This window comes from Oryzias latipes, chromosome 11 (assembly GCF_002234675.1).
Source record: "Oryzias latipes chromosome 11, ASM223467v1".
Lineage (NCBI taxonomy): Eukaryota > Metazoa > Chordata > Actinopteri > Beloniformes > Adrianichthyidae > Oryzias > Oryzias latipes.
In genome coordinates, this window is record NC_019869.2 from 12,211,530 (window position 1) to 12,283,618 (window position 72,089).

The following is a 72,089-nucleotide window of genomic DNA, read 5'->3' on the forward strand; positions in this document are numbered from 1 at the left end:
CCCAGACCCCGCAGCCGAAGCGGGTGACACCCAGAGCGACCGGGGGCCCCGAGAGGGTTGTCCCGTCCCGTCCCAGAGCCAGGGAAGGGCCGATCCCAGCCCCAGGTGCAGATGGGCAGCCCATCCGGCGCCGCTGGGCCCCCCCCCACCCGAGCAGGGCCCCCCGCCAACCCCCCCAGCACAAGCAAAGGGACCACCCCCCCAAGCCAAGCCAGACCACCACCCCACCCCCCCACCACGCACCCCCACACCCAAGCCCAGAGGACCACGCAGCGCCCCAGCCCGCCCCACCCAGGCACCGGACCCGACCCCCCGACCAACGGAGCCCCCCACCGCCCCCGCCAGGCACCGGAAGCCCCGACCCCCACCCCAAACCACGGCAGAAGGGCAAGGAGCAGCGACGACCAAGCCCCCCACCCCCTAAAGTCATGGAGTCAACCACAGGAGACCAGAGAGACTGAATTCTTTCAAAGTTACTTGAGCTTTGGGCTGACATTTTTTCCAAGCTGATATGATCAAACAGCAGATTTCTGTGTTGACTTATGTTTATATTTTTCTTGTTTTTTCAATTTATCAAAATAGTTTTTTTGGCAAAGAGTTATGAAAATGTTAGATGCTAATCCTTCTTTTAATCCAGATTTTAATGTGTATCTGCCTGGCTTCACCACCATGAGAGCAGACCCAGATACCAGCAGGAAGAGTAAAGGGGGGTGGTCTCATCCTGTACGCCAACAGAGGATGGTGTCACCCCAATAATCTGACTGTCAAAATGGTGATTTGGAATCGTAAATCTGGAGCTGCTAGTGGTGGGCTTCAGGCCCTATACCATGTGAGTTTTCCTACATCATCGCGCTCTGTGTTTACATTCCTCCTAGAGCAGAGGCACATGCAGCTCTGGTGACTATTTACAACACAACCACAGAACTACAGTCCAAGCACCCATGGAAGTTATGCATCCCTGGAAACTACTCTGCCCACTTACATCACTATGTCGATTGCCCCACAAGGAAAACAGAACTATTGATCTTCTGTATGCAAACACTCTGGAAGCATACTTACCTGTCCCCCACCCTTGAAAAATCTGACCACAACCTCATACACCTGCAGCCTAGCTACACCCCTCTTGTGAAGAGGCACTTGGCCACCACCAGACAGGTCAGAAGATGGTTTGCTGGAGCTGAGGATGGCCTCAGAGGCATCGCTTTGACCTTTTGCACCAAGCCTCTTTCAATTGGGGCAGACATGAGCCAGTAAACAGTAGAAGAAAAAAGAAAAAGCCCCTCCAGTACTTTTCCAGTGTATACGCCAAGAGCTAAATACAAGTTCTTGAATGTGCATCAAACACCCAGTGTCCACATAGCTAAAGAGTACTAGTGGGAGGAGCCACTGTGCTTTAGTGCTTCTGTTTAGTTCCAGGTTCCTGATTTGGGCCATTTCTGAAAGTGAATTAAGCAATTATAGATGTCCCCAAGAACAATGTTGATCGATTGGGATATTATAAGAAAAGAGTCCAGCTTTCATTTACAAGTATTGTGGGTGCATGATGTAATGGTTAGCACTCCACAGCGAGAAGGTCCTAGTTCAAATCCCGGGTGAGTTATGTCTATGTAAAGTTTGCATGTTGTCTCCGAGCGTGTGCACGTTTTATCCTGGCACTCTGGGTTCCTCGCAGGCTTCAAAGGTTAATTGGGCATTCTACGTTATATTTGAATGTGGTTGTCTGTCTCTATGATTTTCTGCAACAGACTGGCACACACTGATTTTGCCTGACAGTAGCAAGGTAGGCCTCAGTAACCCTGTGAGCCTGGACTGTAAAAATCTATGGATGATTCTACAATAAGTGAAAACACCTCTTTGTCTTAGTTTTTGCTAACATTTTGTTTCTGTCATGTTTGAGTTCTGCCTTCTGTTTTATTTTGAAGGTTTCCTGTGTGTATTAGTTTTGAGTTTTACTTCCCTGACCGTTTTCAGCTGGATCTTGTCAGTTCTGTTTGTATTTAAGTCTTGTCTCTGCATTCCTCTTGTGCTGGTCCATACCGTCATTTACCTGACCGTCTGAGTCCTTGTCTTCCTGTTACCCCAACAGTTCGTTATGTTTGGTTACCCTTCTCAGCAGCACTTTTTGTTTTACGAGTATTAAACCCTTTTCTCTTGGAACCACCTGCCTCCTCGTCTCTGCATTTTGGGTCCTTCATCAACCCCATTACTAGACCTATTGTGGACAATACCTACAACTTCTACTTGCAAATGCCCAATTGTCTGAAAACTGTCCTGTAAAAAGATGGGGAAAATCTCTAGATTTACACTTACGTGGGTGTTTCAGTATTACATTTAACAGATAATGGTTTTTTTGTTGTTTTTTTTTGCTATTTTGGAAACATTTTGCTGAAATGTTCCCAAAAAACATGACACAAAGACATAATTTCATGCATTTTTCCATTAGCAGCCCAAAGAAGGAACTGTAAGATATTAAATCTTGGATTAATACAAGATTTTATTGAAAGAGACTGAAACTTTATTTCCTGAGCAAGATTAATGTATGTAAGATTTGATTATTAAACGGTTACTTATAGTAACATTGTACGAGCCGTGGAGTTCATGCTGGATGTTTTAACTCAACTTTCCTTGTCAGGGGTGGTGGTGTTGAGAGCAGCGGGAGGGCAGGAATGACAACCTTGGGGATAATTGTGGTGACGGGGCTCAACAGCAGTGTTAACCTCAAAGAACAAGTGCCAGGCTTGGAAGTGCTAAGAGGCTTAGTTGCAAATGTGGCAGTTTCCCTGTGAGTGAAATCCATACATGCCTCCACATAAACACAAGCGTAGAAGAACAGACGTTTTCTGACAAGAAGTGCACACGCACATTATGCAGTCACTCTGCATTTTCTCATTAAGACATATGAAAGGCTTTCTAAAGACTCATGGGAGAATTCATTACTGCTCTGTCAAGCTTAGCTCTTTTCTGATGCTCAAACAAAGTCCTAAGTGTGTTTACAATGGTTGTCAGAGGACTAAAGCTCATATTAGCATTCCTCACGTAAAGTCAGAGGGACAGAGGATTAGAGGGTGTATTGTAAGTGTATTTGTGAATCAATGCTTCTATATAAATTAGAAAATTTGCTCCCAAACTTTTAGGAAACAGGAAAAAGTGAAGAGCAGATGTAACCTTTGAGGATTATTGTTCCATGTAGAAACCAAGCAGCTGGTGTAACCGTTTTTATTAACGAACAGCACCATAGATCGGATTCTCCACTTTCATTGTGACACAGTGTCAGTTCTGTTTTTGTTTTCTTCATTCTTGTGTTTTTCTGTGCAGGTTGGCTGTGGCTCTCCTGGAGGACTCCGCCCTCTCTCTGGTGGCTCTCCGTGGAGTGGCACACAGCTACCTGCACTTTTGCTTAATTTGTTTGAGCTGTATTTAAGTGGTTCTGTTTCTGCACTCTGTGTCGGAGTGTAGCTTATGTTTAGTTTCTAGCTCATCTTGATTATTTTGTATTCTGGGTTTGAGTTCTGTCATGTTGTGGGTTTTTCCACTTAGGGTGGCACTTTTTGTTATTGAATACTTTTAGTTCTCATTGTGGCTTGTCTTCTGGTCCTGCATCTGGGTCATCCTGATACCCCCATGACACATTGTTTAATGGATAAAGTCTGAACTACAGTAGAGGGGGTCATTTTGAGTGGATGCAGATGGCAGAGCTAAAAAGGCAGGCTGAGAGAAAAGACACGAAAAGTTTGATAATAAGGGATCCTAATAAATGCCACAATACAAATGAGGAGTATTGTCATGAAGGACGGAGCACAGAATGCCTTATTAATCCAGCCTCCAAATATGACAGTTCAAAGAGCATTTCTTGACTAAAACCAGCCGTTCACAGGACTTTATTACTCAAGAACAATCCTTTACTTTGATGAAAAGTGACATGGTTTTACCACAAGAGATTATGTAGTTTGTTTTGTGTAAGGTCATTTAGAGATTGATTAAAAGTGCCTTACCGTAACGCACCTACAAATAAGACATGGATGTGTTGTAAACCTTAAGGACAAAAGAAGTACGTTTTGACTTGATTTAAGATCAAATAACTTTAACACAACAAACCTAAAAGAAAAGCACAAAACATGCAGGAACACAAATGGTGTATATTTGTATAGCCCTTTACTACCTTCTTAGGAGGCGCAAAGTGCTTTACAGACACAGTCCCATTCACACACTTGTGAATGGCGTTGCCATACACTGGCGCCCTATAACCACCCGGAGCAATGTAGGGTTCAGTGTCTTGTTTAAGGACACGTCAACAAATAGGCAGGCAAGCATGAACCAGACAGAAGACAAACAGGGTGAAGCTGAAGCCTCAATCATATTGATGAAAAGTCTCTTGATTAAGATTATCTTTCTTTTTCTTTTTAATGTTTGATCTCTTGCTCTTCCAAACATAACTTTTAACGATAACGAGAATTTATTTCTAGATTATCAGTAAAATAATACTAATAACTGCTAATCAAAGAGACACTCAAAGAAGCACAAGAACATGTTAGCTTTACCTTTCTTTTATTTCTTATTAAGGAATTGGTTGTAACAATGACTTTTAGTCTTTTAGTCAGCTTGGACTGGCAAACATTTCAAAACCATCTCTTGGGTTTCGTCTTGAAAACCCACTTCATTATTTACCACCACAGCAACTCTGAACATTTTTAATTATGTCTCTCTTTACAATTGCTTGTAATAAATCAAAATGACGGCATTAAATAATTGATTTTCATTATGTGTTTCTTTTTTTTTTGAAGAGGTAGTAGGACATTTGTGTCTTTGAGTTTTAAGAAATAAAACCCTTCAGCTCCAGCGTCTCTGCCTCCCAGGCTCTATGGGGTAATCGATGGCATCTGTTTCACCTGTTACTGAGCCTTTATTAGCAGACTCAATCAAGCTAATTTCTGCCAGAGAAGCAGTTGTGCACTTGTGCAAGTTGTGGCAGTGCTCCTAATGTTTCTTGAGGTGTTTGCTTCTTCCGTTTCAAACTGTCCTTGCACACTTGGACCAAGATTACCTCCTTCTTACTTATTCCTCTGCTGTCTTTCTGTAAAATCTATTGCTGTCAATAAACTTAGCTTTAGATTAAGGGAATTATTTTTGGGCGGCCGTGGTGCAGCGGTCGGGCGGTCGACCCATGATCGTAAGATTTCAGGTTCTATTCCCGCCTTGCAGTGGGTCCTTGGGCAAGACACTGAACCCCACCTTGCCTCTGGTGGGAGGTTGGTGCCAGTGTTCGGCAGCGGATGTGTGTGCAACTGGGTGAATGGGTCTGCGACTGTTAAGCGCTTTGGGCCTTGTAGGTAGAAAAGTGTATACATATACATATAAGTATACACCATTTACCAATTAAATGTATAGGACTGGAAAATTGTAAGAATTCAGGTAAGGGATTCCTGTGAAACTTTCTGCCTGCTAACCATTTACAGTCCTTCTGCTTTACTAGTGTTGGTGGTTTGAATTGAAAAATTGTTTCTTTGTTTTCCTCCCATAATGTTGCAATGTTTTATCGTGGTTTGTGTGTTAAACACATTTTAGGCATCTTGTGTTCTTTTTCGGCGATGTAGCACTACTAGTTTTATCTTCCTAAGGCCTCAGTCACAACTGTCCTTACAGCTAGAAAAGGACAAACATGTGCGAGGCATGCTGGTGGGCCGCACAAAATAGCTAAGTAGTAGAACGCCCAGTGAACCTGTAGAACAGAATGTTTATGCACATTTTATGTACTGCCATGCTGCAAGGGATAGGTCATAGCAAAGACTTATTCAACAAGTAGGTGGGTGAGATGCAGGTGTGTCTTAGAAATTTTTCATTTTGACAATCTCCCAAATTCCCTGGACTATGCAAGGTGCCTGTTAGTGCTGTTCACGTAGTAAGTGTGGGCTTCTTTAGGCTCCTCATGTGCAGCCTGACTATTAGAAGTTAGAAAATTGGACGAGAGATTAGTTTGTGTGCAGATCCTACAGGCACTTAAATACCATCTGCACACCCCGTCCGTGCGGCATTTGCATGGGGTCAGTACTTGCCTGTGGCTGGGTAGCTCGGTTGGTGAGGTGAAACCAGGTTTTGATTTCCAAACAATTAATGGCAAGCAATGGTGAAGCAATGGTATAAATCGTGAGCAATTAAAATCCCCCAGTGAGGGCCCTTGGGCATGACCCTTAACGGTGCTGCCTCCCGAGCGCGGCTCGTCTGCAGCACACTGCTCCCCCAGGGGATGGGTCAAATGCGAAGAAGAATTTCCCCATTGTGGGACAAATAAAGTGACAATTATTAGTTTCACAATACCCTACTAATGACCAGAGTGCAGTATGATAGTACCTTACAGCAGCATCACCAATACGTCATAACGGCATGCAATTTACATCAACCTTAAAAATACTTCAAGATATACTTACCACTCGCACAGCTATGGTACATTCCAGAGGTGGCCGTATGAGCCTCTCAAGGGAACTACACCTGTGCTCCTGATTGCTTCTCTTTACAACCCTCCATGGGCCTGGACAACCAAAAAGCTTGCACCAATGCTATGGGTCCACCACTTGGATGTGATGGATTCTTAAACGTACTGACCCAGATCATCTGTCAAGTCTGCATTCTTGGATAGATACAGCATTGCTTTCTGTCAGTTTCTTCATACCTAAAACCATGGGTGTTTGTTTGCTCCTAAGTGTTTAATGAGTGTAGTTCTTGATTTGACCTAATGATGGCTAAGCTCCAGAAGACTCCAATGGCCTTTTAATGCCATTAGGGTTTAATGTTGAATCATGCTTGTCTTAAGCCTCTCAAAGTATACTACATCCATATATACAGTATGATAATAGATAATCATTAGCATCATTAGCTCTGCCCATTTCATGATATTAATCTATAGTCGGTCTCAGCACTGTGTCTGTGTTTTACCCACGGAAAAAGCAACAACATCCAAACTTTTGCAAAGATGGATGTTAATACCGTGAAGCTTTCAAAAAGAGTTTTGCCGATCACTGCTAGCTCCGCAATAAAAGGTGTGTGTGTGTGCTGGCAGCATTGATTCTTTCTGGAAAGGGCTGTTCTTTACCTATGTGACAATGTTGGAACAGACTCATTTTCATGGGTTGGAAGGAGCCGGTGCTCAGATCCCAGGTTTTTAAAGGAATACTCAGAAATGTGTACATGGATCACAATACCACCATGGGGTTGTATTTTGTGAAAAGCTAGGATTATAATACACTTGATATAGGCCCACACAGTACTTAAGAATTTATCTTTTTTTTTTTATTTGCCTGTTTTTTGTCAAGGTTGAATCTAAATCAAGACAATTTGTTTGAATCTCCAAGGCAGATAAAATGTTATTGTTTCAAACTAGTCTTTTCAAGTAGTGCAAATGTTTTTAGAAGTGTTTTATTTTCCTTTTATTTGTGTAAAAAAAAAAGAAAAACATACCAGGTCAGCATGGATGATAAACTGTATGCGATTGGTTGGAGTATTATACAATGCAAAGTACAATATCTGATTCATAATCTGCATATGTGCAAAATTATTTTCCTACTTTCAATCTTTTTCTTAAAAGTCTTGGTTTCCATCACAATTACATATCTCAGGCCACTGTAAAAACCACAGTTGGGTCATGCTTTAACCCCTCTTTCTGGTGGCATGATGAGATTAAGAACATTTTGAAATAATTTAACAAAAACAGCAACAGCATCTTTTAATTAGCCTTCCCTCATGATCCATTTACAACCAATAGTTTCAATTTACAATGTGGATGCCGTCAACATATGCTGTGGTTGCAAATCACGTTGATGTATTGTTCTTTTCCAATCTAATGCTTTCCATTTTCAACCACTTAGGAGAAGAGCTTGTCCTACAAATGCTATAGAAAACCACCTCATCCTCATTTCAGCTGTAGTTTTTACCTGAACCAGGAAATCCTTTTTTTTCTTCCAAATTGGTATTAATTAAACCCACTTGTTGCTGTTTAGCTGTTGGTCTCCTGTCATGATGTCATAACTGCTACTGTGTTGTGCTGATGGAGAATTAACATATTCAACAATAGACCAGTATTACCTTTTTTTGTTTTTTTGTTTTAGAATCTTCCAATAAAAAAATTAGTTTGCCATGAGCATGCAGAGTTTAATTCTTAACAGTCAAAGTCAGAACGAGTGGCAGTGGCTAGCTGCAGGTTTAATAACTATTAAACCAACCCAGTTCATTACTGTTTGTAATTACGTCTGTGAACAAACACCTTTGCTTCATTGGCAAAGGTGGCTAATGGCTATATGTCCATTATCTCTAGTTAATTAGGAGGGATCCTAACAACATATCCATAACAAATCCCATGTCATGTCATATTGCTGTTACATCCCTTAATCACCAGTGCCATGCAGGGTGTAGGAGTGCAAATTACTTGAACAGGAGTATGAAATATTCTCTGCAAAATCAGGCCACCTGATTAGGAATCTTCTGAGAATCATAGTTTGAACAGCTTTAATGTTCCCTCAAACAGGTGTCTTGCTATGATCCAGTAGCTCCAAAAGAACTGGTTCTAAAATTTAGCCATGCCTTATAACGGTACTTATGGAGATCAAAATCCTATCTTTTTCTGCTTTGAATAACTCTGCATGAATGTCTTTTCTTTCCTTGCCCTGTAGCCAGAATTGGTCATGGTAGTGTGTGGCACTGCTGCCACATTGTATCTATATTTGTGCATATAGCTATATAAGGAACAGCTGACATTTTTCATCACCCAATCTCAGATGCCACCTGTAGTATTCGGAATTGGTAAAAAAAATAAACCTGAAATGGGTCGGGCTTAGTGCCCGAAGTTTATTCTGTTCAACTTAACACATTTTCTGAGTCGCCTGCAAACACAAATACATGAATAAAATAACCAGTTCTACACATTAGAAACCTCCATACCTTAATTGTGAATAGACAATTTACCAATAAAAAATTAAAGTTTGTGTTTCCCGGGTGTACACATGTTTATTTTTGGTATAAAGTTAAATATTGTGCTATGAAAATCAATAGGATATTGCTGAAACTGCGTCTTTTTCAGTTTTGAAAACAAGAATAAAGTTCTACAGTATAATGCGAGCATTTAAGGTCCCTTGTAAACAATATGAAAACATCAAATTTTTGAAAAATTGTCTTAAGTTTAATAAAATTAAGCGTAGTTGGTAATCCTAAAACAAAATAAACTTGATAACAACAATTTAATTTATATAAACCTAGACCAAGAAGAGCATATCGTATATGCCTTCAAGCATTTTGCATGTACATAGATAACTCTTTCAGCTCTGTGTTTGTACACCTATCAGACCTGATTCAAAAACTCAGCCAAACGTATCCAAACAAAGTTTCTAAACATCTTTAACTATTTTAAGTGGATTCAAATAAACACTAGAAAATCAACTTTTTAAAACTTCCATTTTCTAAAAGAGAAACGTGTAAACAACGAAAGAACATGTCTCCCGGGGGACTTCTACAGACCTAAATTGCCGTAACAGTGCAATTTGCAAGGGTTACAATTGGTTGCATACGGTCAAAGCCCTTATTTGCATCAAACCCCATTGTAGTAAGTTGAAGAGCTGCTTATGTGATTTGACAACAATTCAGCATTAGTTAGACACCCTCACTAAAGACCTGACTGCAGCTTATATTTGGGGCTTTCTCTGGTTTTAAAGACGGATGTTTACTTGAACTTTTCATTGCCTCATCCAGAGAGGGTTTTTCAATCAATAAAGCATTATAACTATGACAAACCCTGAATCACACTCTTCGGCTTACTGATACAGACATGCACCATAGAGGTGCATGTCTGTATCAGACAAAAGAGGCATTAGTAAATTCAGAGTGTATGTCCTTGATAATGGAGGAACTTTCCCTTTTTTTGTTTAACTCCTATGTAAAGACAAATGAGGATGTTGGTATCAGAGACGCCCTGTAATGTTGTGGGTTCTTCAATCACATGGTTTTATTTCAAGGCAAATATTATTTTATTTAAGTACAGTTAGGTGCAGAATTTATTTAAACTGTAAGAAGCATGACTTATTCAAATATTGAGGATCATCTTCTTAAAATTCAAAGTTGAAAGTCTTGTACATCATTGTTCACTTTTCCAGGAATAAATGTCCCACTAAGTATACGTTTTATTTTACCTTATCTTATCAAACATGTCCTGATATAAGAACATGAAAAGTTCTGTCACACAACCAGACAAGATCATTATCATGTGTTGGGCTGTGGATCAAGAGGTATAGTGGCTGTCTCTCTGCTGTATGGTTACTGGTTCCATTTTTGGTTCTCTTTTGCCTGATCAAAGTGTTCCCATGCCAAACACTGACAGGTTGTTCATCTGTTTGTGAATGTGTGTTCTCGATCTCTGGAGGTATGTCCCTGCATTAATGTTTGCTGTGCACCTTGAGTGTGTGTGTGTGTGTGTTTGGATCATTTTACTTGCCTGTCTCTACTCTCAAGGTTAATGTATACACAGATAATGAAGATGATGTGTTGGAAAGTGTCCACTTTTCCATCTGACTGCTGCTACTTCAATGCATTACGGAGCTCATCAACATGATGGAACAAGCTCCTTAACATCTCTTTACACTTACCCACATGTATAACGCAGCCTCTCCCTATACACAAACATACTCTTATACTCACAGCACATTTGTAGTGTGTTAAATGTCATACCAAAATGCCCCAAAATACAAAAAAAATATATATATATATATATATATATATATATATATATATATATATATATAATAAAAAATAAATGAAAAAAACGTCCCTCTCACCCTCCGCGGGTGGTTTTCTCCTCCAAGCTCGGGTCCTCTACAAGTCACCAGCCCATCGCAGGTTTACACAATCACACACACAATACACATTCACAGTCACACTTAGGGACAAGTTAGAGTAATTAATCAACCTATGAAGCATGCCTTTAGACCAGGGGTAGTCTAAATCTGGCCCACCAAACTGGACTAAATCATGATCCTTATTAATGTTTTATTTTCTGGTATGCCCCATAGACTGTGCACTACAAATTAATTGACCTTTGTTTATATGCAGAAAGCTATTCTGCATTTATGCAGTGTTAGAAGATTTGTTGTTTTTTGTTAATGTTCATGTGTGTTTTCCAAGACGGACAGTCACTTTTCCAATCATTCCAACACTACATGAATGCAGCATTTCTCTAATTTGTGTTTTTCCCTGAGGGACATCAACCCATTGGTGCAACTGGGACTAAAAATGAGAACAAAAGCCACAGTTCTGAAATAAAACATTCAAAAATGTTCTACTTTAAAATATATTACTGTGTTTTTTAGTCAAAATTATAGGATGTTTTTGTCCAGATTGCATGGTATTTCTTTCTCTAATGAGGTGGATTACCAAAAACAAGCAATCGATCTTCTCTTGGTCCGGCCCTTCTGTCAAATTTTAGGAAACCTTTGTGGCCCACAGGTCAAAAAGTTTGCCTAGCTTTGCTTTCGACTGTGGTTAGAAGCCAGAGTGCTCAGAGAAATTCCACGCATGCATGGGGAGAACACGCAAAGTGCACACAGAAAGGACCCAGCTGGGATTTGAACTGAAGGCGCTCACCCCGGATGCATGCAGACTCTGAGAACCATTCTATAAAACAAATTACATAATCAGATAATGTACAAGCTGTACTTATAACTTTTTATAACCATACTTGTTGCACAACCACGTGTTTAATTATTCCTTGCAGTCAAACGAAATCTGTAGCTGTCACAATGAGACTGGACCTGTTAATGGGTGTTTTACCCCACTCTCTTTGAGCAAACTGCTCTAATTGCCTCAGGTTTAAAGGGGGTTTTCTCCAGACAGCATGTTTCAGCTCCTTCGTCAGATGTTCAATAGGATTAAGATTAGGACTCAAGGAGGGACTCTTCAATGTTTTACCCTTAGCCAGGTCATTATCTTGTTAGAAGACCCATGACCTGCCACTGAGACCAAGCCTTCAGACTTTATTTAGGACTTTAAGACCAAAATGGCTTGACAGAAAAGCCCCAATTCAGTGTATAGTAATACATATTAGGAAAAGTGAATATAATACAACAGATACCCAGTGTATTGAAACTACAGTACTTTGTTGCAAATTATAGCAACAATCTATTTTTATCTAATCACAAATTCAACTTTTTGAATTTAAGAGGTCATGACCTCTAAACATGTGTGTCCTCTTTCAGAAAACTGTTTCTCAGATATAAAACAAAGATTTTATTTTAGGAAAAGGGCACCAACTGCCTTTCACAACGTCCTTAGAGCCAGACATACAATCTTCTGATGAATTACAAAGCTCTCATGTTTGTAAATTATAACACAAATTCTATTTAGTAACAAGATGTTATTTTAAAATATTGAAGATTTTTACATTTATACTGAAAATAGGCAGGGTGATAGTTCTCGGGCATTCAGATTGAGAAGCCCTGCGTCCAACTCCTCTGAAACTTCTACACTATAACAGTAGCTGTGTTTACATGGGCAAAAGTAATCGGAAAGAACGCCTGATCGGAAGAAAAATGCGTCATGTAAACACGCCGTTCGGAATAGTCTGCCCTGATCAGACTCGTTCGGATCAAAATTTCTTTCCGATCGAGATACAGTAGGTGAGTTATGCCGATTATCCGATCATGTTGCATGTAAACGGTTCATTCTGATCGTGTGTCACTTCTGCTCTGGTTTAATGTCATGCATAGATGGTGCTTTGCTCCAGAGAAAGCTTTGGAGCTCAAACAGGACCGACTGGCTTCTCTGCGGAGGCCCGGTGAGAAGCACTGCTCCGCTCTTGCCCCGCTGGCTCTTCGCCTCTCCCATCTCTTACACCCCTCACAGAGGGGGAGGGGAGCGCTTCGTGACGTCTGGACCCTGCGCGGTCCGGGCTCGGGTGCCGGTGGACCGAGCGAACTGTGTCTCTGAGCAGAGCAGCTGGATTTATAACTTTGTTTGTTACGTTTGAGGGGAGGGGAGGATGCTTTGTTACATGTGCGTTTTGTTGTTTTGTTTTGTGTGGGAGACTTCGGACTGCGATCCGTCCCTCTGCTCATTTCCTGCATGGATTTATGTTCATCAAAGAAGGCTAATGTTGTTAGTGTGTGTTAGCCTTCACCTATACCTGGCTTCTTCCAGCTCCATTCTTCCACAAAAAAAAGCACTGACCACACGGATTAAAAATAAATTGATGAGCAAACAGGCGCTTCATAATATTCACAACAGTAATAAAAGCATGTTTGGAAGATCGTCTCGTATATTACAGAGCTGCTGCATAAATGTATATGTGTCATGGCTACAGAACAATTTCGAACCCAGGCGCTGGAACCCGGAAGAAACACAGAGGAGGATGAGCGTGGCAGGTAAGTGGATTTAATGGACAGGTAAGTTAAGAGAGCGTGAGCAGGATTCGTGGTGTCCACAACACGAGGGGCAGACTTCGGCGGCGTCATCATCGGTGGAGATGCGGGGAACAGGAGGAACGGCAGAAGCTTTAGGTGTGTCCAGAGGAGTAGGCAGAATGAGGGTTCAGGCGACCACTAGTGGCTATGGATTCCTGGGGGTGAGTAGAGAGAGATATTAGGTGCAGGCTTGGCGTAGCGAGCGAACAAAGAACTAGACTTGGAGACCAAATATGCACCATCAGGGGCAACGGACTGGCGAAGAATACTGATCCTGGAGCTCCTTATGAAGGCAGGTGATGAGATGAGGTAAGTGGTCGCAGCTGGGCTGAATCAGGAGCCAACCGGAGAGGAAAGGGGGAGGAGTCTGACAGAGGCACCATATCAATATGAGAGCAAGGTATGTTTACTGTGGGACACATTTCCTTTTTCTGGTATTTTCAACACTACTGCGCATGCCCAAATGATTTATTCCGACCGAAAATGTGACCATGTGAACGTTCGTTGTAATCGGAAAAGGTTTTTCTGATCCTATGTACACGGTTGAATTTTAATCCGAGCATTGATCCGATCAAGATATTTTGCGCATGTAACCGTGGCTATTGACAGGGAAGGAAAAGCAAATAGTGGGAAATACATTTTAAGCAGCTTATGTATTTTAAGAACACCCATCCACCCCCTCATGGCACATCATTTGGTCTGTCAATGGCGGGTTGCCAGTATGCACCAGGGGTTGGAATCCTACCGCCTCTGGGCTTTGGGCAGGTTGGGACCTTGGGTGTCTCTGGATGTTGCCTGTCACATTTATGGTTTCTGATCAGAGCAATATTGGTGTTGATCAAGACAGAATCTAGGGAATTTGGACTGTTGGAGCATCCTCTGAAACCCTCGAGGGTGGCTCTGGCCAAAGCTCCCACTAAAGCTGCATTCACACCAAATCCAATTTGCGTAGCAGAAGCATCCAGTTTCAATATTAGGTCAATGCATAGAAACCATCTGAGATCCTGCAGCGCGATTTGAGAGTTGGGCACATTGGTCCGGCAGCAGTGCGATTCGAGTGTAACGGCGCAATTTGGGCATCGCGGCGCATCCAGAGTTAAAAATTTGTACTTTTCCAAGGAGGGCCTGTTCATTCAGATGATTAAAACAACAAATTATTTTTTCAAAATTGTCATAAAAAAGGTCCCCTTTTCTTTAGTTTTAATGCAAACCCACCTCTTAAGTGAAAGACACGTATGTACTTGTTACCATGGGCACGGTTTAAGCTATGTAATGGGAATGCCAGGGGGTACTTTTGCCCCGAGCTGCCCTCCAGGTTTTGCTCACTCGAGACTGACTGCGTGAAATGGTTCCATTTCAACAGATGGAGTTTATACAAGATAGGAATGGGCAATCAGAGAGTGCTTGCATTGCAAAATCCCAAACACAGTCTGTTCTAAGAGAGAAGGTATCAAAGACAGAGGGAAAATAAAAATGTGAGAGTTGGAAGAACAGAAGCGGCGCATTCTAATATGCACTGTTTAAGGCGGTCTGCATGTATGAGATGTGGACAGTGATCATGATTGGATGGCTGCTCAAATGGAGCATCAGTTTCCCTGGAGAACCTTCTTTTCACTCTACTCTTCATTGCTTACTTCCTCATCCGTGAGGATTTGGAATTGTCTCATAAGAGTGCAGTTCTTTTTTGTTTCTAAACATAACCCTAAACAGGGTTTATTTTGTTTTATTTTTGTCTTTACAGCTAACCTATAGGAAATATGTTCTACAAAAGCAGTCTAGTTTTGAGGCTTCTATATTTTTGCTACAAGCCCTGCATGCACACGTAGGCCTCACTTGCATGAGCAAATGTGTGTACAGCTGAGCAGTGATTAGCTGCACGGTCTCTCTGGACTTTTACTCCTCTGTGCGTTCTGCCCGCCAAGCTCAGTAAAAGCTACGTCCAGACTAACAGCACTATGCCATGTGTGTGTGTGTGTGTGGGGGGGGGGGATAGTGTTTTTCTCTTCTGATTAGTTCGAAAACTAAAGAAAGCAAGCAAACACATTGGAGCAGTTGTACTGTTCAGGTTAATAGCCTTAGGCTGAGAACATTCTAACCCTTTTTGCTCAAGGTCAGCGCTGGAAAATCTACAGGAATAAAAAACCAAGTAACAATGAAAAAAGATGTCTTTTTTTCTGATCGATACTTGTCTTTTAAAGGTTTTAGAAGCTGTGATGCATTTATTTTGTGCAGAAACCTGACCCCCACCTCCTCATCAAAAAGTTGTTCTTATATATTAACCAGGAAAAAACTAAAATTTTAGTTGTTGGTCATTAAGGTATTCAAAAAAAAGTGGGCGTTAAAACTGTTTTTTTATCATCTTAGAAATCTAGCTAGGATCTGCCCACTACTCTCTTGCTAATATGGAGATGCTAATGCATGCTATCATCATGAGTAAAATTGATTACTGTAACGCCCTGCTTGCTGGTCTTCCAAAAACTAACATGAAGAACCTGCAGCTCCTCCAGAACTTTGCTACACGAGTTCTTACCAAAACCAGGAGGCGGGCTCACATAAACCCAATTTTAAAATCCCTGCATTGTCTCTCCATATGCTTCAGAATTACGTTTAAGATACTTGTAACAGTTTTTAAATGTCTAAGCGGTCTTGCGCCTTCTTATTTATCAGATCTTTTAGTAAAATATGAACCCTCGAGGAACCTGAGATCCTCTGGCACTGGTCTATTAACCATTCAACCTGTAAAAACTAAAACCTATGGTGAGGCCACTTTTCAGCACTATGGCCCCCGTTTATGGAACAGTCTGCCAGAGGACCTGAGAGCCGCACAGAGCATTAATGCTTTTAAGAAAAAGGCTCAAGACCCATCTTTTTAACCAACTTATTTTACAACTTTTATTGTTTTTATTTATTTATTTCATTTTAATGTTGTATTTATTAATCCATTTCAGAATCGGAATTACTTTATTGATCCCACATGTGGGAAATGTGTTCTTTACTGTAGCAAATGACAGCATTGTAAATATAAAAGGAAAAAAAGAATAAGAATAATATATAAAACAAACAAAAAATGTAACATAAATGTAAACAATAAGTTGGTATAATTTAAAAAGCTATTTACAGACAGTGCAAGTAAAAATATGAGCAAAAAAAAAAAAAAACATTTTATCTTATTCTATGAATTTCAGGTTATCAATGATTTATTTTAATCACCTTATTTCAATCTTTTACTATTAAATAGTGGTTGGCTTTTATCAGTATGTTTACTTTTTAATTCTCATTTTAATTTTAATTTCCGGTACTGTCTCAGCTGGAACTTCTCCCTCTGGATTGGCTGCTGTTCAGCCGCTGCAGCTCTACATAGGGACCCGCATCTCCGCTTAGCTCTGGTGGGGCCGGCCCCCCCCTGTAAAGCTGCATTAGGCTGGCTATGCAGATATTTACAGAGAGGAAGCTCCTAAATATTAGCATTTCCAACAACCAACATTTTGTTTTTTTGCTCAGCTTATATTTCCCATTGTCTATCTCTATCAGTTAGGGGGTGGGAGTTGTAAAATGGGTGGGGGATTGTGTGTGGGTACGAGAAGGGGGCTCTTTGAATCTTCATGCTTGTTTTTATATACACAGTATATTTTTTTGTTTTAGCGTAAAGCACTTTGTGTTATGGTTTCATAAGAAGAGTACTATATAAATAAAGTTTGATTTGATTTGTTACTTAAGATAAATGCTGAAAATTCGCCGCCATCAGTGTTTGAATGGGTGAATGGGACCGTGACTCTAAAGGACTTTGGGCCTTCGAGAAAGGTAAAAAAAAATTGCTATAACAAGTATCTGCCATTTACCATTTTACTTTGTCAGCCTATGAAAGGTTTAGTTAAAATCATTCCATGATAGGCTGCTTTGATATGCTTTGATGAAAAGAAAAAACAAAAAAAAAAGCTACAGCATGAGGATGAATTGACGAGGGGGAAAAAAAACTGATTTAGCACTGCCCTCAAAAATGGTTATGTCAACTGCACTTTGGTGAAATACAAGTAAAGGAAAACTTGCAGGAGTGAGACCATGAAAGCAGGGAAGTGACAAGAAGAAGAAGAGCCACCACTCACACCAGGACTCAACCGATCACCCACACCTGAAGGACAATGGACACTCCCTTAAAAAAGACAGTCATATTGTGGATTAGGCTCCTATTGACACCTTCACACACCAACAGTTAAACACTAACAGGCGCCACAACCCCTGAGCCACAGCAAGACCCCCACAAAGTAACAGGACTTTAGCCAACCGTTCTGGACCTCACTGGATTATTTACACTTACTGCTCACATGAAATATAGATAATTATTTGAGGAGTCTCTTTGGGGTTCAGGTTATGATTGACTGATATCTACATCCCACTTTACTATTATATTTTCACCCTAAGCAGTATGCTTTGCTTTGTTTGGTATCCTTTTTTTCTGCACTACCTCATCTGTGACTATACAGTTACTTTATTTATTTATTTATTATTTTGTAATACTGCATTCACATACTAGACCTAAAATCACATTAGGAAATAAACCCCGAGTAGAAAAAAACGTTATTTACAGTGAAAATCAAACAAAAGTTTGGCCAACTTTAAAAAAATAAAAATTTATAGCGTAAGTACAAAAAATACAGAAATAAAAGGAGTTATTTTTAAAACAATAATGTTAAATGCAAGTTAGATATTTTTGAACAGTTTTTTTTTTCTCTCCTGAATCAGTTTTAACAATGAGAGAGACATAAATCTCTTGTAGTTCTTCAAAAAACATTTTTTTTTCTGCTGAACAAACATAACCACATCACTAACATGCTCAAATTTTAGAAAGCAGCAAAGCTAGATCTAACTTTGAACACAAATGTGCAATGTTTCTGATATTTTTTTTTTCATTTTACATTAGGACCCACAAGATGCTGTGGTGACTTTTTTACTCCCCGAAAAACAAAGGTGAATTTCACACTTTTTGCCTCAGAGTGGTGTCAGCATTTGGTTCTCATCCTAAAACAAATGTCTGCGTCACATGGCTATACGTGTGGAAAATTAAACTAAACAGTTCATCATGAGTCTTCGAGTTAAAACTCAATCATTATAAATAAAACTGAATCTATTAGAATTTCAAGACCTCTGTTTGAAAAACTAGTGGAACAGACAATCAGTGCATCTTTAAATGATTGGAAATGCCCTATAAACTTGATCAGCAGCAAAACTTGAGCAGCAAAACGTCCTTTTAATCAACCTATAATAAATCAACCTATAATGGCCATCTTCCCTGAAGAATGAAAGGATCTTAATGACTGAGAAGATTTTTTGGAAATAAAAAAAAAAAAAAGTTGGCAGAAAAAAACTAATTACAATGAGGGCAGCATCTCAGAAACCACTGATAAATAAATATGTTTTATGTTTATACTATCAGATATATGACTTAACATGAAGTATTTCTCTTGAATGTACCACCCTGCCAAAATTGATTTTGATTGAAGGTTTTTTATAATCCTCAGGGAAAAGGATAAAATTAATTACAATGTTTTTCTGTTAGTGCCTGTCAGTCTCTGTCTCTCCCTCCAGTTTTTTCTTTTATTTTTCTCACCTGCTGTCTCATGAACAGTTTCTTTGTTATTCTCCTGAATAATTTATAAAAAAAAAAAAAAAAAAAACTTTCCCCATTAAATTCCTTTACCTGCTATATCTTTTTATTTTTCGTGACAAAGCATATTAGCATTTTTTTAACTTGTTTTTTTATTTCTAATGTTGCTTGGATTTAAAACTCAAAGACTTTTTATTAGTGGAATTAAAACTGCTTGATCGTATGCCCTGTTTGTCTCATTTTGATCCCACTAGCACATTTTCTTCCATTGTAGCTGCTTTTTTCCCCATCATATGATGGTGTTTGATGTTCATGGATCTAGATATTTTGTTGCTCTTTGAAACATTTCAGAGTTACGTCCTTGACACAAGTTCCTTTTGGATCCTTGACAGGAACGGCACTCTAACAGAGATGTTGGATAAAGGCACTTACCACTAAAAGTTAAACACATTTTTCTTTGGGTAGTTTTTATTCTTCTACACTAAATTGCATTCTTTATTTGGCAGTCAAAGTGCCACTTAATTATTGATTGCAGCCACCTGTGTTGCACCGTTTGATTACCTGCAGAGAGAATATAAAATACAGCTTCCATTCTTTCAGCTGTTACGATCAGCATCACTCATCTGCTGCTTCTGTGTGATGACCGGTGTTTGTTAAGTGTTTGAAGGCATCTGCCAAAGCTTTGTAGTGTCCCTTTGCCTTTTCAGCATGGGCAGGGTTGGTTAAGGATTTTCCCCAGGCTTTTTAACCATGCTGTAGGTCACATAATATGTGTGTCTTTTTGTCTTCCTTCAGCTGCACAAACAACTATGTAATCTGTAATGCTATGTTTTCTCACTGGGCTCAGCAACGCATGCTGGAGAGACCACTTCCAATGAAAAGTCTATGAACGTAAACGTCCATAAGGATCAGATCAAGTGACATTACATTTAAACAGAAGTCCTTACAATGAGATTGGCTGCTGCCTGCTATCAATACCTGGCATTGCTAATACCAGCCTGAACAACCACAATTTGTGGCATGTTTTGTCCTCTCTAGTTAAGGAGAAAATGAGACTTATCCAGCTTTCACCTTCTTTTTTTCTCTGTTTATTTGTATAAAACTCTTGAGACGTATTTCTATTTTTCAAGGCTAAAAGGGGAGCATGGAGTGGTTTTCTGCTACAGTTAGAAATCAGTTTAGAGTTTATTTGCATTTAAATTTGCATACTCTGATAATGGACATTTTCTTGGTAACTGCAAATTGATGGGCTTGTATGCTGGAAAACCAAGAAATAACGTCACTTAAGCAATCTATGGAAAATGTGTCCGGACAAGGAAGACATCCAAGCGAGCCACCACTGTTGTATTTAATCCTTTTGTTTGATAAATTGAACTCCTCACATAGCTTGTCATGGCTTGTTAAATATGAAGGGGCTAGTGAGGGTTTTCTGCATCTCTTGACCCAAGCTTTCTTTCTGAATCCAGCAGACTTGTTTTATAAGTCCTCGTTCTTCTGGTTTTGTGGCTAAACTGTTTGCCCCTCTTTAACACAGTTTAATTTCTTGTAAAAGATCACGTCCATAGATTTCTGAAGCTATTAGTACATTTAGTGGAACTTTACGGTAAGTTAAATTACTCATTTAAAAACAGGATTTTGGAGCCTTTAAAAAAAATGCAAAATTAAGCCAAGTTATTCTCTCATTTATTTCATGAAATAAGAAAAGGCCTTGGCTCAATTTTGACACCATTTCACACTTTTTTTAATCTATTTTTTTTACCATTCAAAGTCTGGTTTCAACCTTGTCTTTTCCAAGTGCGTCCTTCTTAGCAAGAAAGTTGAGACACATCAGAAAAGTTCTTTACCCCTACCAAAAATGATTTTAATGGCAGTGCCATCTATGAAGTACCTCCTTCATTTCTGTCACTCTACAAGATGTAATGATGGTTATAAGGAAGACCAAACTCTGTGGCTCTGTTGACATTTTACCTACATCTGTCATTTTTATATTGATTTTGTTGGACATGGGTTGAAATATAAAACAATTGTTCAATACAAACATGAGAGATTCAATTTATCTCTAAAATACATTTATGGAGCTATAAAACCCAATTGGCATAGTCCAGTCAGGATTTTGTCAAATGTATTTTACTGAGACTGCTTTCAAATGACCTAATGATAGCAGTAAATTAAGGCCAATACATGGTCTGGCTTTTAATTGATTTGATGTTTGCATTTGACACTGTGGATCACTGAATTTTAATTTAACAGAATCTCTTAACAAAGTGTAGATTTCTTGCCGTGTTGTTTTGTTGATCTCATACCTGAATGAGGTATGAGATGTCGCACACTCAAAAAAAGGAAATTACCAGCCAATTAAGTTAACGAAAAAGTAACTTGTCATTTCAACCAGAAAATTTTATGTTTGTAAATCTTACGTGAATGAATCATGTCGATTGTACATAAAAATAATCCATTTAAAAGTTACTAATTTCAATCATGTTGATCCAACATGATACCATTAAATTGGATACATTAGTAATCGCAAGGAATTGTGGGATTCCATTTTCTTTGTCTATCTGGGCAGATTGGGGTCTAAGTGTGAGTTTTTGTCCATGGGTTTTATTGTCTAGCTGTTTTACTCTGTTTTAACTAGTGATTTAAACTGTTATGTTTATTTTTTTTTTGCACCATGAGTTAAAGTTTGGTAGAGGATGATGACCAACCCCCTTGTGTGGCAAACTGTTAATGTTCCAATACTTAACACAGAGTTCGCGGTAATTGAGCTCCTGTCTTGTGATGTGGGACTTTGCTGGGTAATTCATGTCTTTGATGTGAAAATTAAAAGACCCACTGGTTGTAACTTTGGAACAACATATCAATTACAGATGAATAAATAAAATTAAAGAAATAAATAGAAATTCAAGTTAAAAATAAACTTAATTTACTTAGGTGTGACCAATTGAAGTGATTCAATTAAATTGGATCAACTTTTTTCTTTTTAGAGTGAGCAACAATATCAATTTAAAGTTGGGTGCAACTGCTCTATTTAAATTGAATCAACTTAAATTTATTAGTTTGAACCTAAATACATTAAGTTGACCCAACCTAAATACATTAAGTTGAGCCAACCTAAATAAATTAAGTAGGACCAACATGATTCATTTTTGTTCAAGTAACGCAATCTAATCATGTGGAAATCCTTTCCATAATTTTTTTATGTTCATTCAAAGTGAACGTTTTTTGAGTGCATCAATGTCGCAATAGATATTTACCTGCAGCGGCACTGTCCTGCATTGTTTTTACAAGGGTCTGTTTTAGGTCCAAATGTAGACATTTTTATTCTCTTAATTAGATTACTTGTGGTTTTAAAAAAAATATCATTTTTATGCAGATGATTTTAAACTTTATTGTTTACAAGTACTTTTATGAGTGTGCATGGAGGGATCACAAATGACTTCTGTGGCCCAATGTGATTTAAAACTGTAGAGCACAGGGATATTAATGTTCAAGCAGTTTGGACAGCTAAGAGTACTGAAATAAAATGTATTCTGTGTGTGGGCGCTAGCTGGAGATCAGCTAGAAGGGAAAAAAAAAAAGGCGATGGCAAAGGTTGAGAGATCCGATTAAAGAAATGTATTAAAAAAACTCATATAAGTCTGAATGATCGTTCTTAACACATAAGAACCCATGGTGACATTAGTGTAACAGAAAAAATGGCAGAAATGGAACAAGAAGTCCACCTGGTTTGTGGTAAATTGCACATAATTTTATTTTTCAGAAGACAAAAAAAGTTTGAACTTTCTGGCTGAGCCCTGACCTTCACATGAGCAGTGTAGTCTTTCTCTTTAAAGGCTATGCTCCTCCCTTTTGACCAATTTTTTGTTCTTTAGTTTAATTACGTTTATGAGTTCTTACCCCAACGAGCATTAAAAAAACCTTTACATATCCATTTAATTTAAAAATAGGAGGGGAAAGGGGGGTTGTAGCAACATGCATGAATATTTGCAGGGAGAAAACAATATAGACACCAAGTATGCCTGTTTTATGCTCAGACATTTCAATAGCCCTCTTGAAACCTTGCTGTAGTCCCTTACCACAGTCCAGCACCATTAAGCAATAGTATAAACAATAAACTACATTAAAAAAAACGTATGAATTTATGCAATATGTTTAAGTGAATGAAAGAAATGGCACAGGAAACTTTCTGTGGTGTTGAGTGTAGCCATGTGAGCACCAATCCAACTTGTAGCGACTTACTCCCTGGCTTACATGTTATGTGTTGAAAGGTTGTGTGAGGGGTATCAGGGGCAGGAGAATGTGCCACAATGTTGCTATTCTAGCTCTGCTTCTACCTGTTGAAACAAGTCAACTCTAAATTGACTGCAGACTAAAAAACACTACACTTTCAACAAGATTGCCCATCAACCATATTTTATCACCACTTTCTTGGCTACCAGTCAAGTTTAGAGTTCACTTTACATTTGTGTTAGCTTCAAAGCGCTGTAAGGACAGACCTCCATAGTGATAAACAGAGCTTTTGGCCAGCATCTTCGAATGGGCACAAAGACATGCCTCAAAACTCTAGTTTAACGTAAAGTGTTGCATAACAGCACAAGGTCCTTTTCTCTGTGAAAGAATCGGTTGGATTTACTTTGACTGCGTTATAACTTCACTGCTGTGGAGTGTTGCATATCATCAAAAAGGCTGTTTTTTCTCCACTTCAAGATCTGATCTAATTGTGTAAGTGGTTGAAGAATTACGGTACTAAAATTAATGTCAACACCTACACTAAAAATAGAAATTTGCTATATGTTATTGTAAGACACTTTTTAAATCAATGACAGGTGCTTTATAAAAATAAAATAAAAACTAACCACGGATGTGCCTGTTATTCCCTATAAGATACTTTTTTTAGTTTAACTTGCTACCATGGCAAATGCTCACTGTCATTACAATTTCAATCTTTGTTTGCTTTTGCATGAAAAACAAACTAACCACCTGCTCCTTTTAGATTGAAAACTAACCTCAGCAATTCTTTGAGACTGTTTAAGGGAAGATTTTGTTTTTAAGATATTACGCTCTCCCACAAAAAAGGGAAGATATGGAATGGTTTGAAGACAAACTTTAATTAGAGGTAACTACTTAGACTACATATTTCCTCAGACTACATCTCAACCCAGTTGAACAAAAAACAAATGAAAGTACAGATGACAACAATTAAGGTCCCACTCCAATCATCTATTGATGGATTTTCAAGGCATTCCAAGTGGTCTTTGAATTATGATTATGTCTTTTTTAGCCAAAAAAATAGAAAACTATTGTTTTTTAGGACATAGTTTCTGCAGAGCTGCAGGACTTTATTAAAAAATCACCACTGAGTTGAAGTATGGGAATGTTGCCCGCCCCCATTTCTCATCATCCCTCTGTTCACACGCTCTCCCACAAGCTTACAGCCCTTCAAAACCTCAAACTAGCATTATGAGTGCAACAAAAATGGTGAGCAATATTGAAACTATCCAGCCGTACAGTTTGGAGACAGATTCCAGCTCAGACCAGGCAAAGGAAGAGTTACATGGATCTCTTTGTCTACAAGTGGCTGGATCAGAATCCCTAGTTACATTTAATATTTTTTTGTGATATGTCAAAACAATCAACTTATATATGTACTTTATCTTTTAACATTATTGCTGCCAATCATTTTTTAAAAACAAAACTCTAAACAAAATGTTTTTAACATGAATAACTAAATCCAAACATCATTTTGGACCAATCATTCTGTTGCTGTCATCATTTCATGTAATACTATCACACACATCATATTTATTAAGCAAGATGGCTGGCAAGCTTAATATTCCTGGCCCTTAACCTTTCAGTGTGCTATAATCCAGAAAATCATTTGAGAGGATTATTAAGTAATCCAATTATGTTTCATAATCTGAACCTAGAAAGCGTTGCTTTGCCTCTGATAGGTTCAGTTATCAAAGATGATTTTGGCTGTAGGCTGAGCAGTATGTCAGGGATATTGAAGTGAATTACATATTTTTCCTTTTTTGATTTTGGGGACATTTATTTAAAAGGAAAATAAAAAAAAATATTCAATGTTTTGTATATATTTCATGCAATCTTTTTTCCTCACAAAATTAAACACTAAAAATCAACAAAAGTGTTATTATTATTACTTTTTTGAAAGGAAACCTAAAATATTTTAAAAAATACAAGGATCAGAAAAAAACATTAACGTGAAAAAAATTCTCTATCTCTTCCCTTCATTTCCGTTGATTATTCTGGGCTGATAGATTTGCAGTCAAAAACATGCAAATGACATGTTTTCTGCTAGGTTCTCCAAAAGATGAGTGTTATCATTTAACTCCAACACAAACCAGGAAACAATTTCACATCCATGCAAGCTCTCTGTGCCTGCACTCATGTCATACGCTGTGATTTGTGGAGGCATCAAACACTCCATCTCTTTCACAGAAATTACACATCAAAGTATCAAAACAGCTTCAACACTTACAAGCTGGAGATCAAAACATACTTTAACGCATGTGGATATGAAATAAACATTCCACAAATAAAAAGTGCATATTTATTTTTTGAAAAAAAAAAAAAAAAAAAAAGATTTACCACCCTCGCTATGTACTTTTTACATTTGAGACAAGACTGTGTACAGCAGAAATCTTAAATTGAAAAAAGATGGATCCTGTATGACCAACCACAGGAAAAAAAAGAGGATGCTTTTCTTATCCTGCATGCTTTATAAACAGCCCTGAAATTCCCCAGAGATCCTGGCATTTTTTTGGCTCGAGAAAAATTCTCTTCCTAAAAACATTACAAACACCACAAAACAAAGCAAGAATAATGTGAGAATGTGGGTGATCAGGATAACTGCAGAGTGTGTGGTTGTTTTAGATCTAAGCTACATTCATTATCAGAAACGAGGGAGCAGCGAAGCAGAGGGAGAAAGGCGGTCGATCACAAGAAGTAAACACTTGTTGCATCTAAAATATCCAATTAAATTGTTTTGGAGTTCAGAGCGTCTGTTTTATCTTTGTATAATTGCTGTTTTTATCTTTTTTGCGACTTGGGATTTGGTATGATTAGTGTTTTCCCTTTAAACTCTTTTTTTTCTTCTTCTTTTCTTCCTGTTTTCCTGGAGGAGTCTTGAGTGGAAAAACTGTATTTCTAATTTTTCTGACCCTCCCTTTGCCAACCTTGCCACTGAAATTCTGCCCATGTCTTTATTTTGTCATTGCGCATGTCAGCTTTTTTTATTTATTTATTTATTTTTTACTTTTTTGTGAGTGCTGCTGGCACTAGTCAAATATTATCCCATAATGGGTTCCTGCACTTAAAGAGTAGAGCCCACATCTCACTGTAGAAGTAAACAACAAATCACACGTCATATCTAGAATGACCCAATGTCTTTAAGATGGCAGATCAAAGAAGGAAACTCAGAGGAAGGTGCACATCTTCATCAGAAAGGGGTCCTTATTACGTGAAGAGGATGAGACTACTTTTGTTGTGCGTCTGTGAGTTTCAGGGCAAAATATGGAGGAAAGAGTCAAAACTTGAGATGAGTTCTAGAGGTAGATTCTGTCTTGGAGTTTGAAGCTCAAGTTCTAAAGCTAATTTTTGTTGCAAAAATTGTTCAAATGCAATGCATTGCAGTCCATATTTGCCATTCTAGTGAGCAGCGATGCACACTGGCTTTTCAGAGAGACTTCTGGGAAATTTGTAGGGCACAGGATTTTGAAATTGTAGATTTGGACATGCTACAAAATGACGGATGCACTATATAGTGCACTAAGTAGTGAAGGAATTCGGACATAGCCTCAGTTCTTTTTGGAGTATAAGTTAGGCTGCACGATAAATAGGCTCATATATTCATTATTTTACTACTAACCTACTGATGCCCACAAGAAGGCACTGCAGGTGTGTAGATCAGTATTTGCTTCTGACAGCAATGCAGAAGAAGTGCCATTCAAAACAAGCATGGAAACCCGATCGTTCTCCTTCTAAAGTTTATGATATTTTTCTTATTAGTATTCTTGTTTTTTATATTTTCATTCTTAAAACTAATGCGAAAAGACAAGTCATGAATGTAGTTTAGAGACACAGAGGTATCACTAAAAGCAGCGTCATTCAGACGCAGCTCTTGCAGTTTTGAAGCTAATGATCGCTGTAAATAAAAAAACAAAAAAGACTGAATGATCTCATGAGCCCTGACATAAAGACGTTTACAGATAATTTTGTAGAGCTCTACAAAATAAAATCAATCTGATCTCTCAATATCATCCGTGTCTTCCTTGCATTGTAACTGACGTACCGTCAGTGCCTCCAAGTTTCGATAGGGATAAAAACTTGCTTCTCCCACACGTGAAACGAGGGTGTCTAGTTTATGAACACAATTTTGGACAAGCATTGAGCACCAAACCAACCCCTGTTGAGAAAGAGGCAGCAGATGCGAATTTGAGGCATTAATGACATTTGTGTGAATGCAGATTTATGCCGAGCTTGCTGGATTTGTTCAGAATTGTTGCACTTGTCTCCCAAAAGTACGAGTTATACTCCAGATAGACTTGTGTATGTTTTTTTTTCTACTTTATTATTTTGTTTTTTTTCTTTTGCATTTTTGTTTAAAAGATTGTTGTTAAACTGAAGACATGTTTGTTTATTTATGTTGCATTTGTTACAGGGAAAATGCATGTGAGTGTTCTTTTGTTTCTGAGGACATGCATTTGATTTTGATTGGTAATTGGGTTGGTTTGGTGAAAAGAGGACTTCTTTTCAAGATGGAGGGCCTCCTTTATGATGTCTGGCTTCCATGGTGCTGCATTGTAGGCTGCTTCCCTACCATACTATTATCAATGGATGGATGTTTCCTCCACTTTACCTGAAAATGACATAAAGCATAAGAGCACCTTGACGTTTCTTGTGGACAGTGTTTTTTTTCCTTTGACAATAACAATGGTATGCTCTATTGTGTCCCTTGAGGGGGCACGGGACATTCCTGCTCTGTCTTTGAGATGCATCCCCTCCTCTCTACAACCCTCTACGGGCCTGGACAACCCAACAACCCACAGCACCCATGTGGGTCAACACTTCACACGGGTACATGTCGCTGAGGCGTTCGCTTTTTTAGATTAAGAGTGGCACACAAAGCATGTCTAATGATTTTATTTGATTATATTGTGAAATAAACATTTCATTCTGGCTTCAACTTAAAAATGTTGAGCTTTATTATGTTAACCACAATCACATATTTCCAAATCTACCTAATAAGACTGCAAAACCTTGTTTAGTGACATTCATTGTTCATTTTGCTATTTTATTTCAACAATTTATTTTTTTCTAGTTATAAAAAAAAAAGTCAAAACTTTTTTTCCACAAAACATTTTATCATGACAATCTGTGCATCACTGCAAGTGCTTTAAAAATCTTTTTTTTATTTCTACCAGAGCCATTTTTTACTCTTAACTAGACATTTTTCTTTGCAGGACTTTAGAGCTAAATATCACTGTGCTGTATTCACATCACACAACACAGCATGAGAAAGTTTGCAAGAGCATCAAGAAAAAGGCCCACTTTTAAAATAGACCTCTTAAATGCAGCTGTGAGCCATCTAAGGCACATCTATGCATAATTCATGTTCATTTACACAACCTTCTACCTCCTGATCATTGGTTCATCTTATATTCTTCACATCTTGCCTGAATATAAAGGAACTAATGCCATGTTTTGAAGTATATCAGGAGAGTGGAGTTTACATTTTAATCCCATAATGTCTGAGACTATTTTTGTTGTGTCTTTTCCTTCTCCTTGCACAGAAAACACACTATTAAAATGTGGGCATGAAAATGGATTCTTGAACAGTTTGTCTTTATCAAGAACGCACCATCTAATTAGCTAATGTGGTGTTGGCTAGCAGTGGCTAATCCATCCAATTGCGCCCCGTCTGAAACATATCCTTCTCCCTGATCAGTTTTTACAATGAGCATGATTTTATAATAAATTCAGGGAATATTTTAATCTAACATTTATTTATTTTTTTTTTTTTCTTGTCCTTGTCCTGACAACCAGAAGTATGTCTGAATAAACCCCTATTGTAATCGAGGCCAAACTTTATTCATTTTAGTCATATTTCAAAAAATCTTGTGTTGGACCAGACGGAAAAAGAAAAGGAGGGAAGAAAAGAAGGATGTTAGAGGGGGGGGGGGGGGGGGGGTAGGAGGATGATTATAATAAGAGAGGGGGGGGGGGGACCATGAAGCAGCATAAGGTAACAAGTTTCTGGATGTTTATACTCGTTATGGTGAGGTTCAGATGTAATACAAGTCTATAAGGGCGGGGCCTATCCACACACACACTCAAATGTCATAAACACACCTGTTGGCTCCAAAAATGTTCACATGTCAACATGTACACTACACAATTACTGTGCCCACATTTTAATCTAACTTTGCCTTTAGTGGCAACAGGGTAGAGACTATTTCTGTTACTTTGAACAAAAGTACATGTAAGGACTATTTTAGAAAAAAAAAAATATCTCATGGCTAAAAAAGTTAAGCATGACACGAGTGTCAATATAAGACTGTAAAAGTCAATGACTTCCAGGAGTTAACAGGCAGCCAAAGGGGGAAAACAGAAAATTTCACAAAGTTAGACATAAAGTTGAGCAGTATATTGTGTTTTCAGAAAGTCCACATTTAATATAAAGGGGATTTTTTGGGGGTTATCTCTGAGATATCATCCATAAATTTTTAGCTGTTTGACAAAAATATTTTCTAACTACGGATGTTCACATTTCAGCATATCCCTTCAGGGGTTGCCACAGTAAATCAGCTTTTTTTTAATTTTTTTTTTATGCTGGATGCCCTTTTCTGACACAACCCTGTATTTTATCATCCAGGCTGGGGACAGGCAAAGGGGGAAATGTTTTAACCTTCAATTACTCTGAAAAAAAAATCATGTGCAAGAATACCCCAGATGTCAGTTTCAGTACCTCCATATTAAATTTTAACACTTCATTTGCTTGCCAGCATTTCTCAACAGTTTCTAAAGACCAAATCCAGAGCAGATTAACAGATAGCTCGACCAGAGTCAGAGTCTATAGGCAGTCGGCTGTGAATGTTCTTTCCTTTATTGGTTCAAACAGCAACATTGAACATGTTTTAGGACTTATATTTTCTCCTGGAGTCCAATGACAAAAAGCTTTATATTGAGCTTTGTCAAAAAGTCAAAATAAAACCCCTAAAAAGACTGTTGACACCATTTGCTGATGTTGTTGGGCTGTTCTATGCTCAATTTCAAAGGATACTGGTTTACACAACATTTAAAAAAACAGATTATTTGTCTCATCAAGTTAAAAAAAATATTCCAAATTTAATTTTTGTATCAGCCCATCAGCTCTGGTTGATCTGATTGGCTGATTTTTCCCATTGACCTCTGAAAACCTCAGACGAAGTGCACCACAAAATAATGTAATGAGTTCAGTAACACCAAGGTATGAAGAGTCACTGAAAAGCAATGGCACCACCTTTTTGGCAACAAGTGTTGGGATTGTTTGGTGTGTGCATGTGGGACCTGTGGTTGCCTAGGCAACTTGTAACCCTATCAGTTCAGCAGGGTAAACCAGAGATCCAAAGGACTTCTCTATTCTGCCACCTCACCCACCTTTATTTGGCACAGATTCCAGCCTCTAGTCCTCTGTCTACCTCTGGCTGACGAAACATGAAGTGGGGGGTTAATTAATTCTTAGGGATAGTCCTGTGGCGTGATCACTTGGGCTCTGCTCACATGGGGTGGTCCTCTGCTTTCAGCAGAGTTGGCAAGAATATATGCACTCATTAATTGCATGCCCCTAGGACAAGCAAGAAAAAAAAGGGGAAAAAAAAGCTCAGGTAATGATGAAAAGTAAAATTGAGGGGGGAAAAAATAGACCATATGATCTATAGGTCACAGGTTCATCCACACCCTTCCACACATGCTTTCTCCTATGTAACTCCAATTGGAGACCACTGCAACAGTTAACTGCCTGTGGTGTTTATAGTTAAACCAAATAGTGTAATAGCACAAGTCAAAGTAGGCAATACAGCGATGGATCATTGAAGGCCAGTAATTGGAATTTTCCAGAACGCACAACATTGTATGTGTTTTTGTTTGAACTCTGTGTATGTGTTTGCGTGCACACACATTGAAGCTGTACAGAAAACAAATCAACAGGCTGGGAACCATGTGGCACAGAAACACCGGTGCACTACTGAGGCAATTGTTGATTATCGTGTACACTGCAATTAAAGAAACTCTAATGAGGAGATAAACAAAGTCTACTTTTAAATCAAACTTGTTGGGATTGTGTTTTAATGAACTCCCCCTGCTGCTTTGCTGCTTTTTGAACAACATCTGAGTTTCTAGAGTTCCACCCTACTGAATTGCCTTAATCATGCCGCTCAAAGTGTTAAGGTGATGCTCCTTCTGCTCAGGATACAGAAGCATCCCTCATTAGACAGTGTGTTATTTCATGTATTAAAGCTGCATCTTTATGGACCAAGTTGTCAGTTATTTATAGAATGTAGATGAAAATGAGAGGATTATACTGTAGGACTGGCAAATGGGGCAACTTAATTTAGAAAGTGTTTTTTTTTAAAATGATCTTAAAAAAGGTGTGCTTGGTAAACAAAATTCTAAAGCACCTTTACTGATGGAAGACACGTCCTTTAATAGACTTGGAGACTGTAATTTTTGTTTATCACAAATATGATGAGTCTTAAGTCATATGTAGTATTTTTCATTACCAGATTTCAGGTGAATTTTTTTTTTTTTTTTTTTTTTTTTTTTACTGTATTCTTGAATTTACAAGAACGAACCTCAATTTATTTTAATTCAATTGAAATGTTTTTACTCTGTGTTGGACAGACAGTTAATCATGGTTTGTCATGCTGAGGTGAGTCAGAAAACTAAAATGTAGAAACACAAAATGGTAGTTGGAAGCATAGAAGATATAAATAACAATCTAACGAGCGATCGTGGCGCAGTAGTAGAGAGGTTGACCTCTGATTGGGGGATGGTAGGTTGGGTTTCCAACTTGCCCGCTCATGTGTTGAAGTGTTCTTGGACAAGAGACTGAGCCCCACAGTGTTCCTGCTATAAAAGTACATGCCATTTACTATTTAACAATCTGCAAAACTGTTCTGATGCTCAATGGTACAACATCAGATACTGCAAACCTCAGCTCCAGGGCAGAGGGCAGGTAGTAGATGGTGTTCAGCGTTTGGACAACCTGGTGAATGAAGCTGTTTGCCAATGGAGTAGGCCTGTGGGAGCTCTGAACCTTCTCCGTGAAGGTAGTAGACATAAAGTGGGTATGCAAAGAGTGCACGTTTTTTCCAAATAGCCTGATAGCTCTTTGCGTAACACGGATGTGGAAGACGTTTGTGAGGGGGGAGCAGGGGGTACCAATGATCAAACTGGCTTAATTCACTATGCTTTGGAGAATCACTCAGCAGGAGGTACTGCAGCCGTCATGCCACTCAGTGATGCAGCAGGAAATGACGTTCCCCCCACTTTGGTAGAAATAACTCATGGGGAGGGTTGTAGGACATGTGCTCTGTTTTTATTTTTTATTTTTCTTCAAACAATAAGATTTTGATGAATGGTATTAGGGGTTTTGTTGGTTGAATTCATGATTTTGCTGTCACATCAATTTTGACATAATATATAGTTTATATAAATGTGTATATGTTTTGTATTATTTTCTTTTGTTTCCATTGTTTGAAAAAAGCTGAGAAAGCAACATGTAAGCAAATAGACCGTAACCTCAGAACAGTGCAGTTATCTTTTGAAACAGAATTATTTAAATGAAAATATGCACATCACATTTTATGATATGTATCACCAGGTTCTTCAAGGTATGCAGAATCTAGAACACATATTTTCAGATTTAAAACATGTTAGAATGCATTTTTTATCAATCAACTCTGAAGGTTTTTGTATCTTGACTCCTCCAGGTACAGCCATTACAGTTTGGATGTTGGATCCAAGGAATTGTACTGTTTTCCCCACTGTGCATTTCATATTTGAAAAGGCCCCACTAATTCGTAGGTTCTCGAAATAAAAAGGCATCGTTCAAAAATGTATTTCAAAAATGTGTCATGTTCCTGCCAGTCTGTCATATTGTCACCTTCCCCCATCAGCCATTTCTCCTTGGAGGTTATCACTCATTAGTCACACCTAGATCATCCTCTCCATATACCGCCTGCAGGCAAACATTCACCATTAGATCGTCTTAGCATATTCCTCTCTCAAGTCAAGCTGCTCATCTTCTGTTTTCTGACCAAGTCTCACTGTGTAAGCCATGTCCTGTAAGGATGGATGAAGTGAAATCTTAGGAAACACCAGTAAATGCATCAAAGTTTTGAAACAATACCTGAAAGCCCTCTCTCCACAGTGATTTCTACTATTTATGAGGACCACGCTGCATTTGACTAACGGGTTGGTAAAGAAGCGGTGAAGGTTTTGTCTGGCTGACTGTCTTGTTTTCCTCTAAAAGAAAAGTTTTTGATGCTTCTTACTTCCGCGGGTGGTTTCTCATCCAAGGGGGGGTTCTCTTTTAGAGGCCTGGGAGCTTGAGGGTCCCAGCACTGCACTTTTTTTTGGACTGAGATGTCTGAAATCTGCTTTTTATTTATTTATTTTTAATTTTAATTATTTGACTTTTATGTCATTTTTTAAAATCTATTTAGAATACAGTATTAAACATATAATTTGCTTTGTTTGAGCACATTCTTTTTTTTTAGTTGATTTATTGTTTTTATTAGTCTGTCCCTTTAGTGGTTATCTTGAGGTTTTTTGGATTTGTCCTTTTTTTTTCTACAAAAAATTGTATGCATCATTGTATCGTTGCACCTGCAACTACTTTCTTCCCCATCTCTACTCTAAGTAACCTCACCGTTCCACTTGAATTATTTTCATTTACACACAGATACTCTTTTTTGCTGCGGCTGACCTTTATTACTTTCTTTTCCAGATCAAACCTTCACCTCTCTAGATGTTCTTCCACCTGCTTCCTGCTCCCACGACAGATCACAATGTCATCTGCAAACATTGTGGTCAGCAGAGATTCCTTTCTAACCTCATCTGTCAGTCTGTCTATCACCAATGGTAACTGGAAGGAGCTCAAAGCTGATCTTTGGTGTAATCCCACCTTGAACTCCTCTGACACACCTACAGTACATCTCAGCACTGTCAAACAGCTCTCATAAATGTCCTGCACATCTCCACCATACTTCTCTGCCATTCCAAAGTTTCTCATTTAAAATTCATTCACCTCTCTCTGTATCCTGTCACAGGTTTTAAATTTACTGACATACAATGCCGGTTCTTCTGGCCTTCTTTGTACTTCTCCACAAGCATCATCAAAGCATAAACTGCATCTGTACTCTTCTTTGGCATAAAATCATTAAGTTAAAATATGTCTTATCACAGTCAAAACCATTATTATTTCCCATTTCATGACGTTACGAGACATTTTTATTGTTATTCACTTTCAACACAAAATCTATTGTGTTGTTTTGACAGTTTGGCTAAATCAAGGCTGCTGTCAAAAACCACAAAACAGGTTTTGACAAGTGATAAATGGTTTTCCCTTTTTTTCAATCGTTTTTAAGTTTTGGTCACTTTTGATTCTTCATGCAAATATAATTATAGAACAGTCAGAGTTGATTTTATTTTATTTTAATAATTTAACAAGTCAAGAACCTAGAAATTTGAAATATGTTTATTTTTCCATATGTCAGTTTTATTGTTCCAGGTCATAAAATGAATCATAAAAAAAAGGTTTTTGTAATCGAAGAATTATTTTCAATGGTAGTATGTATGTATGTATGTATGTATGTATGTATGTATGTATGTATGTATGTATGTATGTATGTATGTATGTATGTATGTATGTATGTATGTATGTATGTATGTATGTATGTATTTACCAAAACATCCCAATAGTTCAGTTATGAAAGCCTTTGGTAAAAAATGTCCACGTTATTTTCCAACAAACATGCTGCGAACAACAGGTCGTCACGAACACTTATGAAATAATTGAGACGCAGGCACAACGCAGGTATTTTTCATTTTTTCCTCCTCCTTCGAACTCTGCACACTACGCAATGGATTTTTCCACTCTCAGTTGTTTTTTGCAAAGATTTATGATGGTATGGCTGTGACAGACTTATTTTAATTGGACTTAGAGGAAGTGTGACGGAGTGCTGATGTGATGTGTCTGTATTAGCTAGTAAGTCAATTAGCATGCTTGTCACACGATGGGAGGCCACTGTGTTTGCAGCAACTAGTAGCAGGACACAGACAACAGAAACAGCATGCAAAGAAAGCTAATCAAAGCTTTATTTGGCTAGGTAATTTCCATCTGATTACGGCTCTGATGTCCTGACTTAAGATGATGATTTCTGAAGTTCTACCTGTTATTTTTCCAACAACCCTCTTGTTATGCAGCCCATGCAAATGATGCCATCTGCTCATCATCATTTAAATGTTTTTGTTTGAGCCAATTATGCTCATTAGGAATGCTAGACAGATCTGCGGGCTTAGAACGTGCCAGCCACCATGACTGTGTCCTGGAATAACCCCTGAAGCTTTTGGAACACACATGACTCTGTGACGGTTGCCCGAGGGCCTCAGTCACTTATACAAAACCTAACCTTCTACATGTAAAGGTAAAGCATCGCAATGTGTTACTTAAACATTTGCAGCGACGCACAGGGATGCACGAGTAGTTAAAAAACGTCACTGTGCTGGAAAGGACACACCAAGCGTAATTTTTCTGTTACTCATTGACAAACCATTTCACAAGCTTCTGTGAAGATAACAAATATTAGACTTCAAGACATCTCTCTCTTCCCCTCTGTCATTATTTTCTGGGAACACATACAAACGCGCACAGAATTAAACACAAAACATCAGTAGTTGCTAGTATCAGGCTGCTTGTTTAAGATGAGAAGTCGAACGTCAGTGAGATAGGTAGCAGGGATAGATTTCATTAAGATAAAGCTCCTCCACTAGCTCCTAAGGTAAATGTATTTTAGGTGATAAAAAGAGCAAATCTTGTTCTCAGTCTCTGCTTGGCACAGAATTTGAATGAGAATAGTTTGCTCCCCCAGAGAATCGAGAGATGCATGCATTTATCCTTGTGGTACCACTTTACTTCAATGTGACTGTTTCTTGCTGCCTCTTGTGTTTTTTTCTTCATCTGCCGAGTATTTCAGGGATGAGGACTTTGACGGAAGGGTGCCCATGGAGGAATAATACTCTTATTTAGATTCTTTCTCACTCCCTCTTGTCTTAATCAGAGTGTGAAAATACATCTTGCCCTTCTGCATTTCAACACGTAACACTCCCACGTTTATATTCTGCTTACAAAACCACAACAGAAAACTTTTTTTTTAGAGTTGATTATTTCTCTTGTCTTTATCTGTAACTGTTAGTTTTTCTTTCTTTCTGTCTTTTCTTTGAGTTAGATTGGGAGAATATGACAGCTTGAAAGATGTGAAGGTCACATTAAAAAGACATCTTGTAGCTTTTTTCATTTAAGGATTGCTGCTTTGGGACAACACAACCCATCGGCCACACAATGTCGGCCACACAACTAATACAAAGCTAAAAATGAATACTGCAATTTTACATCCATCCATTCATCTTCAGAACCTACCAAATCCCTATTGGCAGTGGCAGGGTGGCTGGTTCCAACCCAGATACTATTAGGCAAGGTGGAGTCAGCGAGAGAGAAGCCTGGCCCGACCCGGCCCGAACGTAATGATTGTCATTTTAGTCCCCGACCCGACCCGAATTTCGGCTCGGGCTTAAGATCTTACCTCTAGTTGGAAACAGCAACCCTGTGACCCTGAAAAGGATTAAATGGTTTCTGAACATGAAAGGATGGATGTAGAATTGCTGTGTTTATTTTATATCTAATACATTTTTTAATAAGTGCTCTAACAGACATCTACAAATATCCTAGGATTAGATGTTTACAGGTAGATATGTAGTAGACCTTCATATGCAGATGTCTACCAATAGTGTTCTAAAAAATATTTGCATATATATGCATATGTATAGGAGACCTTTATATGCAGATCTCTTTCAGGACACTATCGGTGGACATCTTGTGAAAGAACAACATAGAGATATCCGAGATGTCCAGTAGACTCCAACAATAGATATTTATTAGTTATTCAATAGACTTTTTGTGCCCGGTGGGAAGAAACTACCCATACCCATCTGAAGATGCCTGAGGAATGGAGGAGAAGCGTTCTGGTCCCAATCTTTAAGAACAAGGGTGACACGCAGAACTGCAGCAACTATAGAGGAATAAAGTTGATGAGCCACACAATGAAGCTGTGGGAAAGAGTAGTGGAAGCCAGGCTTAGGAAGAAGGTGGAGATTTGTGAGCAGCAGTATGGTTTCATGCCCCGTAAGAGCACCACTGATGCCATTTTTGCTTTGAGAATGTTGATGGAAAAGTACAGAGAAGGTCAGAAGGAGCTGCATTGTGTGTTCGTAGATTTAGAGAAGGCGTATGACAGGGTGCCGAGGGAGGAGCTGTGGTACTGTATGAGGTCGTCTGGAGTGGCAGAAAAGTATGTCAGAGTAGTTCAGGACATGTATGAGAGAAGTATGACGGTGGTGAGATGTGCTGTAGGTCAGACAGAGGAGTTCAAGGTGGAGGTGGGACTACACCAAGGATCAGCTTTGAGTCCTTTTTTGTTTGCTATGCTGATGGACAGGCTGACAGACGAGGTAAGACAGGAATCTCCCTGGACAATGATGTTTGCGGATGACATTGTAATTTGCAGTGAGAGTAGAGAGCAGGTGGAGGAACAGCTAGAGAGGTGGAGGTTTGCTCTGGAAAGAAGAGGTATGAAGGTCAGTCGTAGTAAGACAGAATACATGTGTCTGAACGAGAGGGATCAAGGTAGAAGCGTTAGGTTACAGGGGACTGAGGTGAAGAAGGTGCAGGAGTTTAAGTACTTGGGGTCAACAGTTCAGTGTGATGGGGATTGTGGAAAAGAGGTGAAGAGGCGAGTGCAGGCAGGTTGGAGCGGTTGGAGGAAAGTGTCAGGAGTGTTGTGTGACAGAAGAGTGCCAGCAAGACTCAAAGGAAAGGTGTACAAGACAGTGGTGAGACCAGCTCTGCTCTATGGGTTAGAGACGGTAGCAGTGAGACAGAGACAAGAGGCTGAGATGGAGGTAGCGGAGATGAAGATGTTGAGGTTCTCCTTAGGAGTGACCAGGTTAGACAGGATAAGGAACGAGTACATCAGAGGGACGGCTCATGTTGCCTGTGTCAGCGACAAAGTCAGAGAAGCCAGACTGAGATGGTTTGGACATGTTCAGAGGAGGGATAGTGGATATATTGGTAGAAGGATGTTGGAGATGGAGCTGCCTGGCAGGAGGGCAAGAGGACGGCCAAAGAGGAGATACATGGATGTCTTAACAGAGGACATGAAGTTGGCTAATGTTAGGGTAGAAGATGTCCATGATAGAGTGAGGTGGAAAAGGATGATTCGCTGTGGCGACCCCTGATGGGAAAAGCCGAAAGAGAAAGAAGAAGGGAAGAAACTACCCAAATGGGTTGTTTACAATGAGCAAGGCATGATGGGACCAGAACACGATTAGCTGTGGGAAAGTCGTCTGAGATCTAAAAAGCGATGTTCAATAGACCTCAAAGAATAGATGTCTATCAAATGCATAACGTATATATATAGCTGTAAAAACTTAAATAATAAGAAGCCATGATTAAGATATCTAATAGATTTGTCTGTGCCCAGGGAGAAGTATTGGGTGTGGAAACTGGAATCTGATTATAATAAAATATGCCACCAATCAAATAAAGCGTACCCAAAGCAAGTCAATGATCCAATTTCAAGTTAAAAAGCCTTGACTAAACTTTTGCTGGAGAATCAATGTTAAAGTGCCTGGTCCATGAAAGAAAAATGTGAGTCTTGAGCTGCACACCATTACTGTGGTGTTACATGCTGACCTTTCACAAAGTAAGCCAATACAGCCGAGTGACAAGAGTTTCATCTTTTAGAAAGATGTACTTCTCAAAGCTGTCATAGCTGTCCATACACGAAAGCAAATATCCAGTTATTTTGCAGAATTACTGTATTTTCCTAACTATAAGTCACCAAACTATGCAAAAATATGCACAAAAAAATGACTTTTATTCTAAAAAAAAAGGGATGGGAATAGAAGCCCCGTGAAGCTTTCACAGGGTTCATGTAATTGTGCCGGAAAAATTAACCAACCGTTCAGGACTTTGAAACCACACAGAACAGCGGCATCTGGTGGCGGACTGGAAATATATCACATGCTTCAACTAAGCTCTTTGTAACACTTCAACGTGGAAATGATGATGAAAAAACGTAAAACAAAACAATGTTGTTAATGACGATTAGAAGAAAAACGTAAAACAACAAAACATGTGACGTTTTCTGTGAGAAGTGCTTGACACAGAAAAATACACATCACAAGAAGAAAAGAAACGTAAAAGAAATTTAAGAAAATTGTAAAAAAACCGCTGAATGCAAACCCCACTGACTGTTCCACTGAGCTATCTCTACTGCAACTGATTAAGTGTGCCATCATAGATTCATTGAACTAGTTTTTTTTGTACACAACATTCATAGTGTATTGTTTTATTAGGAGAAACCGATTTGAAACGATGCTTGGCCACAGTACATTTTTTACCCAGAGGCATGGTTAAGTGAACTGACACTGATTCCAATAAAGGGGAAACAATAGAACTGGTCGGGGAAACGTTCGGGATTCATTTGTATTTCTATAGAATAGCGCGCCCAGCTGTTCAAAACACAAGTGACATCTGAACCATGGTTCGACCAAACAGTACATTTGGCGCTTCATAGGTCATCAACCACGTGATCGGCGCTAGTTGACACATGCCCCGAAACATTGTGTCGAACCACTCTGTTTCACGAAGGTGAAACATGCGCCGAAGCATCATGTCAAACAGGCCATCCCTACTAAAAAATATGCTAATTGCCTTTAATATGGAAACGTTCAGCTCATTCAGTAACACTGAGCAAACATATACAGAGTAACATCCACTTTTTAGTATTTGTATTAGACCCTATTCTACAGGAAGTGTTTCTTAAAGTGATATGTGTATACTATTTTAAGTAGGGGTGTAATGATTAATCATTTTCTAGTCTTACGAACCTACCAGATCAATAAACAGTCAGGATTTATGTTTATGCCGTTCAGCCTGCTCTCATGTTTGGCGAACGGTTTGCTGGAGCTGTACATGAGCTGCCTGCCTCCCATGTCTCCTCACAATGACGGAACCACTCTCCCACTGCTGGCAACTCCGTGGGTTCACCTGGCCAGGGAAAAGACCGGGGTTGAACCCCCAGCACACACTAAAAGGGTGAGAGCGCCATGGCCACCTTCTTCAAGGAATTCTGGGCATATTCAGCCCAAACCAGGAATCAACTCCAGTGTTCCTGATGTTGTTCAGACGTTCGGCCATTGGACTGAGTTCGGTAGCCAGAGGTGAGACTCACTTTGATGCCCAGACCCTTGCACATTTCACGCCACACTCGTGAGGTGAACTGGGGCCCGCGGTCTGACACCATGTCCTCCAGGAGATCACAGTGCTGGGCTATGTGATTGAGGAGTTGGTCTGCTATTTCTAGAGCTGTGGGCAGCTTAGGCAATGGAAGTTGTCAAGGCGACTTAGCCATTTGGCAGAATACACATAGGGTTGCTTAATGGGCCACGTCCACCTGCATCGTGGGCCACCACAAAGAGTTTGCTGTTAATTCTTGAGTCCTTGCCATACCTGGATTTCCAGCTGCAGGCAAGTCGTGCACAAAAATTGAGACTCGGCTGCAACGTGGCCAACTTGCAGGTCCAGCTGGAAAACGCAGAGTGTTTGCTGGCAGAGAAGAAGAAGCAGCTGAGTTGTAAGATCTTAAGACTGGTTGAACCAGATCTAAACGCTGAAGGAACAGTTGGAACTCCAGAAGAACATCAGCAAACAGGAAATCCTGGAGGTCCAGACCAGGCAAGAGACTTGTCTGGTGGAGGTGGACGGCAAATTATTCCTTGACAAGAACAGACAACTGATTTTTTATTTTTTTATTTTATTATTACTATTATTATTCTATTATTTAAAAAAATGCATAATCATAGCTAAAAAACAACTGGGAATACTTTTAAAATAGATATAAAAATGATCGGAGTGGGACTTAAACATTTCAGTAGACTTCTGTAACCTTCATCAGACTGCCCAATTTTTGCTATCTGACTTTTGATTTGCCCACCTTTCATAGGTGGGATCCACCATCTCTCAGAGTGTGAGAATGTGAGAGATTTTTAAAAAGAAAATCCTGACTGTTTGGAGGGAGGATAATTCACTTTGAGCCTCAGAGGTCAATAACTTAACTGCACCTAATTAAATGTATTGGAATACCCCAATAACAAATGCATTAACACATTTCTCATGCAGTTTTTGCACAGAATATTTAAACTAAACACATTTTCAGTGTTTTTTTTTCTTTGGCAGTTAATTTCGAATGAATAACTTGATTTTTACCCCCACCCACCCATTTTTATCAGAACAACATCCAGCACAAACACCCTAGGTTTTCCCTGAAAATGAAATAATAGATTAGTGCATTGTTGCCAACACATAATGTTAGTGCACAGGTGCATAGAGGGCTAGAAGCAGGTGGGTGGCATATTTAAATGAGCAAGAGCAAAGCACACAAATCAGTTTTCTGTATGTCGAGCTGAACTGCCCTATTTTGGCAAATACTCAAATACTTCAGAAACGAGTGTTGATTACTCTTTGAATTAAAGATTTTGACTCTCAGAAAAGTTTACATAGAGAAAGCTACAGAAATAACCATGAAAACAATAACTGTTAATAAAATGCCCCTTTGCAAACACCCAGGGAGTTGCACAAGATTTTAGAAGGGCAGGGCTCAAAGTCTGAAAAGGGCAGCAAAAACACTTTTTTTGTCCTTTATACAATAAGGAAATTAAGTAAAATGTTAAAATAAAGAACTATAATACTAAGACAACTACTCAGCTAGGTGACCTGTGTAGGTCAAAGTGATATATTTGTCATTTTTTAATGTGAAAAAAAAAGTCATTGTCAACATGAGTTCATTCAGTCTTTATCATAGACTGGAAAACAAAACAATTAAACACTGGAAGGTATTTGTGTTAGCAATGTGCTGCAGACATATTCAACATGAATTGAGTTTAGTAAAGATTGTAATGTTTTAAACATGGATTTCCCACAACTTTTATCCCCAGAATGCTGGTATTTTAAATCATCTTTAATGTTATCATACTGTTACTGTGCAAATTTTGTGGGATTAGTTGGGTTTTCAGTGGTATTTTTTTAGTCTGTCCTCTATCAGTTACTGCAGGTTCATGTTAATTATCCACTACTGTCTTAATTTCTGTTAATTATGGCCCGCAGCAGTCATAGACTGCAAGGACCATATTGTGACTGGTACGAGGGTCGAACACTCAAAAAGTCCAAAACGTCAAAAAAACGCGTCAAAACGCCAAAAAATGGGGTCAAAAGTCGCCCAAAGCACACAACGACACGACAATTGTGTAACGCAACAAAAATAAACACACACACGCACAACACCCCCGCACAAACGACAAAATTGTAGTCGCAAAAATGATGACAAAAACCCAAAAAAGCCCAAAAAAGCCCTCAAAAGACGGGTTTAAAGCCCAGAAGACCTGCCCAGCCTATAGTAAAAGACAGGCCGCATTGAAATACATAGGCCACCTGACTGCAAAAACTTCTATATTGTTTCTGCTTCGTTTCATTATTATTTTTATTCTTCTTCTTTCTTTCTTCCACTTTGAGTGAAAATTTGACCCCCGCCACATACCCGAAAACTCACCAAAATTGGCACACACCTAGGATAAATTGAAAATGAATTTTCGGCAAAGAGAACGTCACCCCCCCCACGATGATGACATCACGGCGAGCGATCCCGTCAAAAAAATGAATGGGCCGAAATTTGTTTATGGGGCCAAAAAAAAATATTTCAAAATAGACTTATGAAACCTAAACACACGTGTTGAAGATATCCCAAAGACGTTATGAAATCATTATGGGATGGCCACACGACCTACGACTTGGCGGCCATTTTGCGGCGAACTCAGAGAAATGGCGATTTTCCTGTTATTTGACAATATGGGAAAACGAAACTTTTGTTTAAGCGATTTTGACGAAATTGCATACACATGCCAAGACCTTGATTCTACAATAACCAAATAAGTTTCGTTGACCTTTGACCTTGGCAAGGGGCGGCCATCTTGAATTTTCATAAAAAAGCACCTTTAGTAACGGATACAAACGAAAACTCGTCCTAGGGATTTTTATCGATCTTTTTGAAATTCTCGGGCATCAATGGCAAGCTACTGTGGACAAAATGTTGGAATTAGAAGTTGTAGAATTTGAAACGCGTGCGCGTGGCGAATTCGCAACCGTCGCCATTTTAGCTAGCTCGCACATATTTTATCGGAATAGCCTGAAACTGAAATATGCGATACCTTGGTCCACACTGAACAAAACGATGTCACGCACGACAAAATCGATAAAGGAATGTGGCCGTGGTAAACAAAAAACGATCGCAAAAAAAAGTGCTGACTCGGCTAAAAAAAAAAAATTCGGATTTTATTTTTAAGAATCGGCTAACGAAACCCAGATAACTTTGTCGGGTATATCCAAACAAAGTTTTGAAATCATTACGTGATGGCGACTCGACCTACCGTTTGGCGGCCATTTTGTGCCAAAATCTGCCATTTTGCGTTTTTCGCGATTTTACACAATATGGAAAAATGAACTTTTTTTCGAGCGATTTTCACGAAATTTGACTCGCATGTCCCTAGCGTAAGTGTACAATCACCTTTGGAGTTTCGTCGACCTTTGACCTCGGGAAAAGGCAGCCATCTTGAATTTTCTATAAAAAACACCTTTACCACCGGATTCAAACGTAAACTTGTCGTTGGAATTTTCATCAATCGTCTCGAAACTTTTTGGGCATCAATGGCAAGCTACTGTGGAAAAAATGTTGGAATTAGAAGTTGTACATTTTGAACGGCGTGTGCGTCGCAAGCTAGCAAAGTGGCGCACTGTTATAACTCTCATGCATTTCAATACAATACAGTGAAAATTGAATGCATACATTCATGCCTGAAACAGATTACATTGAAAAACACTGGATATGGACATATAAGGAATGTGGGCGTGGTTAGCATAAAACCACTGTTGCTAAGGACGACAAAAAGTTTACTTTTACCGATTTGTCCGAAACTGACGTCAATCTGTTCGTCCTCCCGAGGGGACCTAAACATAAAATGGTTGCTATGGAGATAAAATCAACAGAAAAGCCGCCATTTTGGAAAAAGTGGGTTTTTTAGCAACTTATGACATATAACTCTCACCAATGGAGGAATGTGTTTTTCTAAGTCAGTTGATGATGCTGATCGCTATGCTAGCACTTTTAGCTATGTTAGCATAACTAGCATAGTTAGCATAATTAGCATTTTAGGTAATGTGTTTTTCTGAGTCAGTTGATGATGCTGATCGCTATGCTAGCACTTTTAGCCACATTAGCATAGTTAGCATAGTTAGCATAATTAGCATTTTAGGTAATGTGTTTTTCTTAGTCAGTTGATGATGCTGATCGCTATGCTAGCAATTTTAGCCACATTAGCATAACTAGCATAGTTAGCATAATTAGCATTTTAGGAAATGTGTTTTTCTGAGTCAGTTGATGATGCTGATCGCTATGCTAGCACTTTTAGCCACATTAGCATAGTTAGCATGGTTAGCATAATTAGCAAATCCAGCCTTGAATAGCTTTTAATTTGTGGGCGGTGAGGGCGGTGGTGCGTAGAGTTGGGCGTAGAAGGCGGGTTGCGTCTGCGGGCCATACAACGCCGCTTGCGGCTTTAATTATCCTTATTGTTGAGAAGCGTGTCGTTTTCAGTTCTACCTTGTCAGGTCATCCGCTTTATCCCCTTTTGTTTCTCCCTGATTTTATTCCCATTTAGGTTTATTTATTAAATGTTTATGTTTCTACCACCAATCCTAGTTTCCTACATTTTGGCTCCTACACTTCCAGTTCTTTGAAGATTCACAAACTATTATCTGAACACAAACTTTGTTAGTTTGGAAAGATTTTAAAATAAAAGATTGTAAAACTGAATAATCATTATCAGGAAACGTTACATTTAACAGATTCATTCAGACCTGTTGGGAAGAAGCTATGAACTTGCCATAAATATGGTCCTTTTTTTTGAAAATGTCCCTTGTGTTTTATTTTGTACTGGGCACCCAGTTTCCTGTCCCCACAATATCTGTCTGCTGAATTGTTGCGCTGTGCTATGACGTCTGGCAAAAATAGAAATGGACTAACCATTAACCATATTTACGCTCGTTGAATCAATACTAAAAGAAAATGGGAAGAATACTATGGGGACTTTGTGCTGAGATTTCTTTTATCCTTATCACTAACAGGAATTTATTAATGTTAATACAATTTATTTAAATAGATATATTTCTTCTATTTGATTTGAAATGGTGTATTTCAAGCAATCAAATAAGAATAATACACAAAAACAATACAAGCATCGGTTACACATTCACAAAATGACCTATCAAACTTATGATAATTAGACATATTAATAAATATTGCTTGAAAGAGAGTGGACGGAAGCGAACTTATATAATCCCACTCCAGTTCTACAGTAACCATTTTATGACATGTTTGATCATTATCCGGTTCATAACTTTTATCAGACAGAATTAAGAATCATTATTTATCAATAAAGCACATGACTAAGATGAATTACTTAATTATATGTAAAAATAACTATTTTTGAAATCCTAATGGCAAATGCAGATCAGTTGTTCAAAATATATGCATATTATGTTACTGTTAAAAGTAATTTATATGTTTAAAAAATAATACTCGGTAAAATAAACATAACACTGTTTCAAAAATCTTTATAGCAATAATTGCTCAAATATCAAAGGTTAAAATATGTGCAAAATTACATTAGGAAAAATCATGAATCAGTTTTCAATTTTTGGAGCAAGTGAAGTAATATCATTAGAAATCAATCAATTGAACCCTTTTCAGTAATTGATTACCGTAATTTCCAGGCTATTTACAAGACACACCCAATCGATTTAATGAAGATTAACCACTATTTACTTACACAGGCCGCATGTGTATACAAGCCACATGTTATGGCGACTCAGTTGGAATGTCACTGATTACCGTGACCCAATTACTGAGAGACCATGGCAGTCTCAGAGAGGGAGGAGTAACCAATAGTTTAGCCTATTTATTCAAACACACCCACATCTGCCAAACAGCATGGACCTCACTTAAGCTAACAGCTCCCTCAGTTATGGTGTGGAACTTCACACTCTGATTCCCCACTTCCCATGAGTTTTAGGGGTTTCAGGCAGGGCTAACCCCGGTTTGCCACACTGTGTTGTAGATTGCGGATGTATTTGTGCTGAAACCACATGCGTTTGTAACCCTTGTGCTATCCTAGGCACTTTAACATTGGGAGTTGGGTCATCTAGACCCACTAGACAGTGCGCTGAACCTTTTTTCTTCAATGATTTGTGAACCTCACTGGTGTCCATGGATTACATGAAATCTTTCCACCTTTATCCACCTTTGTCATGGTAGGGAGAACAAATCAATGTAAGGGTGGGGTCATCTAAGATAGCACAAAGGTTAAGAAGGAGCAGGGAGCTGCAGCGGAACGCGAGAGCAGCTCTCCCTTCCTTCTGGCAGTAACACGGCAGCAATGTGAAAATAACAGGGTTGGTTGAAAAAACATACTAGTAAAAGAGAGCAGCAGTGACTTATGAGCGCGCGCTCTACGCGGCTCTGCGCGGCGCCACACGTTTCCTTCCACAACAGTGAAAGAAACTTCTGGCACGCAGCAGACCGGCTTTTCTAAACCCATTGGTGATGGTGGATTTTTTCACACTGCGTTTAACGATTGCTTTTAACTTGAAAGCTGCATCATATTGTAGTGGCGGTCACGTGCACGTTGGGTCTAATGGCACCAAAGGATTGTGGGATGCGGCTGAGCAGGGGTGTTTCTTTTATTGCACCATGACTGCAGTGTCTAAGAGCTGAAGTGAGGTCCATGGTGTTTGGCTGCTTGTGTGTGTATTGAAGCAATCACGATTGTTGTTGGACATAGACTTATTTAAGCAGTTTCCCCTCTAAAACTGCCGGAGCGATCCTGGCAGCCGTTAAATGAAAGCATAAATTAGCCGCATCATTGAATAAGCCGCAGGGTCGAAAGTTCGTGACAAAAGTACCGGCTTATAGTCCGGTAAATACGGTAAGCATTTTTTTATTATTAATTTATTTTATAATAAGGTAATGCTGTGAAATAAAATAAAATACAATTCTGTCGAATGACCAAGGTTGGTATTCCTTCTGCTGATTAACAGCCATTCTTCGGGAAACAGAGTTTTCCTTTTCCATCTTCAGCTGATATCAGTGGGGCTGAAAGTTAAGGTCAAGTTGTCTGCAGGTCAGAACTTTGCTGAAAATCAGGGTCACTTCAGACTGTTGGAGAAAGGCGTAATTTTTCTTGAAATTATATTTGGCTCTTTGATTTATTACTGCATGTTGGTTCAGACGTCCGTAATCAAACACTTCTCAAAGTCCTTCATGGTGTTCACAACCATTGGACCGGTCCAGTGGACCGAGTGGTTTGACGTAAATCCTGCAGCCTTTAACCCAAGTGTTCTCAATCTGCTTACGCTTCCTGAGAAGCCTGGCATGTTTGGCGATTTCAGCATTCCTTCTGGTCAGATGGTCGTTCAGATAAGCAGCAGATCCCTTCAGAATCCTCCTTTGATTCATCAGACTTATTTTGTGTTTTTGTTTCACAAACCTGATGAGGATCGCTGTTGTATCCGTCTCCTTTCTCCTGGGGAGCGGGTGGCAGATCGTCTCGATGGTATTTAGATCCAGGGAAATCCCTTTAGACGTGGGAAATGATTCCATTTGATGTTCCAAAGACTGTCCATCGCTCCCAGTTTCAGAAAAACTACTAGCAATGCTAGCGCTATTAGCATTAACAATGCTAACTCCAGCTGCATTTATCTTTGCCCGAGTTTTGATCGGTACTCCAGTGAGAATGACATTATTCATCCTCGCTTGTTGTTCCACATCGTCCAGTCTTTTCTACAGAATGTCGACCAGGTTTTCTCTTTGCTCTTTTTGAGTCCGTCACGTGATCCATGAAAGGATACAACGTAGCTTGAATATCATCAAGAATCTTTTTAAGGTCTTCGTAGTCAGGATTTTTCTTAGGGGCCATGGTCAGCTCTCTTTTTTGGGAGAAAATCAACTTTTAAGTCACTTGAAATTAGTTGTGTAGCTGCCATGAGCCACACACGTCCGTGCTGTAACCCGGAACCGGAAAAATAGATAGATAGATAGATAGATAGATAGATAGATAGATAGATAGATAGATAGATAGATAGATAGATAGATAGATAGATAGATAGATAGATAGATAGATAGATAGATAGATAGATAGATAGATAGATAGATAGATAGATAGATAGATAGATAGATAGATAGATAGATAGATAGATAGATAGATAGATACAGAGGGCACCAGGGCACTTTTTAATGCAAGGCAAAAAGGGCAGGTGGTCAGCCACCCCGAGAGTACTATGTGTGCCTGCAAACACCAATACAGACCCTACAAAGAGATGAAAACAACAATAAAAAGAAGGAATTAAAATTGAAAAAAACAGTTGGAAAGTTGTAACAAATCGATGAAAGCAGGTAAATAAAAAAAAGCTATTTTAAACAGTTGAGCTTTGAGAGTTTACTTAAGGACAGGAGGCGAATCGATGTTTCACATCTCTGATTGGAGTAAGGAGTGACAGAGTGACAGAAAGCTCTGCTCCCCGTAGTGCTGAGGCAGACAGAGGGTGCAGTGAGGTGAATGGAGAGCAAAGATCTGAGAAAGCAGGTGAAGATGGAGATATGGAGGAGGTCAAACAAATATGGATTGGAGTGGTGGAAGGAAAAGGTGGTGGATGGTAAATAAATGTTTAGTAGTATTGGAAATCCTTTTGGGTACCATGTGAACACATGATTATTTTGAAAATACTGAATTAAAACAAAATGAATGAATAATAAGATATGAGTCCTTAGGGCTTTTCAACCGTTATTGTATTTAGCATTTTTTATTTAGCATTGCTGCTTAGTACTATACATTTTTTTTACTTTTACTTTATCACAAGCCTGTTTTTAACCCATTAACACAGGAGATGTCGCCGGTGACGCCTAAATAACAAATGCTCTTTGACATACCGTCACTCATCGAGTGTTTACGCAATCAACGTGAAACAGCTGATTCCAACGCAGAGATTTTTATTTATTTATTTATGTATTTTGCAACAGAATCAGCCAATTTATGTTAGTTGCAAATGGCCCAAAGGACTTTACAGTCATAGATGCCACTGCCAACCCATATCCACCAGAGTTAATGGGGGGTTCAGTGTCTCGCCCAAGGACACTTCGACACATGGGTGGGCAAGGCAGGAATTGAACCTGCGATCCTCTGATCAGAGGTTTGCCACTCCACAGCTATTCCAGAAATTGCTGGATTTATAAAACTTGTGTTAAAGTTTACAGAGTTACTGAAGTAATGGGTTAAAGTTCTAATGGTCGTAAAGGAAATATGAGCAATTATATAAGTCAAGATATGAATGGCATTGAGAGACAGGCAAAGAGAGGATGCCTTTTTTGGACCTGAAGCTGGCTCTGTTCAGAGTCCAAGGACAGCTGCCCTCCAGATCCAAAGCACTGAAGCTGAACTAACGAGGACGTAATGACCCTCATTTGTGTTTACCTCAGCTCACTTAGTGAGCACACCCAAAACGGCACATTACATCTTTTGCTTTTTGCTTTACTTTATGATTTTTTTTTCATATATTCCTATTTAGTCATTTAACCTATATAGTTTATATCTCCCATAAGATGTACGTATGGTCAACTACAACAGGCAACATAAATGTGGATTTATGAAAAAAATCTGAAGAAAAAGACTAAAGGTGTGTGAGTTGGTGGTTGATTTATTTACCACGATTATTTATTCACTAAGAATCATTTGATCATTAGCACCATGCTGCTTCTTACTCCAGTCATTCCCAAATAAACACACAGGTGCATCTTGGCTTGGTATTTCCTCACCTAATTAAATGAACGGAAAGCTTGATATCTTAGGTGACTCTTTGTTCTCTAATGAAATATAGATAAATAAAATTGGGGGAGCAAAGAAACATTTCAAGATGAAAAATAGAACAACATATCTCATATGTTATAGACCCATTCCGATGGTGTTTTTGTTATGATCTTGTAGCATTTTCTAAAAATGGATGAAATATGTGAAGAAAATTAAGATTAAAAATGCTTTTCTGAGTATTTATTTAGTCAAATCATTGTGAATCAGAAGCAGACAAAAAAAAACATTTGAGAAACCTTCTAGCTGTTACGTAGGTGCTATAGTCTGCAGGCCAGAAGCTCCATACTCTGCTCCATTCCGATGCATCCGCTGATGGACAAATAGATCCATGTATGTCCTTGTTCTCCTCGAATGAGCTTATATCTGGCTCAAAATTGGAAAGCTCCAAAATTTCTTGACATTTTTTGTTGCACCGGTATTGTTAGGTTGGGGTTGTGAGGGGCTGTAAGCTAAAACACAAATCAAACACAAAAGAGACTTGGGAAAGATGTAAAGTTAACAGGTCTCACAGCGGCCCATCGAGCGCATTCTCCTCACTTCTGAACTCTGTGCTGTGGTGAGTTCAGGGACAGTGGGACATGAATATACAGTGATTAACTAACTATTTATAATAGTTTTTTTTTTTTATTACATAAAAGAAACAGCACACCACAGGCTCCTGGCCTGGGGGTCTCTCCTCCCCTTTCCTGGTCTGGCTGGTCTGGCTGGGTAGGATCTGGTTCCCCTTATGAATACACAGTTCACTTCGGCAGCGTCCATGTATCTCCACCCCCACGTGGACGTTCACACTGCCACACTGCTCCCTGTCTGCTTCATCCCTCCTCCTAACCCACAGTGTATTGATGGACAGATATTTTCCGCTCATCCTCGTGTCAGATTTTCACCTTTGATGTAACATTCGTCTTTCCAGCAGATCTGGTATAATTGTTACAGCTTAAAATAATTACTTATCCAAATCAGTGCTTGTATCCCCCACTCTCTCACCTCTCTTCCTTTTACTCTCTTCCACCCCCTCCCTCACATTCTTCCCCTCTCCCTGCCCACACACACTAAATGTAAAAAATAAATAAAAAATAATAAAACAAAAAGGGGTTTATACAAATCTACACTCTGGTTTCTCGATGCTATATAACCTCTTTTTGTGATAGCAAAACCTGTCCAACACAAAAGGCCTTCAGTTCTAATCTGTTTGCTGAGCTGTTGGACAGAACAAGTTAAAAAAATACAATTAAAAGAAACAGCGCACCTGTTACCTATAAAACTCCGCACTTGCCTCGCACAAGACTTTCTGTTGCTCTGTTCAGCTGAAAGTGTTGCAAACAGCGCAAAAAAAAACCATCTGGGTGAAACTCTAAATTCTTCAGATTCAGTAAATGACCGACAATTGTGATCCATAGCGTTTAGTTAGATCTGTCAAGCTTATTTTCTCAAAACAGGAGTTTCCCAAAATCTTAATTTCTTCTGTCGTTTTTCTGGCGTTCATGCATGTTTTCTGAGTCATGATGACAAAAAGATGACAAAAAGTATTTCTGAGTCCTGAAATACTTGGTCTAAAGCACCACTTTTGATTTAATCTGCTAAACATGGTAGCTTGTTTAATAACTAGTTTTACATGTACTAATGTAATTTATTAATGTGTTGTGTAAATATTAGATTTTATGCATTACTTATGTTTGACTAATTCCTTATCTATTCAAAACAAATTTTGTAATGAAACCAATTGCTTATGATATAATAAAGTAACTGATGTTTATTTCAAAAAAATCATTGCTGAAATGTATTGGTCACAGTTTCTTGAAATAGACTTAGCTGGAATAAAATCACGAAGAAAAAACAAAACAAAACATGTTTTGCTAAAAGTATTAAATAATTTATTTCAACCTTTTATTAAAAAAAAAAAAAAAAAACATCTTATTTTGCTTCTAGTTTGATCCATCAATTTCATGCAAAATTCTACTCTCCAGTCTGCAATTTTAAATGATGTAAAAATGTTATCTCAACTATGATAATCAGACTGACTTTATAGCTTCACTTTTAAAATCAATTAAAATGTTTTTCACTTCAGCTAAAAAATGTTGATTAGGTACAAGGGCAATGTCATGTGCAAATAGCAGGATGGGTATTTAACCGGCTTGGCCTGAGTTGTTGGAAAAAGTGATGCAAACATGTTAAAAATTGACTTTAGGGATTTGATTAAAAGTTGTTTGGGATTTTTTGCACCTACTTGACATGACATTGAGAAAAGTGTTTCTTTATATGACTTTCTATAAAGTTAAAATTATTCTGACAGCATTACAAACTGTTTCCTAGAATGGGGAACATAACTAGAACTCTATCAAACATCCCACTTTGGCAGCTGAAAAAGAATCTCACGAGTTTTTATCTATTGACCTCAAAGTACAGATTCAGAGGTTGTAATCTACATGTTTAATGTGGCTCTAGGTGGAGGTTTTAGAGACCCAACCCAATGACAATTGTGTTTTTGGTGTTTTTACCATGTTTTTGTAGCCTTTTTTCTTATACCGTATTTTCCGGACTATAAGTCGCACCGGAGTATAAGTCGCACCAGCCCAAAAATGCATTATAAAGTAGAAAAAAACACAGATAAGTCGCACTGGACTATAAGTCGCATTTTAACTTTCACAACCTTATATGACACAATCAAAGCAGACTGTTTATCTAATAATTTCACAGTAATTTTTTCTCAAACTTATTTATTTATTCTTTTCATGAAGCATCATCGGCCAACTAATACTCTGTTTTCATCCTGTATTTGTAGAAACAGTTTTCACTTTTATTGCATTTCTGAATCTATGAAATCATTGGAAAATAGAATATTATGTTGTTAGCCTTCAAGATCTTACTGTAAAAAAAAGTTTGCTGATTCTCTGAGTCACTTAACATACTCCTAACACTTAACATACCTCATACATCAAATTGACCCAGGAACATCATCTCTGTTCCTCACAAATGAACATAACAGGAGGGTTAACAATGTATTTATTTCAATTTATTTCTAATATAAGTCGCTGCGGAGTATAAGTCGCACCCCTTGCCAAACTATGAGAAAAAGGGCGACTTATAGTCCGGAAAATACGGGTAATAGACAATTTATATTAAGGAAATTAAGAATAAATCTGCATCTCTGAGTATGTCTTAATTCAAATCATTGGGAATCATTTGAAAAAGATTGTAGCTGTTACTTCCAAACTAAAATGGGCGGGCCACAAGCTGCTCCATTCTGATGCATCCAATTTCAGGCAAATAGTTCCATGTAAGTCTTTGTTTTCTTTTTCTGCGGTGAAATCTGGCTCTAAATTGCACCACTGGATGGCTCCAAAATTGGCCACCATTTTTGTTGTACTGGTAATTTTGGGTTGGGGGTGTGATGGGCTGTAAGCTAGAGGGAGAAAGTGTAACCAAAGGGATGATGGGAAATGGGGTAGACTTACTCCGCCCCAATGGTCCTGGCGCACAACTCAGAGGTGAATTTCTAATAAACTCATTTGCAGAAACTATCTCCTACATTTTTTATGGCTAAAAAGACCATAATTATATTTAAAAGACCACTTTTTGATTGGAGTGGGAATTTAATTAGATTCTACTGCATAAAAATAAATTCATCAAAAATAATTACATTAAACTGTAGAGGTGAAAAAAAAATCCAATGCCTGCATTAATGTTGAAGCAAGCAGAAATTGTATGTGCTTTTTCCCAACCTCTTTCAGCTTAAAGAAAACTGATATGTTCCCGTGTGACCAATTATAAAGACAGGTTACATGTTTGAACTAAAACACACTTTAATTAAAATGTTTTCAACATTGAAGTCCTGCCAATGTGCCTGATGGTTACCAATGAGAGCTAATGAATATAATATACACATACAGACAGTACAGTCATTCACAAACACACACACTCGTGCACATGCCTAAACAACCCCTATACACCCACCCACAGACACAGACACCAATAATACAGACAGCAAATCCACCCTGATTTAATTAGAAAAGGATTAGCTAAACTCACTTATTCGCAGGCTTTTGATGTAATATTAAACATCATTAGCACAGGTGCTGACAGCGTTCTGGGCTGGATCACTGAACAGAGTGTCACTCCAAAGGCCTTGACCTCGCTGCCATACTCACTGGTTTGCACATACGTTCTTTGGCAGCGGGATCTCTGACAGTTCATTTAGTTCGAGACAATCTGACTCAATGTGGCAGGACCTGGGTGTCTTACCTCCTGTGGGGCTCAGACACAGACAAGAAAATAGACCTTCTCCCTGACACACATTTTATTATTCATTTAACAAAAACAAAAATAAATCTAACAAATGTGTTTTTGGGACTGTTGCAGGCAAGAGTTGATGGAACAGCTTTATCGCGTTACACTGCTGTTGATTAACTAATGACTCAGACATTGATAAAAGCTAGAAATGCTACTTGCCTTATAATGGAGTCTAGTCCTCCAATTCCTTACTGAAGTAGGAGGCTGAAAACAAATAAATAAACTAGCAAGTAGCAAATAAGACATTAAATTTATTAGCTGTCCAGCTAATTAAATGGCTGGAGATATATGGAGAGAGGAGAGTATAGGGTGAGAGTGGGATTAGATGCACAGAGAAGAAACAAGAGATGCTGATTGTGGGGGGTTGAAAAATGTCCCTATCTCAGGCTTTCCTGTGCAGACATGAGCCCACAAAGGCTTGAGTGGGAAAAGTGAATCAGCATGTGATGCATGATGGCGAGAGTGAAAGAGTGCAGATGTGTATGATGATGCATGCAGTAGGCTTCAAGCAGACAGAACACACATCCAGACATCCATGAATTATCAATTTGCAAAAAGTCACATCAGCTTATTATAAATACAGACAGGAAAATAATAGAAATTGGAGATGGATGATTTACCAAATGGACCAGAAATGGATTGGGGGCTGTTTTTCCAGTAATTTGTCTTTTGAGCGCTGTATCCTCACAGATGCATGTTGAATGCTATGTTCCTATCTAATCTTTTGACTCTGTCACATAGAAACTTATATTCCCGTCATAACTCAAAAATATTAATTTACGAAGTGCCAGAAATACTAGCATTCCTAAAGAGGAGTCCCCAAGGTTTTTATTTCATTTTTATTTTTTGAAGACACTTTTTTAATGACAGTAATAGATTGTTTAAAAAATATATGAATAAATAAAAACTTGTAGAGTAAGAGCTATCTAGAATGTTCTATGTAGTTTCTAATTGCACTGCTGATAGAAAAATACTCAATGGTATGATATCTGTTATGAAAAAAAGTTTTTTTTTAATTTTTTTACTTTAATGTACAGTACAGACCAAGAGTTTTGACACACCTTCCCATTCAAATGAATGGGAAGGTGTGTCCAAACTTTGGGTCTGTACTGTGTATATACAATAAGACTTCGTACCGCTAATGCACTTTTAATTTTAACTATATCTCAAAGTGCTAGACCTAAGATTGACGCTGTCTTTAAAATGTGGATTTAGACCAAAACTATTTATTGCATGGAATAAAAATGTAGAAGAAAAAAAAGATCAGAACAAAATAAATGGAAACAATTCCATCAATCTCCTTAATGGATATATTTTCCTTGCTCTGGTTGCCGCCCTTTTTATTAATTTATTTCATGGTCTAAAACCACATCCTTACAGCAGTTAAATATTGCATGTTCTCATGCTTGTTCATTCCTAAATGTCCTTAAAAAGTGTTATTGTAAGAAATTGCTTTCAAGGTTACCCTGCACTCACACAGCAAGTTCCCCGTCCACCTTTCTCCTAAAATCCTGCAACAGCGATCATGCAAATTGTTAAAAAAAAAATAAAAAAACCTTGGCTAATTACAAAAAAAAGGCTATCCCACTTCTATTACCCAGCAGTGAAGCTTTACCTGCCCCATCATTGTGTTCCTATTAGTGACTAATCTAAAAAGAGGTATTACACTATTTACCAGCTTGATTGAAACCAGAAAGCCTTGTCTTGCACAATTTCTTTTTCTTTGGTGTATTTTAGTTTGTTCCATGAGTCAGACCTTTCGGTGACCTTTTCGTTCTCCTCAGTCCTTACCCTCAACCCCCCGGGAAATTTCCATTGACTATACCTCAGAAGAGGGCATGCATATATAGTTCTGCTGTTTTGGGAATAATTTAAAGAGGGTGTTGTGTTATTGGCTGGCTTCCCCACACCTTAGCAAGAAAAAATATATATATTCTGGATAAAATGGAAAGAAATGTCCAGCTGTTCCCAACATGACGCATGCTAGCTGCAAAGAACACTGTCAGAGGGACTCTGTCTGTCCGTCCGTTCGCCTCTTTCATCTTGGCAGGCTTCTCTGCTGAGGGTGGGCGGCTGAGAAGGAGAACACACATGGGATGAAATGATGTCAACTGGGAACAGCTCTGATGTTGGTTCTGGACAGATGAAGCCACCTGTCCACATGGCAGAATTTTACAGACATTATGCAGACTCCCACGCCAGTGTGGATTTTGAATTTCAAGGATAGAACTCATCCCAGCTCTTCTGGATCCTATCATAGTTTTGCTCTTCATTATTTGTATTTAGACTTAAAATCACCCATTTATTTGGAATTTAACTGATGATAAAGTGCTTGTGACTGAAAAAAAGCCTATTTTAGATTTTATGAATTCAGATATAGCTCAGTTGACATTAAAATGGGTAATCCGTTTTGAAAATTGATATACACTCCATTTACAACATTTTGGTCAGTTACCTAGATTTGTCTTTATTTTCTAATGCCTGGCAGCATTTAGGATCTTCTCTTTTGAAACTGTACTAAAAGTGTAATAGCTCTAAACTACTCAGACTGATGGTCCCAGCTGGGCAAGATAGCCTCTGCCAGCCCTGATAAAATGAACTCAATTAAAATCTCTGCTAAGACACAATCTTTAGAAGAACTTTCAAACAAAAAAGTTTTTTGTTTTTTTGGGGTTGGGGGTCAAGAACTACACACAGACTAAGGGAGAAGCTCAATCTGTGCATGGAAAACTACCGGGTAAATGGATGAATTCAACTAAAACTTGAATACACAAGAACTACATTACAAAACTTGTTGAAATTGTTAATTTACTACTGGGAATAAGATCACCAAAGAACTGTCATCAGTCAGTTTTACAATTTAGCAAACAGCTATTTAGTTATCATTTTCTGCAGCAGAATTTTTTTGTTGTTGTTGTTCTGTTTTTTATGGGGGCCCTGAAGTGCAAATCACATCAACCAATCACACAACGGAAAGTCATATGTAAGATCACAACAATAGTTAAAAAAGAAAAACAAATAATAATTATAATAATAAAAACTTCTAGAAAAAAAATGTTGAAATCAAAAAAAAAATCCAAAAAAACCAAAACACAATTTGGAAAAAATGAAATGAAAATTAAATATTTCAGTAATTTATCAATAATGACATGTTAAAAAATGAAACACAATAAGAACCTGGAAGATGTAGGAACAATGGGACATCACTGATTGGATGATGATGTTTGAATTTGACATTTGAGTTTTTTTAAATGTCCCCATACTAAACGTTTTATGATTACTATGGAGGATATCCATAGTATGACAAATAACTTCAGCATAAAGCCAAAGTACCTTTCCAGATTTCTTCTTTTGTTTCATTTTTTAATAATTCCTTCTGATTTCTGGGAAAACATTTTGTTTACCAAAACGTTTCATTTTTTTGTATTAATTTTGTGGAATTGTTTTTTGGTTTCTGACTTTTTTGGGAGTGCCAAAATGTATTGGATTTTTTTAATTATTATTTTGCATTTTCAGTTGTTGTTGTGATCTTTTAAACTTTTTTTTGTGTTGCCTGATTTGTTGGAGTGATTTGCACTTCAGGGCCACTGTATTTTGGCCCTCTCACGTGTCCCTTTCTGTCTGGCCATATTAGTGGACTCCATCAGTGGGTTCATGGTATTAAAGACTTATAATTTCTCACTTGTCTGACCAGGCTGTGCCTCAACTTATGGTGTAGGTCATAGTTTTGGCAGCCTTGCCTCTCACTTTCTGACCGTCTTCTGTCATAGGTTACTCTTTGCTCTTCACCCGGTCACTAGTATTTGTTCTCATCAAGTTTGTTTTTTTCTCTTCTGGATTCTATATGGCTTTATTGAAGCAAAAATGCTTGTAAATGCCATCTCAGTGGCCTTGTGGTAGAGACTGAGAAGGTCATGTGCTCAAATCCACGGTCAAGTCAAACCAAAGACTCTAAAAATGGGAGTCAATGCCTCCTTGCTTGACACTCAGCATTAAAGCACCAAGTGGTTCCCAGTGTCTGGAGCTCACTGTTCCCCCAGGGGATAGGTCAAATGTGGAGAAAATAAGTTACACACTCAGGTGTGAGACAGCTAATGGGACTTTAACCGTCTTGTATCTTGGAGCCCAAAGTCAAAGATAGTACAACATTCCTGTTTATTTGAACAGAAAGCTCTGTTTATTTTACAGATTTTAAACATTTTTTACAGGATTATTTTCCAATATTGCACAACTAAGATGCTGTATTCATATAATTTCAAAAGATGACCAGAAAAATAAAACTTTCCATTTTCTAAGGGTTTATACCCTGAGGTGCTGCTGCAGGTTCCCTTCTCTGTGGTGTTGATAGATTTTGCTGTGTTGATTGGATGTTGTGTCAGGGCATATTATGCGGATTGTTAGGTTTCCTCGGAAACATGCCTGCGTCGCTGCTTCATTAATATTTATTATTGATGCTTTCCTGGTGGAACTGTCTGGCTGTTAGACTCACAGGTAAAAGTAGAGATTGAACCAATTCTTGTGTTGATAGTAGAAGTTAAATATGGTCTTAAACTAGAGCTCTCTGTGTTTGGGTGAACTAAGCTGACTATTCTTACGGTTTATAGACTATAGATTTGTTTGCCTCTTCTTTTAGATTCTGGTATGTAAACCTTAGATGTAGACTTGGCTCCTCCATTTTCCTTCCGCCCGTCACGACAAGAGTCACCGCGGAAGTTTTGGATCTCTCATCAGAGCTTCATCCGGTCAGTGGGCTCCTTTCACCAGCAAGGCCACTTTGAAACTTTAACGCTTTATCTTGTGCGAAGAATTTTGGAACTACATGGATCTCCAAAATTATATATTTTATATTTATTCTATAAAGAAAAGGAGGGCAAGGTGAACATTTTCGCTCATATTTACTGGTAATGTTTTGCAAAATAAATAACCCAAAATAAAAAAAAACAGACTATGCAAAAAAGAAGCCTTACACAGACACACACCTCCCATTAAGAAATAATCAACCTGAAAGATAAACTGTGTAAGAACCATTATCTAATCTGCCAGGTTCAATGGCTCTGTTAGAAAAAGTTCATTAGGCAATGTGAACTCACTCGTGCCTTAAGAAGGTTAGATCTGATCGCAGACAAGTTGACATGTTATAACTAAAAATTAAGTACAGATTAATCAGCAGCCATGATCACCATTCAGAATCGCAGGACAGTCACTCATAATTACAAGCCAAAAAATGAGGATAAGTCAATTACCTGAGACAAAATTGATTCGAAGATATTTCATTAGTAACACCATACAGTGTTCTAACAAAAACTGTGCAGATCATTAACAATATAAAGTCTACAAACAGGCTCATATTACAAAAATAAATGTTCTACCTCTCGTGGAGGGAATTTCAATTTGAGCACAATGGAGCTCGCCCTATAGCATTACACTTGATTCCAGAAGATTTGAACAAAAAACAGTGCTTCAGACCACAAATGTTTCGGGTTTTTTTTGCTTATTTTTCCCATTCTTATTTGCTTGTGTGGAACTTATTGATTCTAGATTTTGAAAATTTATTATTAGACTTCTTGTTAAGAAAAAATGTATTTAAGTGTACTACTTTCTATTGATTTTATTCCCAGAATATTCCTATTATTAGTCTATCTCTTTCGGCAGTAACGGTAAACATGAGCCAAAATCTTTACCTTGCCCTCCTATTCTAATCTTTTTGGGGTTTTTCTATTTGTGCATCTAATCATCAATCTCTCTTTTCCTCACAGCATCTTCTTTCTTTCTCTGACTTCTCATAGCTTAACACTTGCACCACCAATCTCTCCCCCTTTTTCTCCCAAACCCTCATCAAACCACCTCCACACCTCTGATTGATGGACAGAAGACTCCTGTTTTCATGCTTGTTAAGTCCATTAAAGCTGATAATCACTGGCTATACTCTTCAGGTGCTTTGCTGCCTGCACACTCAGATAAGAGGGCCACCCATGATGCTCTGAAACATCTGCAGTGTAAGCTAGAAAATAGGGATGGGAATGGAAGCCCCATGAAACTTCCCTTGGGGTTCATGTAATTGTGCCGGAAATATGAACCACCCATTCAGGGCTTTGAAACCACACAGAACAGCGGCTTCTGGTGGCGGACTGGATGTATATCAACATATGTTTCAACTAAGCTCCTTGTAACACTTCAATGTGGAAATGATGATGAAAAAACGTAAAACAAAACAATGCTGTTGCTGATGATTAGAAAAAAAACAACACCAAATGTGACGTTTTCTGTGAGAGGTGCTTGACACAGCAAAATACACATCACAAGAAGGCAAGGCAAGGCAAGTTTATTTGTATAGCACAATTAGTACACAAAGTAATTCAAGGTGCTTCACATAACAGAAAAATGCATTAAAATCACAATACATCATAGAAATAATCAACGTAAAATTTACTTTAAAAGAAAAGAAAAAAAAAATTGAAAATTGATTTAAAAATAAAGGAAGGAAAGGAAAGAAAAGTGCAGATAGGACCTTTCAGTCATATACCCGGCTAAACAGAAATGTTTTAAGTCTAGATTTGAACATGAACACAGAAGAGGCCTGTCTTACGACTTCAGGGAGGCTGTTCCAGATTTTAGCTGCAGAATATTGAAACGCTGATTCCCCTTGTTTAGTTCTGACTCTGGGAATCAACAGGAGGCCGGCCCCTGAGGTCCTCAGACTACGAGATGGTTCATATGGCACTAACATGTCAGAGATGTACTTTGGTGCTCGGCCATGGAGAGACTTGTACACAAGCAGAGCTGCTTTGAAGTCTATTCTTTGAGGTACAGGGAGCCAGTGCAGAGACCTGAGCACAGGACTAATGTGATCATACTTCCTGGTTCTGGTCAAGACTAGAGCAGCAGCATTCTGGATGTACTGAAGGTGTTTTACAGCTCGTTTGGAGAGGCCAGTGAGCAGGCCGTTACAGTAGTCTAACCTACTGGAGACAAATGCATGGATAAGTATCTCCAGGTCTGGCTTTGACACTATGTTTTTGATTTCGGCAATGTTTTTCAGATGATAAAATGCCGCTGATGTTACTGACTTGATATGGCTGTTAAAGTTCAGGTCAGAGTCCTTTTTACCCCTAGATTTCTGACTTGATTTGAGGGTTTAAGAGACAGAGAATGAAGGTAGCTGCTGACACTTTCTCTTTGTTTATGTGGGCCAAAAATAATAACTTCGGTCTTGTTTGAGTTTAGCTGGAGAAAGTTGTTCTGCATCCACGCACTGATCTGTTGGAGGCAGTGGCTGATTGAATCCACCGGCCCATATTTACCTGTTGTCAGTGACATATAGACCTGAGTATCATCTGCATAGTTGTGATAAGATATGTTATTACTGCGTATTAACTGCCCTAGTGGCAGCATGTAGAGGTTGAACAGAAGGGGTCCCAGGATCTATCCCTGGGGCACACCACAAGTCAAAGACATGTAGTCTGAGACACAACTCCCAATTTCAACAAAGTATTTCCTGTCTTCCAGATAAGACTTGAGCCAACTTAGGGCAGATCCAGAGATGCCAACCCAGTCTTGGAGTCTGTGCAAAAGGATCCCATGATCAACAGTATCAAAGGCAGCGCTCAGGTCTAGCAGGATTAAGACAGTGACTTTGCCATGATCAGTGTTCAGGCGGATGTCGTTGGTTACCTTGATAAGAGCAGTTACTGTGCGATGATGGGGTCTAAAACCTGACTGGAAAACATCAAATTAATTGTTTAATAAGAGAAAATCAGTGAGCTGTTGGTAGACAACTTTTTCAAGGACTTTTCCTAAAAATGGCAGATTAGAGATAGGTCTGTAATTATTCAGTACAGTGGGATCAAGACCGCTTTTCTTCAGGAGAGGTTTAATGACTGCAGTTTTTAAGGCCTCTGGGAATATTCCAGATTGAAGAGACATGTTAACTATTTGAGTAATTGATGGCAACACACTGTTCAGGACAGACTTTAGAAATCTAGTGGGTAACACATCAAGGCAGCATGTAGACGAGCTCAGACGGGTGATGGTCTCTTGGACAGTTTGGTCAGTGACAGGTACAAAGTGAGTCAGCTTAGAGTGAGTAGGTGGCCGTTGGATAGTTATATGTGTTGTGGAGTTGATAGCTTTTTTAATGCCCTGAACCTTGTCATTAAAAAATACAGCAAACTCATTACATTTGGGTGTGCAAACCAGTTCTATTGGTAGCTGGGTTGGAGGGAAGAAGAAGAAAATAAACGCAAAGCAAAAAATAAATAAATACATTTTAAAACACAGGTCTTGAATTCAGGACCTCTGGATGCAAACCCCACTGACTGTTCTACTGAGCTATCGCTACTGGTACTAATTTGACATGCCATGATAGATTTATTGAAGCATTATTTTTTTACACAACGTTTATAGTGTATTGTTTTATTTGGAGAAATCGAGTTGAAACGATCCTGAGCCACAGTACGTTATTTACAAGGAGCCATGGTAAAGTGCAATGAACTGAATTTGATTTACAAACTTGGGAAAACAACAAAACTGGTCGGGAAACGTTCGGGATTCACTTCGTATTTCTAGAGAATAGCGCGCCCAACTGTTCAAAACACAAGTGACATCTGAACCGTGGTTCGACCAAACATGCATGCATTTGGCACGTCATACGTCATCAACCACGTGATCTGTGCTAGTTGGCACACGCCCCGAAACATTGTGTCAATCCACTCTGTTTCATGAAGGTGAAAAGCGCGCTGAAGTGTCGTGTTAAACGGGCCATCCCTAGGAGCCATCATTAAGCTGAGAAAACAGAAAAATTCCATGCAAGAAATTGCTACAGTATTAGATGTGGCAAAATCAACAGTGTGGTACATCCTGAGAAAGAAAGAAAGAAAGCAAGAAAGCACTGGTGAACTCAGCAACGCAAAAAGACCTGGGGCCTCATTTATAAATGTTGCGTATGCACAAAAGAAGGCGTACGCCACTCTCTACGCAATAGTTGAGATTTATAAAAAGCAAACTTGACGGGAAAATGTGCGGTCCTTCACGCAAGCTCTGACCCAGGCGTACGCACAAAAACGGGTGAAATGAGAAACGGCGACACCGTCGGCAGATGGAAGAAACACGTGAAAGTGAAAATGACAATAGTGCCTCTCATAAATAACATGAAGACTTCACAAAGCAAGTCTTACAATTAACAGCTACACGAACACCCGTTTGATCGATCAGCAGTGAGACAAACAAAAAGAATCAAACGAAAATTACAACAGAAATTCAAATGAACACTTATTTGCAAAAAGAAAAGTGAAATATGTTCTGCAATATTGGCATGTTGTGCAATTCATCCTCATAAATAATATATTTAACAGAACGAAATAATGTACAAAACTGACATTCCCGTCAATGTGTCCGTCTGGCGGAGCAGATATAGGTGCAATTAGACAGACAGATAGATAGATAGAGAGAGATGCGTAAATTGTCTACTGGGGAAAGTTGTTTTCATAGTAAAACATTTCTTCATAAGGTACGGAATCATGGTATTCATGCATATGCCTTTAGTTTGTTCTATTTTTGATAAAACAACGTATGTCTCGACCATTCAGAAAGCAACAAGAAATTACATTTGCGCTGAACAATTTCCCATTTCCACGTCGATTATTCCCGACATCTGTAGCTTGTCAGATGCAATTAAATAGATGGAAATAAAATGCCCCATCACAATGCGTAATGACGCACAATGGCTGATCTTGCGCTCTTAGAAGATGTGAGCCGGTTCCGACTTCCTCTGCGGGCTTTTGGGGGTGTGTCACCCGGTGCATCTGGCGTGTCGGCGTCCCCCTGCGCCTCAGTCACCACTCCACTTAAAAGGGATTCCCCAATTATTGCCGCCAGTCTCTCATCAGGAGGGGTCAGCTCCGGTGTCCCCCCCCCACACCCGTGGCAGACACGGGTGTGTGTGTGGGGGGGGTTCAGCGCTAGACGTTTTTTTGCCTTGACTTTGATGTCCGACCTTTTCTTTTTTATTTCGGCCACGGTCCGAGGTTGTGAGGCTGCAGCATTTTCGGCGTCTGCCGCCGTCTGCCACTCACGTGCCTTTTTGGCATTAGTAATGCCCACACTGTGCCCTCCAAACAACATTATTCTCCTCTTTTCCACCTCGCCAACGATAACTTCTACTTCACATTGAGTGAAGTTACGTTTTTTTGATTTTCTCTCCGTGTTTGGCATGGTTTCGCAATCAATGAATATTCATTTGTGGGCGTTTCACGGACTACTTATGGGCAACTATGGGGGTGTCATGAGGCCGCAAAAGCTGCGCAGCATTTAGAATTGGTTGTGATTTATTAAGGGAAAGATGCGTAGGATGTGCGTGCGCACGGTTTTATAACTCCGAATATTTCTGTGCGTACGCACGTCCTATGTTTCATCCGTACGCCACTTCTGACGCAAATACTACGCAAAGTATTATAAATGAAGCCCCTGGACATCCACGGAAGACAACAGTGGTGGATGATGGCAGAATCATTTCCATGGTGAAGAGGAACCTGTTCACCACAGCCAACCAAGTGAACAACACTCTCCAGGAGGTAGGCGTATCAATATCCAAGTCTACCATGAAAAGAAAACTGCATGAAAGTAGATACAGAGGGTACACTGCAAGATGCAAGCCACTCACAAGCTTCAAGAATATTCAGGCTAGATCGGACTTTGCTAAAAAGCATCTAAAAAAGCCAGCACAGTTCTGGAAAAACATTCTTTGGACAGATGAAGCCAAAATCAATCTCTACCAGAATGATGGCAAGAGAAAAGTATGGAGAAGGCGTGGAGAAGCTCATGATCCAAAGGACACTACATCATCAGTAAAACACTGTGGAGGCAGTGTGATGGGTTGGGCGTGCATGGCTGCTAGTGGCACTGGGACACTAGTGTTTATTGATGACGTGACACAGGACAGAAGCAGCCCAATGAATTCTGAGGTGTTCAGAGACATACTGTCTGCGCAGATCCAGGTGAATGCAGCCAAACTGATTGGGTGGCATTTCATAATACAGATGGACAACGACCCAAAACATACAGCCAAAGCAGCTCAGGAGTTTATTAAAGCAAAGAAGTGGAATATTCTTGAAAAAATAAATTCAGTCACCTGATCTGAACCCAATTGAGCATGATTTTCACTTGTTGAAGACTCAACTTCAGACAGAAAGGCCCACAAACAAACAGCAACTGAAAGCTGCTGCAGTAAAGGCCTGACAGAGCATTCAGAAGGAGAAAACCCAGCATCTGGTGATGTCCATGAGTTCAAGACTTCAGGCTGTCATTGCTAACAAAGGGTTTTCAACCATATATATATACATATATATATATATATATATATATACACATATATATACATTTTTATATGTATATACGTATATATATATATATATATATATATTATACCGGAACACATTTTTTAACTTTTCTTTTAAGACGTGACTTGGAAAAAACTCTTTCAATGTAAAAAAATTGTCAAATTCAATTTATTTAATGATCACAATGTTAAGCACTGCAACTGTATCTTATATATAAGTTGTTTTACCCAGGCGAATTTGTAGTGCTTTTATTTTGTTAACTTAAATCACAGAAAGGGAACAGTCAGCATTGTCTAATTTCCACCACAAGATATATTTCAGAATAGGAAAAAAAAATGGAATGAATGTGCCTTAACCAATAAGGTTGTAAAAGTATGATTGGGGAAATAAACCGCTTTTTATTTTCAATATTGCTTTATGTAGCGTCTCCAGTACTTTTTGAATGGTTCAGGAGCCTGAGGGGGGCACTAATATTTTCCAGGAACAATAAAATGTGATGATGAGGCAGCATGACAGAATGAAGGAAAGTTCCTTTAATGTGGCAAAGATGCGTTGTTTACATATCTGCACTGCAGCCATGCTTTCTCACACAGATGAAAACTAACGTTGATTGCCATGATGTCTGCCTTTTTTTGGGGCGTTGTACACATCACTTTGATCAATCAGGTCGCTGAACCAGAATCCATTGCTGGGAGGTTCTGCAGAACTTTGGCCCTCTTTGCCGATAGCATTTTGGTTGATGCTAAGTGCATTAGCCTATTAGCCGCTGTGAAGCTCAAGTGTTTCGCTCGTTCTTATCTGAGTCCGCTACAAAGCACCGCAATCCGCGTTTTTATACGTATGATACCGGCATCAACATGGCACAGAGTTTCAGTTCGGTACCCATCCAAAGTAAAAACTAAGAATTCATGTCTCATAACAACGCAAAAAGCTGCCTCTGGCCGAGGTCTTCCTCTTGTTTTGTGCAAAGTAGAGCTGTTCAAAGAGGCTCTGTGTGCTCTGCTGCCCACAAGTGGTCGGAAGGGTGAAGTGGAAAACGAGTCAGACGCTAAAGGATGCTCAGAAGTAATTAAATAAATATCGTCCTGACAGCATTTTGAATCGATACAAGTATCGCCAAATGAACTATCGCGATATATTGGCGAATCCCGTAGTGCTCACAGCGTGACTGTTAGAAATTAGACAATCAGAACGTGGTTTGTTTGGACATCCTACAGGCATGGGCAACCTTTTGTAATCACAACCCATAAACCTACAGCACCTGTATGGGTCAAACCTTGTACGGGTGATTGAGGCATAAAGTGGAAGTGAGGTCATCTTTAAGTTACCTTTGGGTTTCACCAGCATGAAAAATTAAATGTTATTCCAAATGTCCTGATGTCACTTGGTGGGAAGCAAGTACACAGTTTAATGGTTTTGTCCAAAAACAGACCTCTGTGGAGCCCCCATAGGTGACAACATGGGGGTAGTTACTTTTTTCATGCTAAAATAGTTTTGTCATCTACTGAGGTAACATCGGGGATGGTCCCATAGAGTCCAACTTGGATGTGAGTGTCATGTAGGACATTTTTTTGGTCCACTATGTATAGAACAAAGAGAAGCCCTGGTCAGCAGCCATTAGTTGATCAATGGGGACTCTACAAGAGCGATTTTTGTGCTGTTTGTAGGGTTGAACACAGAATCGAAATTCTCATACATGCAACAACTTTTCCTCAAACTATTGAGAGAAATGGTAAGTTTGAAATTAGGCCATCATTTGCCAAGTTTTCTCAATCTAATAATGTTATTTTTGTAGTGGGAGAAAATAAGAACAGTTTGGAAGGACTGAAGGATCTTTACAAGTTCTTAGTGAATAACTGAATGTTGCAATTGTGGAATAATGACTGAAATGCATGGCCATATTAAAATAGGTTGAAAGAAGATCCGGGGGAACCTGAAGACGATTTTTATTTGTTGCATAAGTCTCTCCTATTTTCTCCTTGTGGTGTCAGTGAAGTCAGAGTTAATGGTTGCTGTTTCTAAGAATCTGGGCAAGTGTTGGAGGGGCAATGGGAAGCAGATTGTGGGGATCCTACTAATTTGGAAAAAATAAAATGTCCCATGTGGTCAGTGCATGTCTGGGATTGTGGTTGGAGTAGGTAATTCATTGTACAAAAAACAACACTTTAGGGTTTGCAGAGTGTTTGCTGTTTTTGTTGGGTTTAAAGTAAGTGGCCGCAGCTTTAGAATAAGCAAGCATAAGCGTACACAAAGAAATAGCTATTTATCATTTTCTGATGCTTTGAACTGGGCTGACCCAGACAAACTAAATGGCAAGAAAAGTATCTTGCCGTCTGTTATGATGCTCAATCTCAGTAAGAGAAGCTGATTATGACAAGTTAGCTAATGTTTCACTATATATATATTGCATGTATTCATTCATCTCCTAAACCTTTTTATTCATTTTCAAAATTGTTGGCATAAAAGCTGCTTTGCAAAATAAATATAAGACCAAAATAAATATAAGACCAGATCATTTGTGAGAGTTCTCTTTAGTGATTAAACATTTTTTTTGTTGCTCACACTCCAGAGGAAACTTTCTAAACGTTCCAACAAGAGTGCACCCTCTTGTTCACTTCTGTGAGAAACGGCCTGATGCGTCCTTTCATATGAATCAATCAAAGGTGACCTTATGCTGCTGCTGCTGCTGGGTAGTGAGCACAGCCTTGATTAGGAGTGCCTATGCTTGTTAGACACAATGCCTCTGCAACTCTGCATCCCACTTTTCAGTTTCAGCGCATGTGTGTGTGTGTGATGTTTAAATTCCCTCTTTTGATTGTGATTATAAACATCCATATCTTAGCAATCAGTGTACAATTACTTCTACTTTGTTGTTGGCCATGATTAGTTGTTAATAATTATTTTAAAGATTGCTTTTATCAACAAAAGTAAAATCATGTCCTGAAAAATCTATAAAGCTGAGGTGTTTAACTATTTTCAGAAAGTTTTATCTTTTCACATGCAAGTCTTGCTCAAATGGGGGTTTCACAGGGGTGTAGTTGGGTAGCGCTCTCACCTCTCTGTGAGGAGGCCCTGGTTCGAATCTCCGCATGGTCCTTTCTTTGTGGAGTTTGCATGTGTGGGCTTCCTCCCACAGGCTTCTTTGGTTCATTGGTGACTCTAAATTGTCCCTAGAGGTGGGATTGTGTTATTTTGTGGCCCTGCGAAAGACTGGCGACCTGTTAAAGGTGTACCCCACTTCACCCAACAAAAATTGCGATAAGCTCGGCAACCATGTGACCCCATAAGAGATTCAGCTGAATCAGACAATGGATGGCTGGAAGGGATGGGTTTTACAAATTAACAGCTATGTAGAGAATTTCTTATCAATTTATGATGTGTTTATTTATTTATTTTTCTACTTCTTACCTATACAGATTGGTGCTGGTTCTGCAAAAATTAATTTGATGTGTTACCTGATCGTCTACATGCATTTTTGCTCAGCAACACATTGTCCATCCTATCAGGCAAAGTCACACACTTCGTTATTTGGTCTTTTCAAACTGACAACTATAACATGACTTGTGACTCAGGAGAGCTAAACCTGATGTTGTCCTGTTTTGTCTCAAACTGCTAGTCACCAATCCCAGAAGTTCGATAAATCTCAGCTGTGAGTGAATCAGCTCTACAGCAGTAGATGTTCCAACATGCAGGAATTGAAGGAGGACCGCCAATTAAATAGCAACATATGTTGGTATTAGTGTGCATACAGTAAATATTAAACTAGATCATGATGACATTCATTAAATGTCTCTCCAAAAAAAAACTGATTGTTTTCTTAACTCTCACTTGGACTTTATAACTTTCATTTTTTTGTGTTGATTACTTCTTATATGTAATTAGAATCATTTTGATTTCAGCAGCTACAGTGAGGTCAATAAGTATTTGATCCCCCTGTGATTTAGCAAGTTCTCCTATCAACAAATCATGGATCCGTATGGAGGAGTGGGCCAAAATCCCTGCTACAGTGTGTATAAACCTAGTGAAGAACTACAGGAACCGTTTGACCTCTGTAATAGTTAACAAAGGCTTCTGTACCAAATATTAAAGTTGTTTAACTCAAGTGATCAAGTACTTATTTGTCACAGTAATATACAAATAAATAATTTTTAAAAAAAATCGTACAACGTGATTTCTGAATGTTTCTTCAGATTCTGTCTCTCACTGTGGAAATGCACCTTTGATGAATATTTTAGACCCCTCCATGTTTTCTAAGTGGGAGAACTTGCTAAATCACAGGATGGTCAAATACTTATTGACCTCACTGTATTTCCAATTTGCAATGTACAGCCTTTTTTATATGGAAATGTCCCTATGATTGAAAAATTTGATGATTAAAATGTCATATCTGCTTTATAGTCACGTATTTTACTAAAAGACTTGTAAAAAGAAGACTAAGTGTGTCTGCTGCAGAAGTATTGTGAGTGTTTAAAAGAGCCCAACATCCACTAATACATTCACAAGATGATTTAAAGATGATTAGTTCCAATACTTCACATTTCATCACCTTTTGTTTTTCTTGATAGTTTTATCTTTCTTTGACTGCACATTCCCCACACATAAGTAAACAGAACCTTGTTGTTAGTTTAGATGCATGAGGAGGACCCAAATGTTTAGGAGCAGTAGGAGGCAACCAGATAAGAAGTAAATATTGTTTATTAAAATTAAATAGGGTAAACATCAAAAAAAGGTGGAGGCTCCAACAAAAAACAAACAGGGGGTAAGAACAGTCTTACAGGGGAGGATAATGACTGATAGGAAGTTGATGTACAGGAATTTCTCAGGTGTGGGAATGCATGAAGAACATGAGAGGATGCAGAGTTCAGCAAAGTAGAAAAATAAAACACCAAACCCAAATAAATGTGCAAGGACATACACTTCCAAGTGAAAACAGAATTTAAACATCACAAGGCTCAGGTGGTGAAACTGTTTTCTGAAAAAGCTAGCTAGCTCACAGGTGCTGACAACTGTGATCCTGATTGACAGAATCTGTAAGTACAGACTTCAAAGGTCGAAACTCTGCTGGGTAAAGTTGCACAACAGAATGAAGTAAACAAAGATGAGGTTTTTTTGATGAGCCAATAAGTAAAAATGTCCAAAGAAGGCATCATGGCTTAGAATCAACTGGCATTCAAAAAGGCATCTAGTCATAGCTTGAGTCAATGTCAATGAAAATAAATAATGTACAGACTTCAACCAGGGATGTGTCAAAGAAACTGGAAGTCCAGTGGACCAAAAGTTTTTATTCGTAATGCCGCCGAGGCAGTGCAGGACAAACCCACAGGTATTGTCCAGATCTTACAGGAGCAGCAGGAGCTCTGGCTCAGAGGTGTAGGAGAAGAATTGTCAAGCAAAAGATGGCTGCTGCTAAGTGTGGAGAATTTTTGGGCAAAAAAAGTCAATTTAGAAAAGTGTAGAGCCAAAATACAAAGACATTTAAAATTAAGAAGCTCACACAATTGTTACAAAATCATCAAAGTAAAGTATTAAAGCTTGGTCTTGGCATAAAACTCAGTTATGTCAGGAAAAATAAGCAAAAAGGAATCCAGAGACCTAAAAAAGCAAAACTTTAGGAGAGAACTGAAGTCTAAAACCAACTGCTGAACTGGAGGATGCTACTGGCTTTTGACCAGGGTAGCACACCCTTTAGGGCTGTTGGATTCAGCAGTCTTACTCTAAAAAGTAATAAACTGTTAAAAAGCCCTTCTTAAAATTCTTCTCAGCTGTCCCAAGCACAGCTACGGAATTATTTGGATTTTCTGTTATATTTGTAGAATCAGAAGTGATATGTGAATTGTAAACATACAGATTTCCTCTGTGATGAAATTTTTGCAGCAAGCTTAAAAGTAGGACATGGTCCTATCAAAGTTTGAATGTCAGGCTAAATAAACAAGTAAAACACAAAGCTAAAACTCATGAACAAATGATCAAAAGTTAAACTAAGCATCATGTTTATCAGTTGTTCTTTTAATTGTCAAAATAGCATCTTAAATCAGTTTTTCACTTTGACCCTGAGAATCACAAAGGATGTGT